The sequence below is a fragment of the Lasioglossum baleicum genome, chromosome 14, assembly GCF_051020765.1.
Source record: "Lasioglossum baleicum chromosome 14, iyLasBale1, whole genome shotgun sequence".
NCBI lineage: Eukaryota > Metazoa > Arthropoda > Insecta > Hymenoptera > Halictidae > Lasioglossum > Lasioglossum baleicum.
The window spans coordinates 5,512,373-5,572,787 of NC_134942.1; the positions used below are offsets into that span (position 1 = coordinate 5,512,373).

At 46.7% G+C, this 60,415-nt stretch overlaps 5 protein-coding genes and 1 long non-coding RNA gene across 9 annotated transcripts; 2 read left to right on the plus strand and 4 right to left on the minus strand.

Moving 5' to 3' along the window:
* Positions 1–208: 208 nt before the first annotated feature.
* LOC143215981 (uncharacterized) lies at positions 209–2,448 on the minus strand. The gene is made up of 7 exons (XM_076438651.1): positions 2,328–2,448; positions 2,014–2,200; positions 1,778–1,943; positions 1,484–1,701; positions 1,242–1,409; positions 996–1,174; positions 209–931 (listed from the first exon to the last, which is right to left on the minus strand). Exons 2-7 carry the CDS (start codon positions 2,121–2,123, stop codon positions 792–794), a joined length of 981 nt encoding a protein of 326 aa, XP_076294766.1. The 5' UTR covers positions 2,124–2,200; positions 2,328–2,448; the 3' UTR covers positions 209–791.
* On the plus strand, positions 1,913–5,305 carry LOC143215979 (WD repeat-containing protein 18). Its single transcript, XM_076438646.1, has one exon. The coding sequence runs from the start codon at positions 2,873–2,875 to the stop codon at positions 4,184–4,186; it is 1,314 nt and encodes a 437-aa protein (XP_076294761.1). The 5' UTR covers positions 1,913–2,872; the 3' UTR covers positions 4,187–5,305.
* A 6,878-nt stretch (positions 5,306–12,183) lies between these two features.
* LOC143215523 (CAPA peptides) lies at positions 12,184–15,969 on the plus strand. 2 transcript variants are annotated; one of them, XM_076437689.1, is made up of 4 exons: positions 12,184–12,380; positions 13,260–13,520; positions 14,119–14,242; positions 15,088–15,969. In XM_076437689.1, the coding sequence occupies exons 1-4, from the start codon at positions 12,317–12,319 to the stop codon at positions 15,098–15,100; spliced, it is 462 nt and encodes a 153-aa protein (XP_076293804.1). In that variant the 5' UTR covers positions 12,184–12,316; the 3' UTR covers positions 15,101–15,969. The 2 variants fall into 2 exon arrangements, with proteins under 2 accessions (XP_076293804.1, XP_076293803.1); XM_076437688.1 differs by having other exon boundaries at positions 14,119–14,238; positions 15,088–15,962.
* Positions 15,970–17,207: 1,238 nt separating this feature from the next.
* On the minus strand, positions 17,208–25,127 carry LOC143215521 (uncharacterized). Its single transcript, XM_076437684.1, has 2 exons — positions 24,986–25,127; positions 17,208–21,366 (listed from the first exon to the last, which is right to left on the minus strand). The coding sequence occupies exon 2, from the start codon at positions 21,326–21,328 to the stop codon at positions 19,340–19,342; it is 1,989 nt and encodes a 662-aa protein (XP_076293799.1). The 5' UTR covers positions 21,329–21,366; positions 24,986–25,127; the 3' UTR covers positions 17,208–19,339.
* Positions 25,088–28,954, minus strand: LOC143215524 (uncharacterized). The gene is made up of 2 exons (XR_013010394.1): positions 26,111–28,954; positions 25,088–25,229 (listed from the first exon to the last, which is right to left on the minus strand). It is a non-coding gene; the product is annotated as an uncharacterized LOC143215524 (long non-coding RNA).
* An 881-nt stretch (positions 28,955–29,835) lies between these two features.
* Carpb (Carbonic anhydrase-related protein B) lies at positions 29,836–52,269 on the minus strand. Of its 3 annotated transcripts, none has more exons than XM_076437685.1 (10): positions 51,797–52,269; positions 47,701–47,812; positions 47,293–47,343; positions 46,037–46,365; positions 42,629–42,724; positions 42,444–42,510; positions 40,188–40,342; positions 32,014–32,142; positions 31,222–31,267; positions 29,836–29,956 (listed from the first exon to the last, which is right to left on the minus strand). In XM_076437685.1, the coding sequence occupies exons 2-10, from the start codon at positions 47,762–47,764 to the stop codon at positions 29,940–29,942; spliced, it is 954 nt and encodes a 317-aa protein (XP_076293800.1). In that variant the 5' UTR covers positions 47,765–47,812; positions 51,797–52,269; the 3' UTR covers positions 29,836–29,939. The 3 variants fall into 3 exon arrangements, with proteins under 3 accessions (XP_076293800.1, XP_076293802.1, XP_076293801.1); XM_076437687.1 differs by lacking the exon at positions 51,797–52,269 and adding an exon at positions 51,097–51,790; XM_076437686.1 differs by lacking the exon at positions 51,797–52,269 and adding an exon at positions 50,497–51,790.
* Between the last annotated feature and the right edge of the window lie 8,146 nt (positions 52,270–60,415).

The window sequence follows — 60,415 nt, forward strand, 5'->3', positions numbered from 1 at the left end:
CGCGCTTCTTGAACGGAGGAGGCGGTCGCTCCCGAAGAAATTGCTGATTTTTGTGGAGAAAAATGCGAATTGACTGCAGAACAGGACTGGACAGCTTCAGGAAATAGTCCTCTACACGGTGCACGGAAAGAGTTAAGTTAACTTACTCTTCAACGAAGAATATAAACGTGATAACTGTTCGAAGATGGCTCAACGTACACTCGATACATACGAATTAATTGTCAATTTAATTTGCCTCGAACTGTGCGATCCAACACTGATTTTCAACCCACATCTTATTTTACACATACAATATAAAAGAAATCGTACAAGTTTCCCGGAGGTACAAATTCAGATACAAAACTTACCATGTACGTTTATGTTTCTCTCGTGGAATTCTCGGATTGTACAACGCTATAAAAACTTAATTACCGTATACATAGTTGTTAAATCAATATAATTGTTACAATGTAAAATAATGCAATATATCGTAATTAATTGTGTTAGTACGAAAACTCGATTTTGGACAGGTGAAAGAAACGACGGATATCAACTGTTTTATATTAGCACCACATATCAAGCAATCTGTTCGTAATCCATTGAAACATGGTGTAAATCGAGGTAATATACTTTATGGTATTAAAAATACCTTCTCTCCGACTGGCCTATGAACATTCGCTCTCGAATGTTCCAACATGCTGAATTACAGATAATTTCTTTTTACGTTATTAATTATATTTACTCGCTGCCTGACCTTTCAAGGCAAACGCGTTTGCGGCAGAAGTTGTGCCATTTTGATCGAAACTTTCGTTTCAATTGAAGAAGTCGGCTACTTCTGCTAGTTCCCTCGCTCTGGCTTGCTGATGAGCCCAACGATCCTCTGCAAGCTTGTCGCTTATTGCCCATTTGTCATGGTAAATGCGTTTTCCGCAAGTTGGGCATTTCTTACCCCCTGCGAGGAGAACAAAATTGTTTCTTTACAAGACAGAACAGATATTTAACACGTATTTTATTACCATGGAATGGAGGAGTCTTCATGTATTTCACAAGACAATGCAAGTGGAACAAATGACCACAGTACAGTCTCTCGACATGCATATTTGTATTCTCGTTGGTCTCCGCTTCCTCTGGATTTGTCGGCAAACATTTCTGTTTGCAAGATTGACAATGTTCTTGCGGCAACTTCTTCACAGACCTAAACAAGCAAAAGAGATCAGTATAAAGACTCGATAAGACCCAATAAGAAATAATTATGTAATCACCTTATAAGAAAGGAAGCAACGATATTCAACGATGGTGACGGTGCAAAGGGCTCTTTCTGTGATTGCTTGTTTAATGGTGGCTCCACACACTGTCTGCCTAGCTCTCTACCTTGACCCAAGAAGTAGCGGGTAAACAATGGAGGGAAATTTGTGTCAGCATCTTCCAATCTACAACAAACATAACAAAGCTTTAGCTTTTGCTTACGTACATTCATGTAACACTATGTATCGGTTACACATACTTCACACAATCAATCGGATAGTCATCTGGTACGTCAATCTTGGCCTTGAAAGAGTATAGCCCCTGTTGAATTTTTAGGAAAATACAAGACTGCGTCTGCCTCAGCTTCAGCTCGTCGTCGTTCTCCAAGATCTTCTTTAAGGTAGAAATTTCATCGTAGCAGCAAATCAAAGGATTCTTATCGATGAAGTTACGGATCAGCTTCAACGTGGGAAGCACCTGAAGGAAGAGGAACCACGCAATTAACTCGAAACACCCAAACATTGTACGAACAAAAATGTGAAAATGATTTCACCTGTGCTTTGCCCAAGAGTTTCTTGCATTCCTTCTCGCAAACTTCGGTTAATCCATCGAGCAGCTTCGACGACAGAGTTTTACTCTTCAGTTCGACCAACAGCGGATTGTGAGGATAGTCCTTCGAGAACTGGATGCACGCAACGATCGTCTTAAACTTTGTTTTCCTGCGGGAGATCGAAGGCACGCGTAAACAAACGGATACACAAAGCAATTGTAAAACATCCGCGAACTTACGCTATTTCCACTCGCACCATTGTGCGCACACAGGAGACAAGGCGGCTACCGTCGACAACATTCTGACAGAGTTTTGACACTTCTTGCAATTCATCGTCGATAAAGCCCATGAGAAAATAGAAACCACTGTTGTGCCTTGCGATCGAACACCTTCCCGCCGGTTTTGTCAGCAAATCGTGTCAAACACCTCAGCAATCAAACATAACATAACCAAATTAGCGAAGACTATGAGTCACTAAATAGAATCTACGTTTCTCTAAAAATGCAGAATTATGTCATGCGATCACGATCAAGGTCAGGCGAGTAATACAAACTTCAGCCATTCGCGTGTTGATGCGCCGATCCAAAATATTTACCAAACAATATAAATAGAGCAACGCGCATCGAGCAACAAGAAACCGACATCAATAAATAAAGGAAGATAAAGGGTGCATAATTAATTCTTTATTTCCTACAATATAGTACATAAAAACAACCACAAGGATGCTTCTCAGCGGAGAGTGGTCGCCATTTCGAGTCACGAGGTTACACCCACAATTCAACTTCAACAAAAACCGGTTGCCCTGGTGAAAACACCTGAAATCATAAGAATTAATCCACAATTATCTCAGTATTAATTATTATTAACAACAAGGGGTCCACGTGTTAAACAAAAACTGAATATTTTCTTGTCAGCTGATTGGCGGGTTACGTTGGACGCAGAACCGAGCGCTCACGGTGGCTCTAGTATCGCGCCAGTCCATGGCGGAGACCTAACCTAGGGATCTAACCTAGCGGCACGTGGACACGGGAAATTTGAAAGTGTCATGTGAAGGCGGAGTTGACAACATCATCGATTTCCTGGTAAAAGGACAAGAAAATGTCGCGGATCGCCGACACAAGGGAGGTGATCCTGACGAGCGACAGCACTGGTGAACACTGGAGCGCAGCAGTATGGGATTCTCGCACGGGATCAGCTTTATCCGCGTACAAACACGCTGGCGCGTTGGCGCAGGGCACTCTTCAGCTTCTGGGTGACAGCTACATCATCGGGGCAGACTTAACAAAACCCAGGATCCACGTGTGGCCTTTGAACAGCCCTAACCCGGTCGCTAACCTCCGTCTGACCACACCAGGCAAGGTCACCGCCTTATCATGCACGCCGAACGGCGCGTACATGGTGGCAGCGATCTCGGAGAAGCTGTTCTTGTGGCAAGTGTGCAACGGTAGACTGCTGGCACATCTATCACAGCACTACCAGTCAGTGAACTGCCTGTCCTTCAGCAGTGACGGTTCTCTATTCGCCAGCGGAGCCGAAGACGGCTTGGTGTTCGTGTGGTCTCTGTTCCGTGTTCTGAACGACCAACGCGCTGCACCTCTTCATGGTTTCTCGCACCATTCCTTACCCGTGAAGGATCTACATTTTGGCCACCCAGGTTCTAGAGGCAGACTGTGCACAGTGTCCCTCGACCGTACCTGCAACGTCTACGAGCCAGGCAGCGGCAGTTTGTTGTTGACGCTCGTCTTCGACGTGCCTCTGACCGCAGTTCGCCTAAGCACGCGCGAGAGCGATCTCTTCGTCGGCTGTACCGACGGCAGTGTTTACAAGTTCGACCTCCACGAGCCACCTAGGGGCATCGAGCGGCACGTGACGGTGCGGGAGAACGGTGACTCCGGGGCCACGGTTGTTTTCCGAGGTCATAAATCGACGATCGTCGCTCTGTCGATCTCCGTCGATGCGAGATACCTCCTCTCCGGATCGACGTCCGGAGATGTCCTTCTCTGGGACGTCCCCAGTCGACAGGTCCTCAGGACTTTCGACCACAAAGGACCGATTACCGCAGCGTTCTTCGCGAAGAACTACGAGAACTTCCGGGTCGCGAATCTTCAACCGAAATTGACGGTGGCTAATCTCCAGAGGATCGCGGACGATGTCGACGGCAAGCAGAGTATCGTACAGGTGGTCTCCAGGGATAAAATCGCGCCGGATATGCTGCGATTCGAGTCCTACGTGGGGAACGAGGGGAATGATAATGGGTCGGACGGCCATGCTTCCCGGAAGCTGCTCGAGATGAGGGAGGAGATCGAGAAGCTGAAGAGAATCAACGCCGACATTTATCGGTACAGCGTGAAACAGATCCTGGGCAAGGACGAGGAACGATCGAACGGGATCTGCGTCGAGGAACAGCCTTGAGCTGGCCAGCTTTCACGACGAGAGCCTGAGTGGAATAGAAAGTACCTGTTGTCGCGAGAATCCTTTCGTCTTTTCACCACATCGTCCTGTAATATTCCGCGGAAGATTTTTGCAATGAAAGTTGGAAACATGTAGGGTAGCGTATAAGACTGTAAGACGGTTAAGTATCGAGAGAGAGAAGAAAATTCCCTTTCCCAAGCAACACAGTGTCCCCGAACTTGTGATACAGTTGCGATAAGAACTCCGATTACAAGGGAGATCGATAATTCTACCCGAAACGTGGTACTTGGTTAAGAACTCTTAATAAACTTGGTACGACGACATTGTCTGCGAAACTTGCGAAGAAACTGTATGTAAATGCATATTTTTGGAAGTTGATAATAAAGCGTCACCTTGAGAGAAATCCCGTTGGTCCTCCGTTTAATAAGGCACAGGGTGTTTAGGTTTAGGTAAGCAAGGGTTTAACTATGAATCTGCGCGCTCGAAAATTGAGGAGCTGTCCTGCGAGGACTATCGGGGCTCCGGAACGGTCTCTAAGGACGATCAATGAATCATGTTCTTTGCCGGGGTTGGGAAGGAGGTCCAAGGGAGTTTACAGCGACGTGGACCGAGTAATGTCAACCCCGCAACCTCTGTTGATGTTATTCCAGGGGAAACAAAGGGCTACCTCTACCCCTTCTTCCCGATGCATAAGGCATACGCTCGATTTTACCGTGCGTCGAATCTGCTGAACAATCGATCGCAAACAGTTGGTCACGGGGACTATTTGCACCGCGGATGCAGCTGACAATTGTTCACCCTTCCGCTCGGCACGGATTAGAAACTATTATTTCGAGACTCAAGGTGCCAGTCGATGCTTCTTCAAACAGGCGGGATTTTTAATTTGCATCGGGAAACAACGGTCAATCTTTGTGTAGTAATAACCGAGGGATGAAATAGTTAATAATATACACTCGTATACATATGTACGTGTATTTACATACACGTACTTTAGTGCGTGTCATTTTAAGTACACGGATACACGTGGATTAAAGCGTCCTTATTTCAATTTGTATAATTTTTAGAACACCAATATTAATTTCTGTATCGAGACTGTGGTTTCACAAATTCCGCGGTTATTGGTTTATTCAATAAATTGTCTGTTTTGATACAAATACGCTAACATTTACATTTTCTGGAAACAGTCCCAGCAGTTGAGAAACATCTTTCGGATGCAACTGACGTTGCTGGTATGTTTAAATATTTCATTGCGGGTTCTGCAATTCTCGGATATTAATAAAATTAAAATGCGGATATGTTAATACACGTATATTCAAATATACGCGAACTAGTGCACGCGTACTTAAAATGACACGTACTGGAGTGCGTGTACGTGAAATATACAGTCGGTAACGAAAGTATTCGAACGCCCTTTAAAACAGAATAACTTTTTTATGATTGTACCAAACGATCTGATTTTTTATAATCACTTAGAAGTATTGGTTTATGAAATGATGCGCAGAAAAGATTTCCCAAAAATTGTAATTTACAAGGTTACATGCAAAAAAAGGCATTTTCTAAAACTTTTTTATTTGAGTCCTTAATGAAAATTGAAAAGATCTATGTTAAAAGATATATTTTAAACTTTCATTAAGATCCCAAAAAAAGTTTTAAAAAATGCCTTTTATTTGCATGTAACCTTGTAAATTACAATTTTTGGAAAATCATTGCATATCATGTCGTAAACCAATGCTTCTAATTGATTATAAAAAGTCAGGTCGTTTGGTACAATTATAAAAAAGTTATTCTGTTTTAAAGGGCGTTCAAATACTTTTGTTACTCACTGTACGTGTACTCGTGTCTTTAATACATGTGAAATAGGGATCTCCAGGATGAAACTGCGAAATCTTCGTACTAAGAAGAATGTAACCGAGCGTAGGAAGCAACGATTATATTTTAATGAAGCAGCGGTTCTCGAGATTTACAATTTCATTCCGCCGGTTGTCGAGCTCCATTAAGAAACGCGCGGTTTCTTTTTCGGTCGGTGCGTCGGAGGAATCGGATTAATTATTCGACTGGTATCAGTCACGGTCGCGATATTCACATCGCGCAATTTTCCATCTGGGAATCGCGGGGAACCCGCCGTCGCGCTGGTAGCTTTACAAACAGCCGGCCGTATTTTACCGGGGCGCGTAATCACGTTACAAAAATGAAATCCGCGCACGGTAATTGGGAAAACGACCGATTCACTTCACTGGATCGAATGTTTCGCCGCGAACCGTCGCTCGCCAGAATGAAATAATGTTCGCAGCACGATAATAACGCCGCGAACGATGTATAAAACGCGTGGAATTGAAATCCAACGGCGGAGGGGGCGGTGTGCCGCACCATCGGATCCCTGTGGAGCGTCACTTGAAACTTCTGGTTAAAAATAGTTGAAATTTTCGTGTCTTGTCTGGGAAAATAATTTCGAAATGATATACTCGCACGGAGGAAGGTTTCTTGGAACGTAAATAGTTCTGGATGTACCAAATATCGCCGTAATAGAGTTCCGACAGGTCGTGGGTCGTGGGTAGCTCGTAGTGTGGTTAGCCACATGGTATTCCAAGTTAAACAACAGACGTCGTTGGTACCGGGCAGGATGGGCGACCGCCAGATTTTTCTCAGTCAATTGCGAATAATTAGAGCACTTAATAAGGTAAAGTGCCCATATATGTGAACCACTTTTTGTTGATGTCATTTTTTGATTATTTTAGAATGCTCTCTTTCGACCAAAACATTACCAGTTGTAGATGCATTTCCTTTCTATAAGATTCTGGGGTCAAGTTTGTTCAAAAATTAATACAGCTTGGGGAAAATATTTTTGTTTGTGGTGTGTCATTTGCAGGTTCCAGCGAAAGGGGTTCTTAATATGGTACACCTTGAGTCCCTAATATGACACCTGGTGGCATATTCGGCACCCACACCAAGAATGTCAATAGCTATACCCATATTAGGAAACCGCTGGTAGTGCCATATTGGGAACTCCACTTGGACTGACAATACTAGCTACTGACAAAGAGGGTATGGTTTCCCCTTCATATAAATAAGTTGAAACTACAGATATGTTCAAACATTTCAAAATTACTTACCTTCTTCGAAAAAGATACTATCGAAAATCTAACCACAAAATTATTCAAGACGTGGAGACAACTGGCGGAGGATCGATACTAAAATCTATAGAATGGTGCGAATACACTGCACAATGTTGAGTAAACATGGTAAATTATTGTTTGAGGATTTTCTCCTTAGAGTGCGACTTTTCCTTTACAAGATATAAAGTAGCGCCATAATAGGCGACTCCACCATATTTTGGCACTTAACCCTATAGTCAGGATAGATATTATAATTAAAAAATCTCTTACCCTCCAAGTTGTTCAAATGCAACATTCTTAGGGCCATTAGAAGAAAGTGGTAAGGGTACAATTACAAGAATTCAAACAATCCTAAAGGCTCACAGAGAATGCAAGAGAACAATTCCACTGGTCTTCGGGAACGCAACGGATCAATGACTATTTCAATGGTCTTGTAAATGCAAAGTACAGCGATATAATATTCCTTGAGGTCTCAGGAATGCTGAGAGGAACACTGAGAAGATAATCAAAGAGCTTGCAAGTAAAACCAGTTTCGACGAGTTTAAATTAACCTTCTGTTTTTTCTTCGTGTACTCCTGTCGGAGCGACAGGAAACGGCGTTTCGCCGGAAGAATAGAATTCCGTGGAGTAGGAGAGGGGGAGGGGGGACAAGTTTAGCATCTCATAAATTTGTTTCATTATGTGCTTGCAAGCTCCAGTTATAGGATACTTTGCCAACGTCAGGCGAAACTTTTCATTGTGCCTAACGGAATGATTTGTGAGCTGGTCGTACTTTCGCGGAGAAGAAAAAACGAGAAGATGGCCGTTTAAATGGCGCGCGGACTGTTCCACGAGGGAGAGAGAGAAGTAGTGAAGGCAGAGGTTGCAGGGGTTGAACAACGAGAGGGAAGGTAAGCGAGCAAGGAAGTTGGCCGTGTCTAGTCCAAGCTCCCCCGAGATGGACGGTCCCCCTCTATTGAATATAATATTTGCGAAATTCTCGGCGAGCAAGAAGTGGGAAATTTTCTCTCGTCTAAACAATGTTAATGAAGCGCGTGCGCCCAGGGCAATATTATTCGAGGCGGACACACCGGATAACTCCTTCAAACACCATCCCTCCGGAGAGGAAGAGAGAGTCGGGCACTCGTTTCTCGCTTCTTCTCTTGCGCGCTACCACGTCTCACTTAATTAAAACGTAACGGGGGGATGATCGATCTTAAACGTTAAATATGGCGGTGTATCACGGTGTGTCCTCGGCTCCTTTGTATTTAAATGAGACACGCCACGCCTCGCGAATGAATGCAAATGAGCCGTTTACGAAACCGTCCCGTACGTTGGAAATTAAATTAGGCTCGGGACTGGTCCGCCTCGGATAGAAAAGTTTGCATGGGAATTGCGCCCGGGCTGAAAGGAATTGATGACCCCGGCGTTGAATCTTTCGTCTGTTTCTCTATCCCCTCGGGGATGGAAGAGACAGAGAAAGAGGAGGCCCTCGTTACATATTGATCGTCCGTTTTTATATTTTTATTATACGAGTGCTCGAAGAATCTGCGGATATCGATGGGTCTGATACCGAATAGGAGAAGTATTATTACACGAAAGAGGATACAGCGAAGAGGATGTCCACGGTCGGATCGATAGCGTTCGGTACTCCGGGCTCCTCTTTGTATCATGCAAAATAACCTTGGCGTCTGCTCCCATGCAAAACACCGACGCAAACCCTGGATACGATACGGCGCCCGGATAACGCAAACCAATCGGGACCGTCCGGTCGCGTTATACCGGGGAGTTACACAACATTGTAAACCGCGCCACCGGATTAAGGGGATTTCCCGTTTTCGAAGCTGTTCCCCAGCGTCTTGGAGTTTTCTCCGGCCGGAATAAGAACAGATTTTACAGCGTTGTTTCTCACGCTGCGCCGTAACAACGTCCAAACTACATGTAGCGGAACGGTGTACTGGGAATTTTTCGGTCGGCTAAAATTGAAAACCGGAACGCCGTTAACTCATGTCCGCGCGTAACCAGAACCGGAATCGTTCGTTCACCTGTTAATGACAACGGGGTGGGAACCGTGTTCGATCGGAAACGTTCAGTTTTCCCGGAACGTTAAAAATTCCGACGCTCGCGGGAAACAAAAAATGTAGAAAGTTGATGCAGCATCTGGAATTTGCAAATGGATGGAAAAATGAACTTTTTTAATGGAAAATCACCGGTCGCTTCCGCGGAGATGGCCGATGCACACGAGATGCATCTCGTTCTGCTGCGGAATCGCGCCGCTTTCATTTCGGAATGGCCCTTCGTAAAAGTTCACAGCGAAATTTACTCAGATAGGGATATCGGGGATCCGTGTTTGCCCGGAAAAATGTGCAACACGGTGTCGTGTTTCGCGGATTAAAGTATCTCCGTGTGTCGCGCGCATAGTATCACACGAGCGGCTGGGTAATGCCGCATAATCTGTGCCGTTATGATCGCATCACGTATTTATAAATCTGCGTACGCCGTCGGCTCTCATAACACGCGCCTCCGCGGGCTTAGATTATGATAAATAATCGTTACAATTGTCCTAAATGGCGCGTGCCTACGTTCTTCGAGGGATCGAAGAACACGTGTCCACTATAATTATTGTGTAAAAAGACCTTCATTGGTAGATTACCAGGGAGGTTGCTCTTTGGAGCTTCTAACACGGGTTGAACACACAGCAAGGAGCGCCGTTAGCTCTGAAAGTAGGCGTGGCCTTGGTGGGCGTGGCTTAGTGGCCCTCGATCTAGGCAGAGTGGTGCGTGTACCTGTCGAAGCAATTTTAAAAATATGAAAAATTGATTCTCGAGACTAGACGACTGATGTACTGAGTCACGCAACAGTATAGTGCTCGCAAGACTCGGAAATAGATTTGCCAAGCCGATTTCGGGAGCTCTGTCAGCGATAGCGTTTGACGTTCCGCCTTCGCTAATGAAAGGGCCAAGCTGTCCCGGCGCAAACAACTGGGACAGCAATTAATGTTTACCAAAATTGTTCGACCCTCCCTATAAATCGTATTTTGCAATTAACAGAAACCGCCCCGGCTCCTCTGTATTTAATGCAATGACACGGAACTGTGGGAATGAGTTTCGTACCCGATATAAATTGCGAGTTAGGGCCGAATTGATTTCTCGATCGATATTCTGTTTCGCGGCACGCCAATTCCATCCCTACGCTCTCCATCTACATGTATACATATGTATTATATAATTCATTTTTTTTCCTCTCCGACGAAAATGAAACGCGTTCGGTGTTCCCGGGGCGCGACAGGGGCGAAGTTATAATTATTGCTCGACGTTAAAAAGTTTCGCATCCGGGACAGAACGCTAGAGCTGTTGCTATCATCAACTTTGTCGAGCGTTGCTCGCTCGCCGGGAACACAGTCATTCTCGTTCGCCAACGTAACGCAATAATTCTTTAACGTTCGTAATGAATAATTAAATCGGAACGCGCGACCCGCGGATTCGATATTTTTTCCGCGCTAGAGCGCACGTTCGACGGTTTATTTTTCCGGGGTGTTCCGACAATTTCGAAAATATTCTACGTGCGACGGTCGACGGTTTTCAAATATCAACCGCAAAACTGGAGATTCTTAATTCCGGGCCGGCAGGGAGGACTGTAACAGTCGGAAAACTATTTCGCGAACGACAGAAAGCCGCTCGGAACTATCAGAAATACTTAATTCCCGGAAAGTTACGCGGCCGAGAGCCCGTTAAAGTCGGAACGATACATTACCGCCGTCCCGAAACTGTGAAACTTCCACCGATACAATTATTTCACAGGGTAGCGCGACCGTAAACAAAAAGTTTATCCTTCGTTAGCGGCTCGCGCAATGAAAACGGGCTTTACGATCCCGCGCCGGTAAACTATAATTACCGGCGAAAGGATCACGACTCTCGCGTCGGAGAAATTGATAGTCCATTCCGTTGACACTTAATAAAAGAAAGTCCGTTCGCCTTATACCATTTCGACGCTGCTGAGCCGCGGCAGCCTGTACTAGACACCTAACAAACTAAAACGAAGGGCGTGCTAAGCCTCGGCCATTTAATAACGAGACTAGCTTCACTCGAATTGATTTAGGCCAGATTTTGCGGTGTCGTTACAGCAGAGTAGACTCCAATCTTTAAGACAATGATGACTTCACGTTTCGTTCGACGATCAACCACAACTTGGAAAAGAATCGTACAGCTCATTTCACAGACGAGACTCCGCTCTTCGAATCTATATTGGTTTCACTAATCAGAAAAATTTATTAACGTCTACACGAGCGTACGAAATTGCAAAACTTTCGAAACAAAAAGGTATGTAATTTTTCTCTCCCGTTACGTAGTACGGAAAATTTTGTTGAGAAAAACGAACAATGGGTCTCGAAAGTGGGAGTCTCAACCGTTAAAATGAAACCAGAGCGAATGTTCGACGTCGTTTTCTGATGAAGTTACAACACTTTGAACGTGGGCCATTTTGGACGAAACGTTGATGATCATTTAACACTGAACCAATCACTGAAATTATATTATACATTTTACAATAAGATTCAATCTTGTATGAAAAAGACCAGCAACGGAGAAAGTGCCTAGATTTGCACGTGGTCTTGCTCGTGTAACGCGAGAAATCTTAGAATCGATTCGGCTGTAGGTATTGGAAATCACGCTCCTTATCACGGGCGATTGAAACGTGTCGGTGTCGAACAGAGTCATCGGTTCCCGCGTCGAATAACCATAGCCGATCGCGTGAATGAGAATGACGCCGCGGCGGGTGGTGCCGGGGCTGAATGCGAGATGGGGAATACGAATCGAGAGGGTTGAAGCCTCCCCCATGCGAGGCTAACGGAGCTAACGGGTGCAGAGGGGTGGCCAGCCCCCATAGCCGGTCGTGGCGCAAGGTATAAAATCAGACGGCGGCTACCTGGAGGTATTCAGTGCAGGTTCGATCTCCGTGGCACATCGGTTCATCGAATTTTGATCCTCGACACCGGAAAGAGCTGGCCGGACCGACGGGACCCGTACGAAACGCCGCCGCAATGAGAAACACAAATCACCTGTTTGTAGTCCTGGCCGTTCTAATATTTTCAACTTCTCTGAGCCGTAAGTGAAGCCACCGACCGATCCTTTACGCCCGATCCACACGCTGTCATATTTTTCACCGGTTTCGCGGTTCGTTGCACGAGAAAAAACTCGCTCCCTCTCACTCTCTCTCTCCGCTATCCATACACGCTGTTTTTCCTTTAGCCGCCACCGCCACCGAGCCACGCTTTTCTTTCTGTAACCGAAACTTTCCACTATTTGGCTGCTCGCGTGTGGCGTCTTTTTCCTTCCGAGCGCTCGGCTCTCTTCTTTACCACGCTTCTTTTGTCAACCTTGTTCACTGCCGCGGTGCTACGGCCCCTTTTTCTTCGCGAACAATGTTCCCTCGTTATACCGGGATCGCGACTACCGCCCGAGAGCCTGCAACCATCGGCCACAGGCTGCCGATAGATTGCAACCAGTGAACCTTCTATTTGCTTCCCGTTCGAGCCCCTGTTTCGCGCGGTTTTCCCACCGTGTAATCAAGATCGCCGAACTTTATTTATCCCTGAAGCTGCAAACAATTCTCATCGAAATCAAGAACTCGGTGCTTCTCAAATTCCGACAAGATATTCAGCTTGTCGTACAAGTCGAGAATTTAATCAATTGCATAATTCAGCTAATTCAATCGCGAAAGCCATTAAGATTTAGCCTAACGCGTTCGCGTCGCGATCTAATCGAGTGCATCGAATTTCGTTTGATCCCGAGGGAGTCTCATTAAAATCAAGCATGTACCCTTGATTCTGTCTAATTTCACCGGCTGTGTACAATCAGGCTGATTTAACTCGAAAACCATCAGGAAGCAGTGCATCTAAGCTTCCATTCGCTCGGATCCCCGTTCATTGATCCCTCGTAACATTGATCGATCGTGTATCTTCGATCAAGCTTTTAATCTTCCAGAGGCAGAAAAGTTGAAGGCAAACGTTAGACGGACATCGGGCTTGATATCGATCCCCAGAGTCGGTCGGAACGCGGAGATGCTGGGACCAAGATCCGAGCGGGCCGCCGGATTGGTGCAGTACCCGAGAGTCGGTCGATCCGATCTACCAACTTCGAATGTTAATTTCAACCGCTACCGTGATCCGGAGAACGACGGGGATCTTCAATTTTACAACGTGCGCGACCTGGAGCTGGATGCCGCGCTCGATCAGGATTACGAAGGTGAACCGACCGACCGTGTTCCGATCCTTATGATCATTTCCCTGAATCCGGGAATAAAAGTTCGGGATTACGAGGGTTCGATTCGGCGTCGGTGAAAGTTCGTTATTTTTCTTTTTTTACAAGATCTCTGAATCTAAAGTCGGCGACTAGAATTGCGGTTAGGGGAGCCGAGATCTCGAGTTACGGGGGACGACAAATTATGAAGATTGATTCCGCGGTCGATTCTGAATATATGAAAATATATTCCGGTTCTAGAGACAAATACTGGACATGAAGATAAAAATGAATAACAATTTGCAAACCGAACGTAGATCATAGTGTGTGTTAAAATAAGATAAATCCCGGGCGTGAAACTGAACCGCATGATTTCGAGCGTGATAAATCGCGGTTTGCCGAACGGAGTCGGATATTTCGATAACGAAGTAACGATTGCCGGCGAAGATCGTAGAACAAATTCCGGGTAGAAAGACAAATGGCGATTTTCGCGGACGAGATCGCTGGCTCGAAGATAGATTACCGTTTGCCGGAGAGAACCGCGGGGATATGTGGATGAACGATCGTTGGGAATGAAGTGGTTCAGTCAATAATATTGTGCCAGGTTACCAAGGAAGAACGAGGAACAAGAACGTGCGGGACCAATGGATCCTGGATCGTCCTCGGGAGTATCGTCCGTTGCAGAAGATCGATGAGCCGAGGCCGATGTTCGCCGGTGCTCAAGGCAGGTATAGTATGATCCGCGTGCTGCGAATCCGGGGCATTTGCGATGGAATTGCAAATGCGCTCGTCGAATTTGAAGGATCGACTAGACCGTGGGCCGCGTTTGATAAATTCTCACGCATCGCGCGAGAGCACGGGCCGCCGCGCCGTTCCGCTAATGTATCCTCTGTCGGGATATCGCGGCGATCATTTATCTGCTATCTCTCCGCTCTCTCTCTCTCTCTATATATATTTTTTCTCTCTCTCGTATCAGCGCTGTAAAAGCCATGCAGCTCGTCACGAAGTGTCTTTTTTTCGGCGCGGGCGGGGGCCACGGGGGTGGCCGCGTGAAAATCTATCCCGTTGATACGTGATCCGGGAGCGAAAGTGCGGACGTGTATCGAGAATGTTCTGTTGATGCGACCCGACTCGATCCAAATGCCAATTTCATTTTTACTCTCGCGCCGCTCGTATTTCTCGCGAGCCGATCAACCAAAACCGCCGCGAACCGTCCGAAATTCTTTCTTCTCGGCGACGCGTGATTTGCTCCAAGCTCCAATTTACGATATTTTTTTACCGCGCAGCCCCGACAACCCTTCGTCGCCAAGCTTACATGTACACTTTTATTTGCCGTTCGGGAAGGTGCGCACATTTTTTCAGAAGGAACGAATCACGGGCAAGCTTGCTGCAGTCGAATCTGCGCGAAAATGAGACCAATCTTTTGGATTGGAGCACTTTCTGTTTGTTGCAGCTTGAAATATCCTGCACGTAGGACCCGGTGTAATTTTTGTCTCTGAAAGAATATACAGCCCCGCCAAACAGGGAATTATGTGGCAGGGCCCCTTGACAGGTTTTCGATGACTGCTTGCAGGTCCTCGGAATAGTCAGCTGGCCCTGAACGACTACACGCCTAGACTGGGACGCGAGACCGAATTCTAACAAGCTTGCTGACGAACAATCTTCGACACAGGCCAATCCGACACTGAGAGAGTTCACCGGCGCATACAGCTCGTCTCCGCACAGCCTTCGTTGATCCGCGCCAGTGACGCACAATATTAACATTGTACAGAAAGCTGCAAATAGATTCTCTGTGCACGAATATCCACGATCGATCTCTCTCTCTCTCTCGCTTCCTTTCTCTGTATCGGCCCGCGGGGAAACGTGATTTCACGAGCTTTTATTGCCCCCTTTGTCAGCGAAAATCGTCCGAACGTCCCGGACGTACGAACGGATAAAGGCTCGTGGAATTACGTTTTCTTTCCTCCGAGCATGGCAACTACCCACGCTCGATCCACGGCACTCCTATTCCTCCTCGAATACTTCCTCCACTTGAGTTCCCTCCGCGATGCGAATATATGTACATTTAGCAATTGCTATCAGCCCAGCCGAAATTCTCGAGCGTTCCCCACGAATTGGAAAACGGACGGTGATCGAGCACCGTAGAATTCCGTTTCACTTATAGAACGTCCCCACTCTGCGAGATTATGCGCCATCCCGATATCCATACGGTTTTCGGAAATAAAGAACCCGTTCAATTCTCTAACCCCGACAAAAATGAATAAACTGATAATCTAATAAATTGTACCTTGGATCACTTTTTGAACCTTGCATCAAGTTTTTATTTGCATCCCAATGGGATAGGGAAAATTTATTAAATTGCAGGGTCACTTGAGCTTCTAAAATTTTGTATAAAAAAAATTTTGTAAAAACCACGCTTATATTAAAATGCACTATAAAGGAGAAAATAATTTTTTTCCTGGTTCTCCATGAAATACCGGGTCCAGTTAAACGATTCATAATATTTTTCCCCAAAATTTCAAGCAATCAGTTAAAAATGTCTTCTGTTATAAAATTAGTGTTGAAATATGTCAAAATGAATCTATTGTTTCACTCACGGAACGATCGATTCAATGCTTTCTAGCCTGAATGATTCTCAATTGACGTGTGATATTTAAATCAAATATACGTGTTTTCTGTGTGCTCGTAGTTGTGTTAATAAAACTTCAATAAGTTAATTTGTTTGATTAAATAAATAATCTAATAATTAGTGTCGGAATAGATAGAAAATTTCATATAAATTTAAATAAAATCATGACATTAGTACTATAAATAAAAGCGTGGAGCGCTAAACTATATTGACGTAATCTTCGTGGGCGCGCGTTCCACGCTTTTATTTTTATAGTGATTAATGTCACGATTTTATTTAAATTTATATGAAATTTTTCTATCTATTCCGACGCTAATTTTGCAACAGAAGAAATTTTGAACTAATTGCTTGAAATTTTGGTAAAAATTGCAATCTTTCAAGATTCTCGTACTTTTTACCACTTTTGATCGTTTATAATTCGTAAACCAATTAACCAATTTCAATGAAATTTCCAGAGCGTATATAATTTATACGAGTTGACAAAGCACATTTTTTAAATTTTCGTTATCGGGCCAGCGAAAAAAGTTGTAAAAATCAATTTTTAGTATTGTTTTTCACAATTCCGAGCAAATGCATTTTTTCAACTTAGACGTCATTTAATAAACTAATTCTTCTAGCCTTACAGAGAAATTGAAGTCGTTCGGTCCATTCATAAAAAAGTTATTCTGATTTAAAGTGTGTGGAATCAGTTATGCTCCCTACTGTATAAGCGTGGTAAAAAATAGTAAAAACCTGAAGACGGTTTGAGCGCATGGTGCAACATCAAACTTTTATTTCGGATCCCAGGGGGATAGACAAGATTGAATAAATTGAACCTCGGGTCATTTGTTCTTGTAAAAAATAAAAATTTGAAGACGGTGTGAGAGCACGTGTAACATAAATTTTTTACTTCGGTTCCCCGAGGCCAGGAAAATTATATAAATTGAAGCTTCCAAAAATTTCAAGTAGAGAGCTGCTGGCATTTGTGTCGGTTTATACGAGGATGAAAGAGTCTGCGAACGAGAGTATGAAGCCTGGGATGGTCGGGTCGGTGCGCCGGAATAAATCGGAGGTAAAACGCGATGTGTGTAAAATTCAATCGTTTTATTAATTGACAAAGTGTTCATAATGAATACCGGCGCGACGTGACGCGCCACGGCCGGCCACGCTATAATACGTGTACTGCGATAACAAATATGTACACACGTAGAGTACGGTAACAAACTAGTGATACAGTTCGAGAATGAGTTAGGGAGATAACCGGTAACATTACTTCGTCGTTTACCCCTCGTTCCTTTCTCCCGGTCGGTCGTTGGTTTCCCGACGCGACGGGACGCGACACGGATCGAGGGATCCCTCGGGATTCTGTTTATGTACAAACCACCTTTTGGCTCCATGGATATTGGCAGCTAGAAGAGACTTAGAATCTAGGGTGACACACGCTCTCATCGTACACACATTTTCTGCAGGCAGCCATTGTACGCCGACCAAGCATGCAAGCCAGAGACAAGCGAACGGACAAAACGGGCTCTTGTCTCGCGAAACTGCGCGTTCCTTGGCCCCGTGCACCGCTATCTCCGATTCGACGGTGCACGTGGGATTCTAAGCGAGGGCCAGGCACGATCGAAGAGCCCTCTTCGTTGCCCCGAAGGGCACACGCCACATCACAGCGGCGAGAGACTCTCGATTTTCCAGCAGAAGTTCAGTAAATTCACTGTGGAGGGAAAGTAACTTTTCCCCCGGTGGGCGTGGCTTCGGTGCTCGCGACTCTGGCGGAGCCGCGCGGTGCCCCACGGGGCAATCTGCGCCCGTGCCCGACGCAGACTGTCGAATCAGTGTCCAGAGAAGTCCCACTGAAATCGAAGCAGTTTATTCGGCGAGGCAGAAACTGAAATGCTTATCGCAATTGAACAGTGATTTTCATGTTGCTGGACGAAGAACGATTTAAAATGTGAAACGAACGGAGCAGTACCCTTGGACCTCTTTGTCGCACACTTCGATTGGGAAGACACGTTGCGCTAAACAGAATATTTCATATCGATTCGCTGCGGTCGGATTTTCAATGGGCGGAACGCGCAGTCCCGATATTCGATGTCTTACATAATCGAGTAGGATGGACAGACATAACTGGAGTGGATTCGATCAAATATTCTGTATACTACTTTCGTAAACCTGCCGGACGTCTTTAATATACGCACGAGATACAAACGTTCTAGGTCCCTGTATGCAGACAACCATACTCAATGTACGCTTGCGGATTGGTTTTTTTGGTGGTTAAAAACGTGAGCCGCTCGCTTACCAAGTGGTTCGTACGAACCGACACCGTTCACGGATGGAAATCAGAACAATCGGGATAATCTCGCGGCGAGAGGAAACGATAAATAAAGTGTACAGAGAAGCTGCCTTACCTGGTAGGCCAACGGCTCACCGTATAAAATACAGCGCGGAGAACTGTCGACAACGAACACAACGAACGACACACCGTTTTACCCTTGCCCACCGTCCGAGAACCACTCGCACTTCGTAAAACAAATATTAGACTCGCGAGAGAAGAATGATAAACGTGCTACGGATTCATATGCAAAATGAGGAATATGCATTCGTTGCAACATACAGAAACTATACACACACATTTTTCTTTTTTCTTAATTATTTCATCAGGTCTGAAGAATTTCGAAAATAACGCTACAAGATCTACGCTGAATTTCCCGGCTCTTCGCACTCAAAGACTTTTCAGACCATCTCCCAGCAGGTCGAACGGATTGTATACTTATTATTCATGAAAATAATTGCTCCATTCGGACAGGACTTGGCACGAAATTTCATTGGCACAGATTTTACAGAATAAAAGTTTATAGTCGGGATCTTTCCGTGTCCTCTCGAGGGGGGCACCTTAGGCGATGGCTGGATCTACGACGTTCCCTTGGGGTGCGAAGGGCTCGTAATTTATACATTTACGAGAAAATCGAGTAGCTCGGATTTGAAATGTCAGCGTTAAAATCGTTCGAGAAAGAAAGAATATTCCACTTGGTTCTAATTATAAGATAGGCTCGACACGTGTGGAAGCTATTGTTTCCGAGGTAGCGAGCCGGAACGGTGAGCAAGGACGTGGAAGTAGGCGACTGAACGTGGGAGTAGAAGCGACGGATCAGCTCCGAACAAGTATACCGACTATTTGTTCGAAAGCCGGCGTTTATCGGGCTGTCGGTGCGGGTCCTTACAGAGAAACGAACTCGTGCGGGGGTTGTATGATTCGCGGGGGCGGTGGCGGCGATAACCGTAGATCCACGTCAGTCAAAGAGAACGCGGAGCTGCCATTGGCTGTGACACGGGGCCCCATATTGTCGTAAGGCGAGCAGAGGTCTGTGTTTCTCAGAGCCCGCCGTGGTAGTGTCGCGAAACTGGAGACACTGGAGGCTGCTGCGACGGCGGTGCTCGACTTGTTCACCACGCCGCCGTGAACAGGCAGGTCGAGCAAGTCGGGATAGCATCGTTCGGAGGAGTCCTGTGGTACGGACACGGAGATGAAGATGTTCCCGAAGATCCCAGCGGGGAGGACACCGTTGGTGAACTCCGGGGGCGGTGGAGGAAACATGGCGGCGCAGGGGACAGATCTGATCGCGTTCGCGGCGCCACCGGTCACCTCCGGTCGGAGTCTCTCTATGGTGACGGTGGCGGCGCTCATGGGATCGCAGATCGACCCCCTTTCCGCCAGCTCCAAGTCCCCGGAGCTGTAGGCCTCGACGATGCTCCCGTGACCGCTGCCTTGCTCGTTGCTGTTCCCGGGCGTGGTCGTGGTCACCGAGAGGTCCAGCAGCTTCTTCTCCTGGTCGCCGAAGCTGGTGCTACCCTGTAGCTTGACCTTCTCGCGAGCACTCTGCCGCCGGGAGCCACCACACACACAAAGGGCCAACAGAGCCGCGGAGATCGAGGCGCACAAAGCCGCGGCCCCGCCTCCAGCTAGACTGACCCACAACAGCCAATTGTCACTTTGGGAGAGCGTGGGGGCCGTGTGCACTCGCGGGATTGCCACACTGACGGTGTCCCTGGCCAGGCCGGCGATGTTCTTCGCGAAACAAGCGTACTCCCCCGCGTCACCGTCGCTCGCGTTGTACACCGTCAGGTTGCTCCACCTGTCGGTCACCTTGTTGTCCCTGCCGACCGTGGACCGCTCAATGTAGCCGATCTCGGACGTCGCGTAGGACACGTACGTCCCCGAATAAGACTGATCGGTTAGTTTAGTGGCGTTCACTGGGCCGCCGTTCAACTGCCACCAGACCTCAGGCTCGGGATCTCCGGTGGCTCGACAGGCCAGGCTCAGGTTACCGTTCACTTCCTCCTGGATACTGTTTGCCTGGACGTAGACCACAGGCTCGCAAGCGAACTCGACCGGTTTAACGTCCTCCCACTTGCGACCCTGGAGCCGCGGCGGCGACGAACACACTTGAGGCACGGAATAGAGTTTGTTGGGCACGTCGGAGATCAGCCAGCTCCGGAAGTCGCGGAGTCTGCAGTCGCAGCTCCACCGGTTCGCGTCCATGGTCAGCGTCTTCAGGCGAGGCAGGTTCGAGATCACTGGCGCGTCCACGTACTCGAGCTCGTTCTGATCGAGTCTCAGCGACTCGAGGCCCACCAAGTGCACGAACGCTTCGCCATGGATCTCCGAGAGCTTACACCTTTGCAGCTCGAGGGTACGCAGATGCTGCAGCACGGGGAACTGGTGCTTACGCAACCGGCTCAACGGGTTGCCGCTCAGGATCAGGATCCTCAGCCTTTCGTTGCCCAGGAACGTGCCTGACTCGAGGGTCTCCACGTGGTTATCGGACAGGTCGATCTCCACCAGGATCGTCATGTTGCGGAACGAGTCCGCGTGGATGTCGCGGATCCCCGCGTTCCTCAGGAACACCTTCTGCAAGTTCAGCAGGCCCGACCGCTTGAAGATCTCCGACTGCAGCGCCGGGATCTTGTTCCCGGACAGGTCCAGCACCTGCATGTCCGGGTCCAGGGACGCGGGCAACGATGTCAGACCGGCGTCGTGGCACAGCGCCGATTTCTTACCCGACGTCCATTTGCAACGACACACGGCTGGACAGTCGGTCCAGTCCGGGAACGCGGCTGCTCGCGAAAGCAACGCGTACGTGCCCAGCAAGAAGAACAGGGACAGCAGGAGGTTCCCTCGGAGAGGGTGCCGCTTTGGACCTAACATGCCACTGTCTGTTTCGCTTCCCCTCGCCGATTAGAAGTCTGCAACAACGGAAATCGCATCAGCAGGTCGCAGCGGAAGCCTGGGACGGATGGGAAGAGGATTGGCGGTCTCCAATTTGTGTATGAACGTTCTACGGAAGTCCGTAACACGGGCTATTCCATCAGTAAGTCGCATAGGGAGGCTCGGGAATAAGCAATTTCGATTCTTTCAACTGCAAAACAGCTCTTAGCTCTTTTTTTATTTGGAAAGAAGTATTGCAGCGATGAAACTACTCGCTACAGAGAACGAAGCCGAAGATAAACTGTAACCCCCTCTGATTTTCGACGTAACGAACCCGTTTGCTCATCAATTCCGAGGACTAGTCGAAAAAGAAAGCATCGGCCCGAGCCGGTGGTATTACAATAATCATCCGTTGCGTTGGAGGGTCAGGTGCTCGTGCGATGATTAAGCACAACAATCCACGAGGAACGTTTTGAAACCTTCTGCATTGTTGGGCCGACCACTCTGTCATTTAGCCCATTTGCGTTAGCATGTAAAATTACGCGTGATAATTTCCGGATTAAACACGGCCCTCCCGCGACATAAGCGGCGCTACTTAACGCGTTATTGTGCGCTGTTGATTAAACGGCACACACGTGCTCTTCTCATCCCTCTCTCTCTCTCTCTCTCTTACACACACCGCTCTCGTTTTCTCTCTCGTCGATTTTAATTTCTCTGTCGACAATGATCATTTCAAAAACAAATGTAAGCTCGGCTTCGACCCTCTCGGCGAGCAACAGAGAGCTCGCGGCCGCGTTCCACCTGACAACGCCTGTTTACGTCCCTTTGGCCGCACGCACTCGTCAATTTGATATCCCGTCGCTGTGCTTCGATCCTCGGTTTAATAGCGAATCCGAATATATTTCCCGATTACAACAGCCACCGGTACTCTTTGTTATTATTGTTCCTCTGCTGGGCGAATCTGAATTATACTGGTTGCGCCGAAAAGCACATTTCGAGTGCGACGCGAGCTCAGGTGTCCGATCTCGCTCGCAAAATTCAGCTCTATCTCATCGATCGAGTGCTGCTCCAACCGGAACAACTTTTCCGGAACTGGTACAAGCGATTCAATTTTTTATTAGGACAAAATGATCAAAAATCGTGAAGAGCGATGAAATTTCCAGCCTACATCATTCGCGTCGATTTACAAGGCAAAATTTTGTAATTTTCAATAATCACTGGGGTGAAGCTCGGTCGAGATAGGATCGCGGCGATAAACGACGGCGTTAACAGCCGTGAACTCCCGGAGCAGCTGTTCGCGCGACAAAAAACGTGTTCGAGGGAGCGAGGTTACAATTTTTCTAATTAGTAATTATGCCGGACGTGCGTGAAACGATTCGCGAGCGGAGGGGCGTTCTGTCGCTGGCAGGTGAATAAAACAGAATGTAAGAGACCGTTTCCATTACGAGATGTGAAAGCTCCGCGCGGAGTTTTTCCTGTGGAAAGGGGCGTAGAATAAAGGGGACTTTATTTCGTGCGTTTTATTACCGGTTAAACAGAACTAAGGGCATTTTGTTGGCTACCCGAGGGCACCAACTTTTTTCCGCGAGCGCGCACGTACACACAGAGGAACGACGAAAGAGAATTCACCGCATTCGATCCCGAAGATTTTTGCGACCGGTCTTCTCGCGAAAGCAATCTCGTCTGGTTGCTATCTCGAAATGTCCTGCGATCCCGGCGGGTAACGTCGGCGTAACGACGATAATTGTAACGAGTGCTCGGAGATTTTAATCGTACGGCCGCGTGGGAACACCGGTTGATAACGATGTACACCCGCGGGCAGATTAACAATTTGTTTACGCGATCCGGAATATTAACACGGCAATGGAAATCCGCGGGAGCGACCGCGGAGAGCGAAGCGACTCGATTCGATTCGATACGCGCCGCGTGCTCGCGAAGTCGATGGGCGAGTTAAAATCGGAAACAAAGGGATGAATGCATTATGGACGGTATACTTTTCAATGCTGCGGAAATACAATCGGAGAAACGCGGAATCAATTACCTCCCCCGTCGCGTGCCTCGATCCGCGAAAATCGTTCGACCGCCGCTGAATCCCTCGACAAAGGACGAGACCGTTAAAGAAAATTGTAAATCAAAGATGGAAAATTGAGAATCGCTCGCCGATTTTGTTCGATGAATTTTCCTCAAAGCTAATGGATGTGGAAATTGAGGATGGCTCATTAATACGGAGCAACGAGCACTTGGTGGAACCGATTTGTTGACATGCAGCGCATCATCTCGGCGTAGATACGATTATATTAATATATTCGTGGAGATATCGAGGAGACTGAAGATTAATCGACTTTCGATCATGAATATCGTGCTTCTGATTGTGAATCCGCTCGCGAATAATAGCGGCGAAAAATTTCAGCAAAGTTAAACACAGATTTAATATCCTATTTAATTCGTAGACTGCCTGCTCCCGGTTCCTGGTTCCCGAAGGCAAACTTCCGTCAGGCGGTATCGATTAAAAAGTGATATTCCGTGCGAGCGATGTGTGCTCGAAGTGATAGAGGATTCGACGCGGTTTGTAATTGAGGGTGCTTGTGCTTGTTTCCGCCAGTTGTGTCTCGATCCACGATAATTAGTGGACTGCGGATTTTTATGGAAAATGGAAATGGTCTGGTCCTTTTCGTATAAATGACCAGGCCGATGGAAAGTTAATTCAAAATGTGTGTGTACCTTCCCCAAACGACTTTGTTACATTAAAAACAACGTTACAACATTCTTGAATGTTTTTAATCTATTACTGTTGTATATCTCACTGAACAAATTTCTTCATGATCCGTATAATTGACCAGGTCGATGGAAAATTAATCTAAAATGTGTGTATACGTTCGAAGCAGGAATAACATGAAAATTGATTTCATCCCTCAACGACTTTGTTACATTAAAAACAACGTTACAACATTCTTGAATGTTTTTAATCTATTACTGTTCTATATTTCACTGAACTAATTTCTTCATGAACCGTATAAATGACCAGGTCGATGGAAAGTTAATCTAAAATGTGTGTACACGCTCGAAGCAGGAATAACATGAAAATTGATTTCATCCCTCAACGACTTTGTTACGTTAAAAACAACGTTACAACAATCTTGAATGTTTTTAATCTATTACTGTTGTATATTTCACTGAACCACTTTCTTCATGAAAGTATAAAGATCCGCAGTCTAATGAGGATCAATGAGAAATTAATAGACCATGAATTTCTGCATTCCTCAGAAACATGAATACATGTAACTCCTGGTCCCCATGATCGACATAGAAAGCTTCGCATAAAGATCCGCAGTCTGGGAATTAATTAGTGATAGAACTACTCGAGAGACTAGCTTGTCGAACAGAAAATTTTTTTTTCTGGTTGTTTCAATATGAAGTTGTATCAATGACGGAACAATTTGTTCTCGCAGCTCGGAGAATCGTGGCCGCGCCAGGCGAGCCAATATTGGCGAGATCGCGGCGTGCGGAATGGAAATGCAAGGTTATTACGGAACAAAATGGAGGTGGCGAGAGTGGCAGGCAGCGGTGCAACAGTCTCGTATCGGGCGACGTGCATCGCGATCCGAGCCGGTGGAACGCGATTCCTCGGAAGAAGGGCCGCTACGTCGGTGTTCTTACTTGATCGTCTCGTTTGGCCGCCACTAAGCATGCCGTCTGCGTGTCTGAATGGGGCCGTCATGCTTGCGTGGACGCTTCCATTGTTTCTCGGGGGCTTTCATTTCGCCGACCGGTCTCCTTCAGGCATCACGGACCTATTGTCCAAGGGTTCTTAGATTTCATTCTGATTAAGCGCGGCGTACGGTGTCCGCGGTGCGCGCGGGCCTGGCCTACTTCTCCGATTCCGTCTCGCCGGCCCTCTAATCTGCAACAAACAAAGAACAACAATCCCTCGATTATGTAACCTCTTTTTCCTTGTTATCTCTTTCTCTCTCTCTCTCTCGCTCTCCCTCCTTCCCCTCCCACTCTTTAATTCTTTCTCTTTTTTCTCTCGGTCTGGGTTAGGTCGCGTTGCTCAGGCGGAGAGCTCTTTCTCTCGCTGGTTCGGCGTCCACGAATCAAATCGTAGCATCAACGCGCCGGTGTGACCAAACAAAACGATGCTCAAACGCGTTTTCGAGTCGATTACGGGTACGCGCAGCACGGCGAGAGCATCGACGTTGTTCCCCGACGAAACTCGACTCGCCTCGACCCGACCCGTCGCGTCGTCGACACGGCGAGAGAGAGCCCGCTTTGATATCGGGCAACGAACGCGAATTATCAAACCCCTCCAGGACACCAACCCCTGTCCCGGGCCGCACGAGCGCTTCCGGCCGCCTACTAAGGCATATTAATTGCTGACTCGGCTAATGGTATGCCCGCGTAATGCGCCACGAAATTTATATCGATCATAAATTACTCGTAAAACTCGGCTCCGCTCGAGGAGGGCCGCGCGAGCCTCCCAATAATTTCCCCGCTCGACGTACACGATCGCGACGAACACCTCCGACCAAGGAACATCCTCTTCCCTCCTCGTAAAAAAAGGACACTGTTTAAATGTGTGCTGGTACATGTAGTCTAATCGGTAAATAGTCCAATGGTTCTATGCCCGGGAAGCATCGAAAAAGGACACCAGCTAATTGAATGACCAGCAGCACACCACTGTGTCTCACACACACTCACGCACACAGGACAACGGCGTGTGTCGCACTGTATCGAATCGAGGGGGGTTAGTCGACGCCACTTGGGACCAGAAACGAGGCTCACCGGTGATCCTGAACGACGAGTACGCCGTCGAATCAGCGGCCAGCACAGATCCCAACGGTAGCTGTGGCACGAAATCCTGTCGCACCGTTTCACTCGCGAACCATAGTCTCGTTGCTCTCCGCTCGTCGCCCCGTGGGCTTTGTTCACCTTGGCTCGCGGCCGGAGCGGAGCGGCGAGTCAGCAGGAAGCCCTTCGAGGCCCAGAAACGGAAACAGACACGACAACTAGAAACGCACTTGTCAGCTTCTGCCCGATCCACGCGTAGCATGTGTGTTCGCCCGTTCTCACGAGAGGACACCCCCCACCTGTTCCGACGCGGGGTCGTCGACTGGCATCGAGCGTACTTTTCTATTATCCTCTTCGGCGATCAATCAATCCGGCTGACCGCCGGCGATGCCGCCGACACAAAACGATATCCCTCCACTGTCGTCGTCGTCGTCGCCGCTGATTCCAGGCTCGTCTTCTCGACGATCCGTTTCAGTCTCCGAGCGTCGTCGTCGTTGTCGGCGGTGCTCGTCGATGGGAGACGCGCGAGCGGATGCTGCGACCGCGCCGCTCCATCGAACATTTTCATCCCCCGAGCGCCGTGCGACCGCCGGCGCCGACACTGCAACCCTGCTCTTTCCCCGATTTCACACCTGAGCGAATCACACCTGAGAACACTGGCTCTGTAACTTCGCCGATCCACCGATTCCCGGCGACGAGAGCCAGATCGCAGCCTGACCCAGCACACGGCACACGCGAAACCTGCAGTTTACCCGCAGAGGCCACCGACACGATGCCTCCGTGTCCCCGTGTCTGTTCCTCTCGCTTCCCCCACCCTCGCAGCTTCAACCTCCCCTTCTTTCACCTCTCTCCTCTCTCTCCTCTCTCTCTCTTTTACAGATCTCTCCTTCTCCGTTCCCTCTCGGGCTCGCTGTCCCTTTTCGACTCCCTTGCCGCATAGAGGACCGTCCGCGGGCAGCACCGTCGAATTCTCTGGTTCAATGAAATCCGTTCCAACCCCTCGACCCCTCCGACACCCACGTCCACCTCCGCCCCATAACCTTTCGACCCCGCTCTGCCCTTTTACTCGTCGTGATTCCGCTCACATGCGAACCCTCCTCTCCTGCCTCCGCTTCTGTCTCCGACGACCACGGTTTTAGAATTCTCCGCATGGTACACCCTTTACGGGAAACTAGAAGGGGCTGCAAGGGCCGCCAAGGGTCGCCTCTAACCGAAGACGCGAGGGGAATTAATTGCCGTGAGCATGCCGATGACTCGATCGATCCGGACACCTCCGAGAACGTTCACCCAGGTAGAGACCTGGCTTATCGATGCGGAGAACGCCGGAGATGGTTTTAGCCGGAACCGGAAGGTGGAGGATCGTGGGAAACCGGGACCTTTACTTTTACATCGTTTCTTCGTCGAGGATCTTTTATTCGTTAGACTCGTTTCGATTTGTCGAATAGTTTCACGAAACTGGAAGAAGGAATTATTCGAACTGAGAAATAGATGTTGTATTAATAGATTCGGTGGATTAATTACGATCTGCAAAATGCAACAGGGTTCAGAGCACCGTGTGCGCGCAGCTTAACCTTCCGCACTCGGATATCTATTTTAACTCGGAAAGCAAATATTGTCAACTAATTTTTATTTCGTGAAATGAATAAAAGTTTTCATTAGGAACTTCGTTTTGGGAGATCGGAGACTATACTCTGGGGAGGTGGTACAAAAATACATAGTACGGTTTTTGGTTTACTGCCGGGACTGCGGGGTATAGCGATTGTAAAGTTGCTCGGATCGTTTGATTTTGACGACTAACTTTTATGGGAAGTATGTCTGATGGTAATCGCGCTCTTGCTGAAATTGTTCGATCTCGATGATTGGAACTTTTATGAGAAATTGGAAAAAGTTAAAGTTGCTGTAATTGTCGCTTAAACGGCTTGGTCTCGACGATTCTGATTTTTACGAGACATTGAGAACGAGTCAGCAGATCGACGAGATCCTAAAGTTGATTTAATTATTGTCCTAAATTGTTTGGTCTCGACGATTCTGATTTTTACGAGACATTGAGAACGAGTCAGCAGATCGACGAGGCCCTAAAGTTGTTTTAATCGTTGCCCTGAATTGTTTGGTCTCGACGATTGTGATTTTTACGAGACATTGAGAACGAGTCAGCGGATCGAAGAGAGACCCTGACGTTGCTTGAATTGTTGCCGAATTTGTCTGGTCTCGGTGAACGTAACTTTCGTACGAAATTGAAAACGGTTTTAATAGCTTCACGATTGCCCCGCTCAAATTTCCATTTAATGTCCTAGTAACGATAACGAAGTACATGTGTCGTTGCAACGTCCCTGCTGTACATTGTATTGGAAAATTGCGTACAGAATGCATTGTCAAGCACGTTCCGAATCACACGCAGTGTCAATTTGTTACTAGAATGTCCAACGCGTTCGCAGCCGATGCATAATCGCTACAGAATATAATATATCTTTCAACAAATAGTCTATGTAATCAGACATTGGATCTTTATACACATACAAGCTTTTACGGACTAATTTACAGAACTCTTCCACGCTGCGAGAAGAACGCATCAACCCTCTGTAACGCTATGCAGTTTCTGAAGCTACTCGTTTACAGTTCAATTTTTTATTCCCCTACCTGTCGCGACCAAAGAACTTTTTCATTTCACAGTCTTCTCGACTCCACCTCATACATTTTTCAAACCCTCTCCAAGTTACATTCCTTCCGAGTTACATCCTTTTACCACGGATTTGTGATAAAATAGTTATAGAGGGTTGAAAAACGGACGCTGTGAACGCTATGATTTTTCCAACAGCTCCATAAGGAGACGAAGCTTCAAGAAAAAGGCTGCGAAGGCGTTAAGGAATTTCCCTTGCCTAATCGAAGGAAACAACAGAATCTTATAAACGAAAAGGATGTATGGATATGATCGATGGGATTGTAGTATCGCCGGTTCTCGATGTCGCACTTCCGTCTACGTTTTCAGCATTTTATTACAAGAATATAGTATAAACTTTCGTTTCGATAGGGTCTGTGTGAGTGTGTGTCCTCTGTGTACGTGTCTGCACCGTTGTCGCGCATGAATGTTTTTCATTTTTATACATAAGAGTCATCACTCTCTCTCTCTCTCTCGCTCTCAACTTTCTCTCTCTCTCTCTCTCTCATCTCCTTTCGCCCGTGTTCCCCCTGCCCCCTCGCACGCCAGGCCACGATAGTCAATAGCTTTCGATAGTTGATCGATATACGTATGATAATATATCTTGTGTAATCTTACGTTTTACCTTATCTCCGCTAAATTGTAATCTATATATATAACATATATATAGGTATATCTTCTGTGTGTGTGTGTGTGTGTGTGTCGTGTGTGTACGTGTTGTATATATATTTTTTTGTGTTTTAAATCGTGTGTGTTCTGTTTTCTTTTCTCGTTACTGAAAACATACTTGGCAGTTCACGTCTAATAGTACAACGAAGCATTTTTTCATTTCCCTTTCTCCAACTCCTCTTTTCCTCTGCCTCTTCTTCTTCTTCTTCTTCTTCTCTTTCTCTCTCGCTCGCACGTTCTTTCGTCTTTCGTTCTCACTCACATTCTCTCGTTCTCTCGTTCTCTCTCTCTCTCACACGCGCGACCTCAACGACACGCGCCAAACACCGCGACCAGAATATCGATCGGATCGAGGACCGCCGCGATCGAGCGCGTCTTATAATTGATATGTCAGTGGGTTTTTTTTTCTTAATTCTCTTATCAGCGAACTCCTCCAGATCCTCCCGGGAAAGCGTAGTTAACTGCGAAACGCCGGCCGTCTCCCTCGGCTCCTCAAGGTTATTTCCAGCTGTTCGCTGCAACAATAAACGCCAGAGATCATGCTATCACCGCCGGCTACAGCAGGGTCTGGCGAAATGGCCGTGAGATACCGAACACTTCGCTAATCGATAGTTTACGAGCCCTAATTCCCAGCGTGCTCTTCATGGCGCTACCATTTTCTCCATTATACATCAGCACAGTTCACTTGAAATAAGGGTGGACTCTAACCATTTTTATTTTAGAGCTGACGCAAGATGACTCCATTTTATGGGAGCTTCAAATTTAACAAACTCGTCGACCATTTTCCCTTTTACACGTCGGCACGTTCTACTTAAAATATGGGTGGACTCCAACAATTTTTATATTTGTTCAACAAAGTTCAACGACCACAATCTTATTGAAAAAATTTTATGTATTGAAAACTAAGGGATGAACAACCGTAATAATTTTTTAGACGACGGTCTTATCTCCCGGATGAAATATTTGTAATTAAATGTAGCTGTGAGTGAATGGATGTAATCGATGAACCAATGGATCAATGATCTCTCGCCTCTTCCAACAAATTTGGCAAGCTAGATTCTTTTATACATCAGCACAGTTTACTTGGAATAAGGGTGGACTCTAAACATTTTTATTTTAGAGCTTGTCGACCATTTTCTCTTTTACACGTCAGCACGTTGTACTGAAAATAGGGGTGGACTACAACAATTTTTATATTTGTTCAACGAAGTTCAACGACCACAAACTTATTGAAAAAAATTTTGAGTATTGAAAACTAAGGGATGAACAACCGTAATAATTTTGTAGATAATTTTAGAATGGTCCTATCTGCTGGATGAAATATTTATAATTAAATGTAGCCGTGAGTGAATGGATGTGATCGATGAACCAATGGATCAATGGATCAATAATCTTCCGTCTCTTCGAAAAAATGTTACAAGCTAGATTCTTGTATAAAAACGAAGGTTGATTGATGTTACCGATTGAGAGATCGCGAATGTTCGCATTTTCCATTTTCGAGAACGGAAAAATGCAGAGAAATTCTAATCGGTAGAAACGCAGGTAAGCAGCTCGTCCAATAATTGATTATTTTTGCGTAAAGGTGCGCTATAAATAATTGCATCGAAATGGGGCGCAGGTGTGGCCGGCATGTCGGATCCGTTCACCCTCGTTTCGTCGCCGGGAAAACAGAAATATACCGGCGCGAAATTAGGCGGGACGAGCCGCAACCCAGTTCCAGCGAATATTCAATGAACTTTTCCCATTTTATCTCGCGGCCATTGTGTACAGCTTCTCATACCTTTGTAATATATGTCCCTGTTCATCGTCGGGCAGTTTTTCGGTCCCTGGAGGACAGCATATAACAGGGGAAGAAACGTTTAAACAATCAAACTCGGTTACAACTACGCTGCGGGCCTCTGTGCAAACCTCCGTGAAACAATTTATAAAAATTAAAACACACTCGCCTTCATCAAGGCTCCCCCTTCAAAGGAATTAAAAATCCCATTAAACTTTCACCGCAGCTTGTTTTAGAACATCAAACATACTGTAACTGCGTTCAACACACAATCTCGCTACAAATGAACCGCGATAGTTTATGAAAAACGGCACTGAAAATTAACTAGAATCGGAAGTTTCTTTCTGTACAATTATTAAACGAACAGAGATATGCTTCTATAGGAAATTATTAAATGCAATCAGCAGTCCGTCAGCAAGGGTATTTTTATCGTCGCCGTTTGCATACTGGGTCGATTATATTCACGACTAAATTTTTCACTGTTCTAAATTGCAGCGTCAAATGTTTAAAACCACTAATTGGAAAGAAACGGTCTTAAATTATTAAAGTCAGACTTGTGATATTTCCTGTTTCAGCGGAAACATAAGAATGTACATTTCCAGAAGATTAAAAACGTGAAAGGAACTCTAATGATCCTGTGAGAAAAATCACAGCCAGAAGGGTTCAACCGAAACTGAGATCAAAGAGAATACCGTGTTTATCGTGGCCGCGTTTTGCAGATTTCCGGGGGATTTTTGTTTCCGGTAATTGCGTAAAGCTCCGCAGCAGGGGATGGGGACTCGGTTCGAGGATTACCTGCACGTTGAAATCGATGTTTGTTCGCACGGGACGATGATGAAGCGGCTGGGGCGGTCTAAAATTATTCCCGAGAGGCGCGATCGGGTCCTTCTGTTCGCCTCTCATCAGCATCCGCAGCGCCAGCAGCTGAAAAGACACACGAATCAGCTCTCAGACGTACTGGGAGTCGAACCTCACCTATACGATCCTTTGCCAACGTCGTGAACCAAATCGACGTCGATTTGCTTGAACGCAGAGGTCGATATCTGAACGGTCGATAGCCAGCATGTCGCGGGAGAGAGAACTAGCCAGAGAATCCCGAAGAATCCACGGGATTTATTTATTATGGTGATGGGTCGTGATAGGCTACGGTGTGTCCCAGCACGACACACTGTGTTCGGTTATTTTGCATCCCTTTGCCGTGCCCGGTGCAACTTGTCGCGGCGAATTAGCAAGTATAATCCTTCCCACACCGACACAGGTTCTCGGCGGAGTTTTATCAAATTCGCCGAGCGTTTGCCGTGCCGTTCGCGAAAGCGCCGATCCACCGTTTAATCGCTAATTATAACCGCAAAGGGGTTTGAAACGGCTAATCCGTTGGCTCGCGTGCGTTACGCTTCTTCCGCGACGTTCTCAACATGCGATGGTCACGTACATTACCGTAACAGGTTACCGGAATAACTGTACAACCGTCGATCAACGCGACAAGAAAAGGAGATCGGGAAACACTCCGTGGAACTGATGTCCCAGATTTAAACAGTCACACATTGTCCGCATATTCTATGGATCTAAATACGGAACAGCTGTACGCAAGCAGGCTTTTTTTTTTTAAAGCTGTCAGTATTATTTGTTGTACAAATGAATTTTCAACGTACAGAAATTACTTTGTGGAATTTTGAGGCTGCTCTGGCACTGAATTTGTTGACAAAGTTGTTATCAACCACATTAGTTGGTTTATGAAAGCCTTAACAGATCTGGAACATGTCCTCCTTCCAAGTTTTAATTGAAACAGTGTACAGGGCGTGCGAAAAGTAATGCTCGTACTAGGGGTGAATCTACAACTCTGGATCGGTGAACATTTGTAAAAGAAAAAATTGTTTTTTACCTACTACCATATGTCTCAAATAGTTATTGAGATATAAGCTGTTGAAGATTCACCCCTAGGATGGATGAACATTACTTTTTGTACACCCTGTACAAGACCGACCCGAAAATGTCCGTGTCTCGTTGAGACCACAGTATTTTGACATTGCCGGATTTGTCGAGGGTGCAGATGCTAAAAGAATGTTTATCGGTTGCCCCGATCTCTGAAACGGCCTATACAATTTCACACTCGAGAGAGACCGATTCGAAGCGGTTAATCGGTCGGCGGGCACGGATCATTTGCCGCAACAAAATACACACTGTCGAAAAAAAAAAAATCGAGAGAGAGACAGAGAGAGAAGATGGAAGCGCGTTAATCCTCTCCAGTCAAAAACAACCGGCGCCACTCGACATGAATCACCCTCTATACCAAACAAAGCTGCGAGCGGAGATTTCCGCCTCTCCATTAATTACACCGGGATTTCGCTCTCAACGACACGGCGTCGACATAATTTTCCAGTCAACAATTTTTTTCTCTCTCTCTACTCCGTCACCCCTGTGTCCCGTCCTACCCCTACACCCCTGCGAAAAAAGCAGGGGTGTCGCACGGAACACGTGTAGTTCTCGTTCGCGGGATAAATCGCGTGCGCTCATCGCCGAGATTAATTCGATGGCGTGGCGTGCCAAAAAAAATTCCTATTCCGACGCCTCTGGCATGCATGAAAACCCCCTCATCGTTCCCCTGGTAAGCAACATTGCCAATAGACAATTTGTCAAGTCTAATATATTGTATATACTTTATGTTCCAGAATTGGATACTAATTTAATGCTTTGAGTGAACAGGTTCAGTAGTACGGGTTAGCCTTTGGTCAGCCACATGTGGAAAATTGAGCAGGATTTAATAGAGAAATTATTCTGAACCCTCCTTGTTACTGAGAACTGAAATACAACATGGTATACGGTATCTGTAGTTTGCATGTAGAAGTTTCAGTAGTATAGATTGATCTCTGATCAGAAACTCGTGAAAAATTGTGATCTTGGTTGGACTAAATCCGGAATTTAATAGAAAATTACTCCTGCATGTCAGCACCAACATGCATACAACACACCGTGTATATACGAATATTGACTCAACAGTTTCAGTAGTATAGATCCATCTCTGATCAGACACTCGTGAAAATTGTGATCTTGATTGAACTAAATCCAGAATGTAATAGAAAATTACTCCTGCATGTCAGCACCAACATGTATTCAACACATCTTGTATATACGAACATTGACTCAACAGTTTCAGTAGTATAGATCATCTCTGATCAGACACTTGTGAAAAATTGTGATCTTGATCAAATTAAATTCAGAATTTAATAGATAATTACTCCTGCATGTCAGCACCAACATGTATTCAACACATCTTGTATATACGAATATTGACTCAACAGTTTCAGTAGTATAGATTCATCTCTGATCAGACACTCGTGAAAAATTGTGATCTTGGTTGGATTAAATCCAGAATTTAATAGAAAATTACTCCTGCATGTCAGCACCAACATGCATACAACACATCGTGTATATACGAATATTGACTAAACAGTTTCAGTAGTATAGATTCATCTCTGATCAGACACTCGTGAAAAATTGTGATCTTGGTTGGACTAAATCCGGAATTTAATAGATAATTACTCCTGCATGTCAGCACCAACATGTATTCAACACATCGTGTATATACGAATATTGACTCAACAGTTTCAGTAGTATAGATTCATCTCTGATCAGACACTCGTGAAAAATTGCGATCTTGATCGAATTAAATTCAGAATTTAATAGATAATTACTCCTGCATGTCAGCACCAACATGTATTCAACACATCGTGTATATACGAATATTGACTCAACAGTTTCAGTAGTATAGATTTATCTCTAATCAGACACTCGTGAAAAATTGTGATCTTGATCGAATTAAATTCAGAATTTAATAGATAATTACTCCTGCATGTCAGCACCAACATGTATTCAACACATCGTGTATATACGAATATTGACTCAACAGTTTCAGTAGTATAGATTCATCTCTGATCAGACACTCGTGAAAATTGTGATCTTGATTGAACTAAATCCAGAATGTAATAGAAAATTACTCCTGCATGTCAGCACCAACATGTATTCAACACATCTTGTATATACGAATATTGACTCAACAGTTTCAGTAGTATAGATTCATCTCTGATCAGACACTCGTGAAAAATTGTGATCTTGATCGAATTAAATTCAGAATTTAATAGATAATTACTCCTGCATGTCAGCACCAACATGTATTCAACACATCGTGTATATACGAATATTGACTCAACAGTTTCACTAGTATAGATTCATCTCTGATCAGACACTCGTGAAAATTGTGATCTTGATTGAACTAAATCCAGAATGTAATAGAAAATTACTCCTGCATGTCAGCACCAACATGCATACAACACATCGTGTATATTCCAACATTGACTCAACAGTTTCAGTAGTATACATCCGTCTTTACGCCGACGTACAGTGTGTGACCCGTAAAGCGACTTTTCGTGTTCGAAATTCAATCTCCCTTCTTTTCCCTGCAAATTGCCCACACTTTGAAACCTTCTAAATATCGTTCCTTTCGGATAATTTTTTCGCCAGAAAAACTTGCTTTACGACGCTTTGCTCGGTCGAAACGCAGTGCGGAACTTTTCGAGTACTTCTGCCCGGTCCCTTAATGAACCGAAACTTTTTCTCAGACGTCCCGACCGAGTTTTTTCCTGCCTTTCCGTAAACAGATATAGTCGGCTAGAAAACCGCTGGAAAACGGAAAGTGTTATCGGCCGTGTTTCCCGTCGCGCGTTTATCGGCCGTTTAATTTTATTTTCACGGCCGTTTGATTCAATTTTATTCGTTCCCGATTCGGCAACATCGCTTTCTTTTATGATCGCGTGTGCAACGAGTGAGAGAGAGAGAGAGAGTGAGAACGAGTGACTGAGTAATCGTTTTATTTTCAGGTTTCTGCTACATTGTTGCTCCAAGGCGCACGACACCGGGCCGATAAAATGCAGTGGTGGCGAACGGATATGCAGATCGGAAGCAGGAAACGAGCTGTCGCCGCTGGTTCGACTCTGACAAATTGACAGGAGAACGGAGGACAAGGTTGCGGACTCAGCTGGTAATTATTCAGACAATTAAATGATATTAATGATAGCGTTTGCTGCTCGCAGGATTATTACGGATTATTCGATAAAAGTCGGAAGGAAGAGAATTTCTTTCAACGATTAAAAACCCATTTATTTTCTGACGAGTTACGGAATTTGATTCTGATTCATTTAATTTTAAAAGCATGCCACGATTTTCATATTTACCACAGGAATTATTTTATTAATTCGGTATAATCCCGTTGAAGTTTATTGTTTGCATTTTCGTACGTCTCGTTTTATCGGCTGCTGTTTAATTTCGTCATCGACTGTAGGCGTCGCGCTTCTTTTTTTTAATCCCTTGCCAACCAGCACTTGTACCATTTTCATAGGAAAAATTCCACAATGTCCGCGCGATCCACTCGCAACCATATTTAGCAGCGGGAATCAGGGCCGTGGAATTTAACAGTATCGTAATTTTATTCCGCGGAGGCCGTTTTTCAATTATCGAATCGCGAGAACCCTCGAGGGAGGCTCTTTGTACCGTCGTTTCCGGCCCGCGTACAGAGAGAGAGCGCGCCCTTTTATCTCTCCGACCGATGTTTTGTTTCGACCGAACAATAGTAATTAATTCCGACGAATGAAAAAAAAAAACGAGCGAGAGAGAAAAAAAGAAGATCGACCGGTGTGTGGATCGGTTCGTATTTTTCGGATCGATGATTAATTTCTGAAACGAAGCAGCAGCAGCAGCAGCAGCCGCAGGAGAAAGAGAGAAAGAAGAAGAGAAAGCAAGAGAGGGGGCTCCGCGAATCGTTTAAATGTTTGACAATAGGCACCGCCATACTTCCGTCGGAAGTCAATGGACTCCGTTATTGAATTCTCCGGCATTGTTTGCACCGGTTTTTTCGCGAACGCGTGCCGGCTACGGCTCCCGGTGCCCCCGTATTATTAAAATGCGAGCCGAGACGAAACCGTGCCGCGTTTCCTCTCCCCCTTTCTCTAACTGTGTGTGGGTGTTTTCGAAAATGGCCGCCGGCCCCCGTTCATCCGATCGATCCGACCGCGTCGGATTTCGCGGCGGGCCCGCGTGTCGCGCGCGAACAATAATCGTTCGCGAACCGGTCGGGCGGTCCCGTGAATAATAAATCGCCGACGATCGATCCGAATTAATCCGCGGATAATTGGCCCGCTAATTCTTTCCGCAAAGCCGATTCGTTATTTTGTTACGCGTCCGAATCGTTGTTTACTCCGGCGCGCTCGATCCGCACGCAATTTTTCATATCCCGTCGAATCTCGCGCTTAAAAGTCTTCCACTATTTATCGCCGGTTCATCCGGAGACTTCCCGGCGTTTTTCCATTTTCATTCATCCCCTCTCTCGTCGCGTGATGTAATGGTTGCGTTGAAATAACAAGGGGACCGTGGCTGGGTAAATCGCGATCAATGGACAAGTATTTTTATGCGGAATCAACTGTCTTTTAGAAAGTTTGTTCTTTCTTTAATAATTCAGATAAATTGAAAATTGCATTTGTCTTACATTTGTTCGAGTATTCCTAATGTTTGAAAGTGTTCATCGGCACAATTTCGTTATGAATGCGCGAAAGGATAACTCGGTCAATCGTTGACCTTCGGGTGATTGCAAGCAAAGTGTTAATTAATCCGAAGCGGCGTTGTTTAGCGCGAAGCTTTTCCGAGGCGACAAAGACGAGCCGCGCGTTGTTTCGCCGAACGAACCGCGGCCGGGATGATTTCACGCGACGCTCGTTTCGAATAATTAAATTATCATAGAATCATTACGTCGCCGAGTGAGAGTGTATCAAGCGGTGGCTCGGTTTAATTAACAAAACCCTTTCAGCGTCCGACAATAATACGGTTTACCGTTTGGTCGGGGGTGATCGTTTGTTCCGAGTGAAAAAAATCGCATTAAGTCGTCAAAGGGTAATCCGGGACAGATAAAAGGAGCCCACGTAAACCAATTTCCTTTTGTTCGAGGTCGCGCCAACGCTGCACGAGATTACGCCGCGTCCCTGGCCACGCGAAATCGTTAAAAGAACATCAGAAACTACTTTCGTGCGTGAGCTACCGCGATCCCTCAAGTCGTCGCGGCCAGATACGATCCGATGCCAAAGGAATCAAGTTCTAGACCCTGAACACGATCGGGGAAACTGCTCCTTCGATCCCCCGGCCAGAATAAGGTCAACCCTGGAGGCGCGATATCACCCGCGAAAATCTCGCTCCGCGTCCTTTCCGACCGGGAAACCACGGAAAACACTCCCGCCCACTTTCGAAAATTGATCCGGAAATCCCCGGACTACGGATCTCCTGCGTTCCGACCGGATTCGGCTGAAAATTTCATAGAAATCGTAATTTTACGTTCCCCCGGATGAAGCGATTGTTTTCTCAGCTGCCTCGAAAGATTCAATGGTATCGGCTCGACTTTCATCGGACAGGTGTGAAAAACTGTGCAGAATTTAATAGAAACTGATCCTCTGGTATCTGGCAGCTACTAACAACTCGAACACAACCGTGTACAGCTTTGATTTCGAACATTTAAGTAGTACAAATCCGTATTTGGTAAGAAATATGCGGAATATTGTGTAGAATCTAATAGAAAATGATTATCACATATGTCCAGTGTACTTTGTACGTTCTGTGTGAACAGTTTCGATTTAGAACATTTAAGTAGTACAGATTCGTATTTAGTCAGACATGTGCGGAAAATTGTGTAGGATCTAATAGAAAATGATTATGACACATGTCCAGTGTACTCTGAAAGTTCTGTGTGAACAGCTTCGATTTCGAACATTTAAGTAGTACAGATCCGTATTTAGTCAGACATGTGCGGAAAATTGTGTAGAATCTAATAGAGAATGATTCTCTGACATCTGACAGCTACTAACAACTCGAACACAACCGTGTACAGCTTTGATTTCGAACATTTAAGTAGTACAAATCCGTATTTGGTGAGACATGTGCGGAATATTGTGTAGAATCTAATAGAAAGTGATTATGACATATGTCCAGTGTGCTCTGTACGTTCTGTGTGAACAGTTTCGATTTAGAACATTTAAGTAGTACAGATCTGTATTTAGTCAGACATGTGCGGAAAATTGTGTAGAATCTAATAGAAAATGATTATCACATATTATATGTCCAGTGTACTCTTAACGTTCTGTGTGAACAGCATCGATTTCGAACATTTAAGTAGCGCAGATCCGTATTTAGTCAGACATGTGCCGAAAATAGTGTAGGATCTACTGTAATAGAAAATGATTATAACATATGTCGAGTGTACTCTGAAAGTTCTGTGTGAACAGCTTCGATTTCGAACATTTAAGTGGTACAGATCCGTATTTAGCCAGACATGTGCGGAAAATTGTGTAGAATCTAATAGAAAATGATTATCACATATTATATGTCCAGTGTACTCTGATCGTTCTGCGTGAACAGCTTCGATATCGAACATTTAAGTAGTACAGATCCGTATTTAGTCAGACATGTGCGGAAAATATTGTGTAGAATCTAATAGAAAATGATTCTCTGACAGCTACTAACAACTCGAACACAACCGTGTGAACAGCTTTGATCTCGAACATTTAAGTAGTACAAATCCGTATTTGGTGAGACACGTGCGGAAAATTGTGTAGAACCTAATAGAAAATGATTATGACATATGTCCAGTATACCCTGAAGGTTCTGTAACTATGAATTCTCCTACATTCAGGTTATTTTGGAAACAGATGGAAAGCAAATGAAACATGTCTGCGTTCCCAAGGATTGCTGCACCCTTCCCGACAGCTGACGCGCTTCTAGCATTCTCCGCGTGCCGAGCCCCACCCTCGGATCGTTGAAAGGTCAGCCCGGCCCGAAAAAGAAGATCGGGGCTACGATTGATATTCACTGCTGGGGCTCGGGGAGAGCATGCTGGGTTCCCGGGGTATCGGTGTAGGTTAGCGTGATTCGATTCTCACCTGCTGCTTGGTGATGTATATCGGTTTGTTCAGGATGATCCACGTGGTGGTCTCCTGGCAGGCCGGCATGGTGAAGGAGCCGTCGTACGTCATGTAATATTTCGTGTCCGGCAGGAGGGACCTCACCGCGAAACGCTTAATCTCCATCGTCTGGCCTGTGTGCAATCGGTACATCGATCGATGAACAAGCGGTGCTCGGGTGCAGGGGAGGTGCATCTGACAAGGCATCGACCGTGACGCGCATACGTACCCCAATTAGCATCGACGTGCCTCTACACGGCCCCTCTAACACCTTGCCCCCGCCCAGGCAAAGTGTAATACCGGGGCCGCTTACAACACCCGGAGCCCGTTTTCCCAGTCACTTAAGAGCTAATGGCCGCGAGCATGGTGAAAAGTTCGCGTGCGTCCCGACACACGGCCAACCCCGTGCCACGCTAATTTTCGAGCTCGATCGAACCCTCGCCGGCTTCAACTTCGCGAAATTTCTCGGCTTAACGGGCCGCCGTTCCGCAACGGGAGCACGGGGCGGACGAGCTGAAATTTTCAAACCAGCGGATGCTACCTCGCGCCTACGAGGACAGCTTTATACACCCTCCGCCGGATTGGGGTTTGGGGTACACGCGCACGAGCCCGACACGGTTATCGAACAACCCTTATCCACACCGAGGAACCCGAACCCTTCTTAGGGGGATGGTGATCAACCGCCCACTCCGTTCTACAGTCCCCCGATTTACTAATATTGAAGTTGCAAGCTGCTCTCCTCGATATCCATCGAGCTTTCGAAAATACTGCCTCGCAGTGCATGAATATTTTCGCTTGAGAAAACTACCACGTGTTCCCGAACTACCAGGCAACGAGCACATACAGTTTTAAATTGATCTGCCCAGTAGCTTTTTCACCAATAAATTGCCGAACGTTCCACCCCCTTGACACGAGAAGTACCGATCATTGCAAGACTTAATTGACATTTCGCACGATCTGTTCTACTTCGAAAAAATACTCAAGTTTGAAATGAATCTGTCCAGAAGTTTTCCCCCGAAAAATATGCGAACGTCGCAGCCCGTTGACGCCGCGAGCACCGATCATTGAAAAACCAATTGAGATTTCACGCGGTCTTGATTATAATGCGACGTCGATGACCGTAAAATGAAAATCCTGAAGTGGGTCATTTTGATCGATTCGAACAGTTCCGAACGAGTTTTCCGTCGATTAATTACTGGCAGAACGCGAGGCAGTGTTTAAGGGCGCCCTTTCCGATGCTCGCGATATGCTCGCGGCCTCGGAACACGTATTTTCGAATATTCTTTGTATTCCAGCCGCCCCGAGGAAGATCGAGTAAAATGCAACGAGAAATATTATACGCCAGCTACATTGGAAAAAATGAGGGAGCTGACGGAACAGCCCTCTGGGGCTGACCTCGTACCACATATGTCACTTAAAGGACCGGGGTGGGCCATAAGATATCAAGGATGAATTTTCCTGCTATCAGCCTATAACTTTATGTGCCAAGCCCCGGGATAATACGAAAAAATCCAATCGGTTTTTCGATACCGGCCGCCTCTTCGCGCCCGACCTTCGTATTTTCGTCAGTTTCTGCCACCGTTCCCGGCTTAATATCACGGATAGCCTCTATAGATTCTACAGTTTTATAAAACACACACAGGGTCGATCGATCCTACGAAACCCAATTTCTCTCTGTCTATATATAGATCGATCCCGTAGACACCGTGCGCGCGTTCGCGAAACATAGAGACAACTTTCGACATTCAATTTTATAAATAAGCTCCATTGGAATGCACGGTTTCATCAAATATCGGGAGCCGATCGATCCCTCTAAATACAATTTTTCAACGTTTGAACTCCGTTTTACAATGCGCTCGATGGATTTCATACCCCTGCAAAACACAAAAGGGGAAATCGAATTTTCTAAATTCGATTTTTCTAGGTTCCAATTGAATTTTTATAGGGCGTACTCGACGGAATCTACGCTTTCCGAAAACCCGGAGGCAATCGATTTTTCCCCCGAATTCAATTGTTTCGCGTTCGAGCCCAATTTCCCGCAGACCGTTCCGCAGAGATTTCGGACTTTTATAAAATTCTAGATGAACGTTTCCGCGCTGCCCGGCCAGCGAGTTAGGTGTCGTAATAAATTTACGGCGGATTTAGCAGCGTGCATCAACGAGCTATCTGCCCGGGAAATTCGAATCTGTCTGGCGAAGGCCGCGAGAGAACGTATTAAATTACTGATGCTCTCACCTCCGTATTTGATCTTATCCAGCTCTTCGGTTAATATCCGTAGCTCCGGGTTCGAGAGGTCCCCGACCTGAAAGCCAACCGAGAGGATATCTGTGACGTATCGCTCGGTGCGATCTTCGCTGATCGCCGGCCCGATCTTCGCCGGCAGGAATATTCGCGGGGCAAGAGAGAGATTAAGCATGTACCTGGAGCAGAAGCGACATCGCGACGATCCCCTGCGCCTTGTGCAACGCGTCCGAGAAGTTGTTGTACAGCTGCGAGTTGAAGCCAAATATTTGCAGCTGTGAATGAAAACGGACCACAGTTTAGCCGGGGGAGAACCAACCCCTGCTCCCTCCCAAACAACTTACTGTTTCTGATACATCAACACCGCGCCGCGCCTTGTGTACGCGCTTCGATTTACTAACTTCTACGGTTTACGTCTCTGCCTTTGCTCGAATAAGAACAAAGGGAACGGAGTTTCCCGGGAAACTGTCCCAACACCTTGCTTTTTCGGGTAAATCAATTGTTTTCTGTGGGATTCCGAACACGCAGGAGTGTGGGCTTGTCTTTGGACAGACGAGAAACCGTGTCGAACTTAATAGAAAATTATTCTGACATTTCACTGTTGTCGATAACTCGAACATAACACAGTGTACTTCGCATAAAGCTTAGAAGTTTTCAGTAGCACGAGTTAGCCTGTGATCAGACATAAATATTGTGCACAATTCAGTAGAATGTTATTCTTCACTAACATTCGACTACAACTCAATAAATTGTATAGACAGCTTCAATTTAAATCTAGTAGTATTACTTTATCTTTGATCAGACAGAAGTGTAAATGGACCTGAAATCAAACAGCAATCTAATCACTGCAACATGACCATTAAATATTTTCTGTATGGCTTCTCAATTTACACGTTCCAGTAGTAACAGTTCGTCTATGCTCAGACAGAGGCACACGAAACCGTGTCGAATTTAATAGAAAATTATTCTGACATTTCACTGTTGTCGATAACTCGAACATAACACAGTGTACTTCGCATAAAGCTTAGAAGTTTCAGTAGCACGAGTTAGCCTATGGTCAGACATAAATATTGTGCACAATTCAATAGAATGTTATTCTTCACTAACATTTAACTACAACACAATAAATTGTGTATAGACAGCTTCATTTTAAATCTAGTAGTGTTACTTTATCTTTCATCAGACAGAAGTGTAAATGGACCTGAGATCAAACAGCAATCTAATCACTGCAACATGACCATTAAATATTTTCTGTATGGCTTCTCAATTTACACGTTCCAGTAGTAACAGTTCGTCTATGCTCAGACAAAGGCACACGAAAGCGTGTCGAATTTAATAGAAAATTATTCTGACATTTCACTGTTGTCGATGACTCGAACATAACACAGTGCACTTCGCATAAAGCTTAGAAGCTTTCAGTAGCACGAGTTAGCCTATGGTCAGACATAAATATTGTGCACAATTCAGTAGAATGTTATTCTTCACTAACATTCGACTACAACACAATAAATTGTATAGACAGCTTCAATTTAGATCTAGTAGTATTACATTATCTTTGATCAGACAGAAGTGTAAATGGACCTGAAATCAAACAGCAATCGAATCACTGCAACATGACCATTAAATATTTTCTGTATGGCTTCTCAATTTACACGTTCCAGTAGTAACAGTTCGTCTATGATCAGACAGAGGCACACGAAACCGTGTCAAATTTAATAGAAAATTATTCTGACATTTCACTGTTGTCGATGACTCGAACATAACACAGTGTACTTCGCATAAAGCTTAGAAGTTTCAGTAGCACGAGTTAGTCTATGGCCAGACATAACTATTGTGCACAATTCAGTAGAATGTTATTCTACACTAACATTTGACTACAACACAATAAATTGTGTATAGACAGCTTCATTTTAAATCTAGTAGTATTACATTATCTTTGATCAGACAGAAGTGTAAATGGACCTGAAATCAAACAGCAATCTAATCACTGCAACATGACCATTAAATATTTTCTGTACAGCTTCAATCTACACGCTCCAGTAGTAACAGTTCGTCTATGCTCAGACAAAGGCACACGAAACGTGTGAAATGGATTAAGCTCTATCCTGACAGACTACAGATGTTCAAATTTTAAAAATACGTACGACAACGTAAGCTACGGTACAGGCAAGTTAGAGTTCCCAGTGGAATAGGATTGCCATTAGTCAGACAGTAACGACACACAATGGATATTCATTCTAAAAAGACCGCGCAAGAGATAAAAGAGGGGCACCGTGAATGTATTCACGGATTCAACTAGAATAGGAGTGCTAGTGGTCAGACCACCGACACATGCTTCCCACAAGAGGCAAGAACGACGACGTTTCCTCTGAATGAATACAGGAAGAATGCATGCGAGGGGACTAGGTTGAATACTTTAACCAGGATCGAGGAATGAAGGTACACACAGAGGCATCTGTTTAGCAATTTAAGTAGAGTAGTACCGCGAATGGTCAGATGCCCGTAACAGAGTTCGCAGATGCGAGAGAGTGGCATTACCCTTGAATGAATACAAGTATCTGCGGAATAATCAAACGCGACCCTTTGCGCGTATAAATGGAAATATGGATGAAATTCAGTGGTGTAGGTAGACCGTTGGTCAGGCATCGTGCATATTTTATGTTTTCGCCTAAGGAATCGAACTTTCTCGACTTGGACATCCATCTGCTGGATCGTTTCTTACAAAATTAGTGCGATAATCAACGACAAATTCAATGTTTGAAAGCATGTGAACATTGGAGCAGCCGAAGACGAGAGAAAAGTTTTAGAAAATTGATTTCGAGTCAGGTATATTTCTTCTCTATCAATTCAGTCATGGTGGCATCGCACTAGAGTTCTGCACAGGTGATGCTCAACGGGCAGTTTGAGAAACCAACAGAGGAAAAATAGAAAATCTTTTGAAAGAATTCTGCGAAGTAGAATCTTTCACAGGGGCCGAGAGAAGTACAGTAAGTCCTCTATAATCGCGAAAGCCTCGGGGAGGTTCGTTTGCAGAGTTCGTAGACGGACACTAGTTTTTTGAGCTTCAAAGGCCGAGCCGAACGTAGAGAAGGACAGCGCGTGTAAAGAGAGTCCGCGCGCTTTCTTTCCCATACGCTGTCCTTCCTTGCGCCCGAAACGTTTGTCGTCAATTAAACTACTAAATACAGTTGAAATTATATCGTGTTTGGTCTTATTTTAATCAGGAAAATACCACAAACATATTGATGAAAGTTTCATAAAAAAATAAGTACTAATAAAAACGATTAAATATTGGTGTTACATCGTGAGGACGCACGAGCCTTTGAACTCTCCGTGTCGCGTTAGCAGTGGTTCCCACCGATATACCCGAGCCAAGATCAGATTAGTACAGTGGACGGGATATCTCTTTTTGCGTTTATCGTGTGCGGCCTTTTTGCGACTATAGAGGACTTACTGTACCGGTAAAATGGAAGTCGGAAAGTAAAGGTCTTATTCCGCAGATACGTGTGCTAAAAATGCTACCGGGGTCCAATAGTTCGCGCGATTGTACTCTCTGAAGCAGCCTGGTAGTAGAAAAATCGTCTCACCTCGGCTGGGAAGGCGTGTCCATCGACGATGTGCTCGCTGCCCGTCCGATCGTCGAGGCCGAAGTGCAGATGGAGCTCGTGCAGCTGGTACCGATAGCTGAGCGGTCCTCCGGAGATGTTGACGGGGTGTCGTGTGTCGTTGTCGACGGCGAATTGGACGGTGTGGCCTGTGTTCGCGAGAACGCCGGAGACCCGGTGCTTGTCCATGTGTAGAGGTTGCAGATTGGGATCGAAGAGGAGCCTGGACGGCTCGAGGTTCACCGGCGATTGCCGCCTGCCCTTGTGGCACAGCCACCACTCGGGATTGATCAGACCCCAGAACCCGGGACCTTCAAATCGCGTCGATTAAACCGGTGGGGAACGGGGGGCTCCCGCCCATGGGGAGGGTTAACAACTTCGAAACGAAGTTTCCGCGACGCTAAGCCAGGGGATTAGCGCGCGAGGCCTGCCCGCTCGTCTGCCAAATTATTCAGGGGTCGGGGGAGAGTCAAGTGGCGACCGGTTCATGATTTCACAGAAGCGGCCCCCCGATATCATTTTTTCATACGATGGGAAAACCATCGCGCCTGCTCTAAGTGGCTCGAACTGCGCCAGAAACCGATCTTTTTGGACAAAAATCCGCCGACAACTCAGTTTTTCATCGATTCAATTGGAATTTTTATTGGCATGTTCGTGAAGGACTTATACTTATCTACAAAGCCGAATAACTCCGATACTTCATCCGCCCATACCATAAATTTTCATGTCCCAGCCGAGTTGCCGACACTTCTTAACCCTAAACCCTAAACCGCAAAATTTTAAACTGCAAATCTGCCCCTGAGAATTACCAATTGAATAGAATTACATTCGACACTTATGAGCAGCGCATAGAACGCAAGCTTTTTACGGTCGTCGAAATTGTTTGCCGAATTTCCAGCTTTCCAGGTAGGGCTAACCGTTTCCCCTTCGCGTGCGCGATGACGTTCGGAGCCCGATTTTCACGCAAAACGAAGCATCAGGTGAGAACAGATTTCGACTTGAAATTACTTCGGAATTACATCTGCAAGATACAGAGCCACGAGAGGCTGGAAAAAAAAGATATGTCTGAGCCGTCGCGATAGGGAGACTCCTCGGAGAGCCGAGATTTCACTCGACGGATGCTTTGCTTGGGGGAAAATCACGTGCCTCGAAGTGGCGAGACAAGGAGACACGTTCGGGCTCGCGAGCTAGGGTGGAAGTTAACGATCGGCCGGGAAGTTAACGGAAGAATCCCTTACCGGAAATGCCGTCGTAGGTCCACCAGGCGTCCCAGCTGACGGGCCTAGATTCTGGAAATAGTTAGGTTATCAAGAATTTCCGCGATGTCGTTTACGCGGCCGCGCAGAGCAGTCCTTAACCTAGAACCAGTTATGTCTTGGGTCAAGTGGCAGTGGATATTTGGCCACGGTTCGCCGAATAACGAGCCACTCGTCTCAATTACACGGTCTTCTGTCCCCGGGGGGAACAATGATATCAAAAGATCTAGCCTTCGCGAGCAGCTAGCCGTTTCCGCGGGAGGGAAACGACGAGACGCGCGACGAAAGAACGAGAAAGAGGAAAGAGGGCTCTTGGCGGATCGATTCATCTTCAGGTTAAGAACCGCTGATTACGAGGCCCGGGGATCGCCGGTTCGCGACGCACAGTACCTTGTATCATAACGAGAACGAACACTCCCCAGACGCCCAGGAAAACGGAACTGAATGGGGCCATTCCTAGCGTTGCGCGGTCTTCGTCAATTGAACATCATTCGTCTCGATTCTACGAAGAAAAAGAGAAAGAAGAAGATATATATATATATACCCGGATTGCTCGACGAGCACGTGTACACGGTGCGATGATCCAGTCTCCCACGTGGGCCGATCCCCTAACGAACACTCTCCGAGTCGTCTTTGATCTCCGCGCGGCAGCGCAACGTCGCGAATCAATTTCCCTTTATTAATCCCAGACAGGGTCTCTTCGTCTTCTTTTTCGAAGCACACGACACACGAGTCTCCTTTGACTCGTCCGACGAAAGCGGCGAGGATACAACACACGTTCGCCTAATCTCATCCGAGGATCTCGCGCGCGTAGATGACACACGCGATAACGATATCGATCGAGCGGGAATGTCAACGACGGGGGCGTGTTTTAATCGAGCGTGGTCACGCGACCACCTCCTGTCCTCCTCTCATACTCTAGATCGCGTAGATCCCGTGGCCGGCTAGTGAACCCATCGGTGGATCGCAAACGTGTGCCGCTACACCGTGGCTCGGACACGCGAAAGAAAAGACAAATCTGCAGTGATCGTTGTCGAGACGGTCCTCCGCTCCGAGGGGGCGGGGTTCCCCACTCGATCCCCCGCCCACCACCTGCAACCCGCCACCCACCAGCAACCGTGCAAACCCCACCTACCCGGTCCACTCCACCCCGTTCCACGACACTCCACGCCGATGTATTCTTAGGTCAGGAAAACTCGAGTAGACTCTGTTCGGAAAGTCGATCGATCGATCCGATCTCCTCGTATCGGGCCTGAGGATCGCGCTGGGACACCGGAGTGTCTCTAACCTACACCGGCAGCATCGAGATAAGAGCCCTCCGACCGTGTCCCGAGTACGATGACTCGGCTCTCACCCATCCCGCCCTCCCTTTGGCCCCTGAACCGCCCCCTTTCACCGCCCCTCAGTCCTCTCCACCCACCGCCTCGTTTTTCTTTCGGCCGCCGACGAAGCCGTCTGCCAGACGGTTCTTCATTGAATTTCGAACGATTGTTTCGCACCGTCGCGAGCCCCCTTTGTCCGAAGCCCGGCGGCTGCATTCTAACCGGGCGTAAAGTTGGTTCATTCGACGCTAATAAGCCGATCGCCCGCGAAACCCACGCGTTTCCCGATCCTGTTTCTTGCCTCGAGCCACCGCGATTATTCCACCGATTCTTTGCCCCAACCGAATTAAACCCTTGAGCTTATGCTCTTCTCCCGAGTTACAATCGCTAGGACTTCTTCGTCCCTAATCACTCCCTAGAAGGGGAAGGCAATTTAGAGGTCGTTGCTTAAATATTCGTAGCAACGGAATAAGAATTTTCGTTTCTGTTGGACGAATTTTTTGGAAATTTCTATTGGGAGAATTGAAATAGCGACCATGGGCTTCTAAAAATCGTACGAGATTTAGTAGAACAATACCACCAGAAATTGCGCATAAATGGCCGGGGTGTATGAGAACTGAATAAATGAAAATACCAGGGTAGAATAAAACGCAGATAGCAGTTTCGGGTTGACAATAAATACCTGTGAAGGGATTAGAGAAATATTGACAGGAATTCGTGGAAAAATCAAATTGTGAAACGAAGCTGGAAAAAGGGGTGGAGGTTAACTCTAAATTCCCGGGGAGGGATCAACGAAATATTGTGTAGGAACATTCGAAACGGAAAGAGTGGAACAAAGGCAAAAATCCTGGGGATTGACTCTAACCGCTAGCCGAGGGATTAACGTAAAATCGTAGAGGAAATTCGGAAGGAAAATAAAATAGTGAAACGCTGGTGAATGGAGTTAAACGTTGATTCTAAATTCTCATGAAAGGATTTAGAAAAAATCGTGCCGGATAAAAGGAACAAATAGTAGAACGAAAATGAAAAAGGCTAAAGGTCGACACTAGATAGTCGCGGAAGGATTAGTGAGAAGCGGTACAAGAATTGTCGAGGAGCGTTTGTGGAGCGAAGATAAAAATGTTAGGATTACCAACAATTACGGAAAATGAACTGTGCAACGAAGACCGAGGGTCGAGTGTGCGTGCGAGCAGGATTGGCGAAATCCAGCGGACGGCCCTGGTCCGTCGGATAGTAGATAATCGACGTGCCGGAGCGATTCCCCGGTTTCCTGTGTAAAATTTAACCGACCCGCTCGCAAATCGAGTCGATATTTCAGTGACACGTCGATTATCGCGATCTCTGATGAGGCTTTCAGCTATTTTCGGAAGCTTATCGGATTCCGGGCAGCAATCCGCTCACATCGACGCGACTTTTCCTGTCTCGCGGGATTCACGGATAACGAGACAATTATCGTCGATTCGACAAAGGCTCCGGGGAGAGAGAGTCCCCGTTTGTTTATAATCGTCGACAGTGATTTTATCGTTCGATCGCGTCCGAGCGATTCTAGCCGTTCCCCTTTCTAGGCAGGGGAGAGTCCTGAAATAAAAATATCGAGCCGATTAATCCACCGTCCAATCTGTCGATAAAGATTTCACGTAGAATGCTGCTCGGATCAACATCAACGAAACCTGGGATCGCTGAATCGACGATTCGAACGCGATTCTGCAGTTCCCATGAGAAACAGAGAGTCTTCCTCGAGTGTGTAAAAATGGCGCAGGAGTAGGAGAACACTGTTGGCAGTCTCCGAAGGAATCTTTTCGCTCGAACGGAAATGAACGACGATTTTTCACTGGAAGGAATCGTGCGAACTATGGAAACACACCTGAATCACAAGGAAAAGGAAGCCTGGTCGAAGCGACGGTCACGTTGACAGGATCTTGCTGGTTGTGCGAACGAATGGTCAGCTCGGCGCCGTCGGCGAATTGAATCGAACTTTTTTCTCGGAGCTCGACTCGCGGAGCTTCTAGTTCGAATAGCGTCTAATCAGGCGTAGAAAGAGGTCTCTTCCCTTCCACTCGAGCGCAATTATCGGAGTGGAGGGCTCTAGTGCGCTCGGCGTTCCTGTATGCATACATACATACATGCAGGCAGGCAGGCACGCGTAGATGTACACAGTCGAGGCGTCTCTACATAGATAGATATCGCTTCGAATCGCTTCTATATATCGATGTATGCGCGTCTGTTTCCCGGTTTCGCTGGCCGGCCGTCGAAACAACGGCCGGGCTAACAACGGGCTCGGCTCTCGACGATAATTGACCGTTCTGCCCGTCGAACCAGAAGTGCAACGACTTGACTTGACTCGACTCACGGTTTCCTCGAACCTCCAGTAGCGTCGACTCGTCCCGTACACTTGTGGGGCAGAGGGAGCGAGAGAAAGAGAGAGAGAGAGAGAGAGAGAGAGAGAGAGAGGCGATAGACAAACCCGCTGTTCGGATTGGCTCAACAGCTTCCTACCGCGAGAGGATCGCCATGGTTCGGCCCGAAGGATCGAACGAACACTGTGTCCACGGTGGTGGCGCGGCGTCTCCACATCCACCCGCACACACTCGCGAGAATTGGCCCTATGGATCCCCAGGATCTCTCTCGGCCCGGAGATCCTTCTCCAGCCGGAAGATCGATCCCCTCGACTTCGAGGACCAGAGGATTCCTCGGGAGCCGCGAGAACGATAATATCGCGACGCTCGGGGAAAAAGCGTGAGCGCGATCAAACACAGACAGAAAGAACGAGAAATAGAGTTTAAGAGAAAGAGAGAGGGAGAGGGGGCAGAGGGGTAGATAGACGAGAAGGAAGAAGAAAGGAAGGAGAGAGAGAGAGAGTTCGGCGTAGGGTCGGCCGCGCTTGCGAGACTGGTGGGAGGACGAGCGTGCGAATCGATCGCGGCGAAACGCGCGATGGTGCGGCCAAAATTTTCGCGTGACGAGCGGAGAAACGGGCGCCGCGTCCTGCGGAAATCAATAATAGGCGATCGGGGCCGGAAAAACCGTCTCGAGAAAATCCCACCGACAAGGGATCCACGCCCGAGCTCGATTTTCCTCCTGCTTCCTCGGGAAGAAAGTCGTCGAGAGTTAGTAGACTCGCGAGAGAGCAAAGGTCCTTGTGGCGGCAGGCTCGCGATACTGACCGTGGACGAAGGAAAAAACCGTGCGACGTTGTCTCCGGTCCTCGCGGCTCCGGTTGTGGACCCGCGGCTCCGGCTCGCGGCTTCGGCGCGCCTCCTGCTGCTCCGTGGGGCGGCCGCGCGGCTTTGTCACCAGCACTTTGCGACGGACAACACTGTGCGCTTTCTACTGGCCGGCAGGCTGGCTGGCAGGCAGGCACGCACGCAACAACCAGACTGCTCTCTCTACGACTGCCTCTGCGCTCCGTCGGGCAAAACGAAGCGAGGCGAGCTGGTAGCGCCGCTCCCGAGCGGAGGCGAGAGTAGTGGAGAGGCTTGTCGACGGCTGGCTGGCTCGCGGCAAGCCCAGGCCAGGGCCGAGCTTTTTTCCCACGGAATAATTTCGTTAAAAGCGCGGCTCTGCGCCTCCGCGAAGGAACGACGAAGGAGGAACGACTGCCCTACGAGCCGCGCTCTCTGTATACGTTCCTCCTTCCTCCTCTCCCTCCCTCTCCTCGCACCGACCCTCCCTCTCCTCAGACCTCTCTGTTCGACCCCTCTCGCGCGGTCTTCTACCCTTCTCTGTCGGACTCTAGCCTCGGCCGATCCGTACCCCATCTAGATCTCTGTCGGGCTTTCCGGTAGCCGAGAGAACGCACGCATGCGCCCACCGATATACACCTATATCCATCCCCCGTGCGTTTCCTCCTCGTTCTAGCGTTCCTCGACACACCGTGTTCCACCCTCTATTCCGCTTCTCGTTCGTTCGCTAGCTCGCTCACTCGCTTGTGCTTGCTCGCTCGTTCTCCTACTTCTCCGGCCGTGGCCCTCCGTTCACCCACATCGATGCTTCCGGACACGGTGGAACGAGCGTTTCGCGCCTCCGTGACTCTTTCGGGCATCCTCGGAGGACGTCTGCGCATTGCACGTCGCCAGGACTACGCCGGCCGAACGACGCGATCGCTTCTTCCTTCCGACGTCTTCTCGTCGTCCTTCTCCTTTTCTTCTTCTTCTTCTCCTCGGTTCTACTCTATCTCGTAGACGTCTTCGACACGTCTTCCCTCCTCGTATTCTTCTTCTCTCTTCTCCGAGTCCTCCGGCCTTCGGACGCCAGAGATACATCTGTACCGGTTACCAGCGCTTCCCTTCCACCGCGATCCCTAATGAATCGACCTTTTCGAGATGTTTGACCCTCCATCCCCATGCCCCGCTCTACCCACGGCTCGCCCCGACGAACCCCCTCTCCCCGCCGCGTCCTTATCCATGGGAATAATCAATGGGCCGAGATGTTATCGAGTCACCAGGCCAGCCTGAACTCGTTACTCGATCCTATTTAAATTGGCCGCGTTCCATTTATCGCTGGTTTTTTACTTTTTACCGTGTCTTCGTCAGCTTTTCTCTCTCTCTCTCTCTCTTCCTCCCTCTTCCACTCTCTCACTCGGACAGGATTAATTCGATCAATCATCCGTCGTCGATCAACGACGATGGGGAGAAGAGCAACGAGACAGAGGGTTGCCCCGATGCTCGTTCGATCGAATTTCAGGGGACGTGATCTTTTCATAGATGCTCCCCGCGAAAGAGAGAGGGAGTGAAAGAGAGACAGCAAGAGAGAGAGAGAGAGAGAGGTTGATCGAAGAGCAGAAATTACGTCGAGGTCGTCGGTGTGTTCGGTTTTACGCGGACGCTATGGACGGCCACGTGACCAGCCAGGATCTCGCGCGGATACACCGAAAAGCTCCTGACTGGTCGACTACGCGGTGCCGCTTATCGATTTTCAAAGCGGCATTGCCCGAAACGCGGCTCTCTCGCCAGCCAGCCAGCTAGGCAGCTAGGCAGAGACCTTTCTCTAACTCTCTGTCTCTCTGTTTCTCGTGCTTTGTCGTTCCAACGATTCCGACACGCGTGCGGAAAAGTGGAACTCGGGATCTGCACCGATCGGCGGCCGGTCCACTTCACCGATCCCCTTATATTGCGTCCGAATGAATAGAAATGCACTTGAGTTGTACCGGCGCGGCGCTCGAGAACCATGCTACGCGCCGGCCCGCGCTGAAGAATGGGGGTCGGGATATTTTCTCATTGATATCTCCTTCGAGCACTGCTTGAAAGCCGGGCCGAGCACGGCCCAGGGAGGGGGACAAATATTTGCGGCCGACAGTCGAAAGCGAACGGAATTTACCGGCACGCTACCCACGACACCTCGCTCCCTCCGACGAAATAATCGGCAACAATATGCTTTTTGTCTGACCAGACTCGATTCCGAAATTTCCGACGTCCCTGCAAAACGCCCCGCGTGTCGATTTAGGATGTTCAGTAGTACGGGTATACCATTGATCAGACTCGTTAATGTACTCACATTTCATACAGAGTAAATGTCAGAATGAACTGTGTCTAGTAAATGGATTTTCAAGTGATACGTCCTATACAGAACGTTGATTTAAAAGGTTCAGTAGCACAAATACAGCATTGATCAGACTCGTTAATGTACGCAGATTTCATGTAGAATAAATATCAGAATGAACTGTGTCGTAAATGGATTTTCAAGCGATATGTCTTATGCAGAACATTGATTTAGAATGTTCAGTAGTACGGGTATACCATTGATCAGACTCGTTAATGTACTCAGATTTCATGTAGAATAAATGTCAGAATGAACTGTGTCTAGTAAATGGATTTTCAAGTGATACGTCCTATACAGAACGTTGATTTAAAAGGTTCAGTAGCACAAATACAGCATTGATCAGACTCGTTAATGTACGCAGATTTCATGTAGAATAAATGTCAGAATGAACTGTGTCTAGTAAATGGATTTTCAAGTGATATGTCCTCTACAGAACGTTGATTTAGAATGTTCAGTAGTACAGATATATCATTGATCAGACTCGTTAATGTACGCAGATTTCATGTAGAATAAATGTCAGAATGAACTGTGTCGTAATTAGATTGTCGAGCGATATGTCTTATACAGAACGTTGATTTAGAATGTTCACTAGTACAGATATACCATTGATCAGACTCGTTAATGTACCCACATTTCATACAGAATAAATGTCAGAATGAACTGTGTCGTAAATGGATTTTCAAGTGATATGTCTTATGCGGAACGTTGATTTAAAATGTTCAGTAGTGCAGGTGCATCATTGATCAGACGTAGACGAAGTACTGATTCCATACAGAATTAGTGCCGAAAGTTGATCATTTCTAATGCATGTTATTGAATGTAATAGGTTTTGTGTAGAAGCTCAATATAGACTTTTCAGTAATATAAGAGTACTATTGATCAGGCGGAACACTGCGCACAGATAAAAATGGGGAAAGCAATGGAAAACTGCTTTTATCGTTCGCTGCCGTCTATTCAATACAATTTAGCTATACCCTGTGCCGAGAGACCTGTATTTTAAAGTTTCGGTAGTATATGCCTGTCATTACTCAGACGTAAATCGTATACAATTAACATGTCTCTTCTAACAGTTAATTTCTTCGGATAAGCGTGATGCGCCTTCGTAAACGCTATACAGAAACATCGATTTAGAAGTTTGACGGGTATAAGTCACTGATTTGAAATTAGAATAGATTACAGGTCGTATAAAATCGTTTCAGTAGTATAACCCCTGAATTGATCAGACAGAGAGAGACACGAGAAATAATTCCTATAGATTCCAATAAAATTTCTAATCTGGTATATACACCGTGACATCGTAATAAAAGATTCATATTTTAATCTAAAAGTTTCTGCAAGCCATTATCCACAAACGAACTTTTGCGAATCACTATTTTAATACCCCTCTTAAAAAATCAATCTGTTAACTCGAGAATGCGCGTGTTCTTCGATCCCCGTTATCCAAACGCGCGGTGAAACTTTCTGAAATTTCTATTGAACCGGTCGGACAATAAAAATGTTTAAAGCGCGTTTTTCCGCAGGCGGATGTGTCGGCCCCATAAAAAGCGACCAATTTCGGAGTCGGTCGAACCGGAAGCCGGAGTTTTGCTTTCGATGCTCAGCGACAGAGGAGCCAAGCGCGCGCGCGTTCATCGTACGTGCCGATTCCAGCTCGTTCCTCGTACTTTGAGGAGCCGCGGCGCGGGTATATTGAATCCGGTGCGAAACTTATGTTTGTTTTATTCATGCCGATTGCCAGCCGCGCGGGACCACCAATCATTATGGGTTATCGATGCTGTTCGACGCCGCGGCTCATGGATATGCAAAAATCACCCTCACCGCGACCAGATATTGGCCAGGATAAAAAATTCGGTGTTTGACGAGCCGTCCGGAGCGAACGGGAGGGGAGGGTGACAGAGGGGGCTCCAGCCTCGAAATTCGTTCTCGTGTCGCGCCGTCTACCCTCGCCCCCCTCGTGCCCCATCCCCTCAATCCCCGTTGCTCTTGTATTTAGTCGTTCGATGAATCGAATGGAGAAATTTTTCCGGTTTTTTCTCTCTCTCTCTCTCTTCTCCCCGAACCAACCACCGTCGTTCCAGTCGGGGGGACGAACGGGGGGGGGGGGACGTTTAAATCAACTTTCAGAATCGACGAATTCTTTTTTTCTTCGTTGTTTTTCAGTTCGATCTTTCTTGTGTATACGTGTGCGCGCACGGCACCGCGGTTTTTTTTCGCGTTTTCCGGTCAGATACCGGTCGAACTGGGAGATATAGAGAGTCGACGGGGTAAAGGGGCCGAGGACGGGAAGGGGGTGAGAGATCGGTGAAGGGGAACACGAGGGTGAATCCATTCGAGCAGGCCAGAAGTATTCGGGAAAATTGATTGACCGAGTCGCGGATATTTAGATCCGTGATATTTTCGCTAATGGATGGACCGACGCGAATTCGCCGAAAGAATTTTCACCGTGAATCCGGCTCCGAACCTTCATCGTTCCGTTTTTTAATTTGTTTATGCACTCCCGGTCCTTAAATAACCGGAACCGCTTATATGAACGCGGGCAACGGCTTTCTCTAATGAAAGACCCGACGGATTTTGTCGATGGCGGAATCAATATTATAGTTTGACCCGTTTCGCTGTTACTATTTTGTCGTTTTTACCTTGTATGCTCTGCACAGACCCTTCAAACATTCAGAGGAGATCCAGGAGCAAATATTTCATCGGTTGGTAAGTGTAATAATTTTTCAGTTTATTTGCCGGTTTTTTCCTTTCGATTTATCCTATCGCTGTGCTTCCCCTCCCTGTGACGAATGATTACCCCCATCAAATTTATCGTTCTATCGTTTTAACGATTAGTGTGCTTCGAGGACGAATTACTTTAATTACTATAATCGCCTATTTAGCCCCGGGACGGATCCGCGCCGACCGGATAAGAGTGAAATGTGCCGTCGGATCGAGAAACGGGCACAGTACCCCGAAGCCGGGCGAAGGGTTAAGGGTCGGGGCTCTCGAAATAAATGTGCCGGATCAACGGATGTCCAATGAAATGTAAAAGCGAGAGGATTCTTGTCCCGGCCGGGCAATAACGCGGCCCCGGGCCCTCAGTAACGAAGTAACGACAATGGATTATTGCCGTAAAGGCAATATCCTGTCATCTGTTTCTGGCTGCCGCAAACGAGACGGACCTACAATTTCTCCGGGCGGCTATCTCGCTGGCAATATATCACGAAATATCGACAATCGTGACGTCTCGCGCAATTAGAACGACGTCCGCGTCCTTCGAAATGCGTTACACTTTTCTAATAACTCTGTCTTTGCCTGTCTTTCCCTGAAATGGGATTTGGAACGCCTTTCACCCTCACTTTTCTTTTCGGTCTTTCTCATTTTTCTACAATATATTTTTCAGTCGGACAGGATTTTAAAAACCTCCCCTGTTGTTCGGCCAACTCTCTAATCTCTCAGGACTCTACTTACTCAGCTCTCTACGCACTCAGCTTTCTACTCATTCGGTTATGCACTCACTCAGTTCTTTACTCTTTCAATTTTCTACACTCTTAGCTTTCTACTCTCTCAGGTTTCTACTCTTTCCGGGCACTACTCAATCAGTTCTCTATTCCTTCAATTTTCTACACTCTTAGCTTTCTACTCTCTCAACTCACTACTCGTTCAGCTAGCTTTCTATTCTCCCAGGCCTCTACTCACTCAACGTTGTACTGTCTAAGGTCACTCACTCAGCCACCTTTCTAGCCTCGCAGGTCTCTACTCTTTCAGGACACTACTCACTCAGTTCTCTACTCTTTCAATTTTCTACACTCTTAGCTTTCTACTCGCTGAGCTAGCTTTCTATTCTCCTAGGACTCTACTCACTCTACGTCTAAGTTCACTCACTCAGCTAGCTTTCTACTTTCTCGGCTCACTACGCTCTCAGCTCTCTATTCACTCAGCTTTCTACTCTCTCAGAGTAGAATTCCCAGGCCTCTACTCACTCAACCTTCTACTGTCTAAGGTCACTCACTCAGCCAGCTTTCTACCCTCTCAGGTCTCTACTCACTCAACATTCTACTGTCTAAAGTCACTCACTCAGCCAGCTTTCTACCCTTTCAGGTCTCTACTCTTTCAGAACACTACTCACTCAGTTCTCTACTCCTTCCATGTTCTACACTCTTAGCTTTCTACTCGCTCAACTCATTACTCACTCAGCTAGCTTTCTATTCTCTCGGCTCACTACACTCTCAGCTCTCTACTCTCTCACCTTTTTACTTTCTCAGGTGTGTACTTTCTCGAGTCTCCACTCACTCAACCCGATACTCTTTTAATTCTCTACTCTCTCAGGTTTCCATTCACTCACCTTTCCACAGTTTCAACTCCAAAATTCCTTAAGTCGCTACTCGCTTGGGGTTCAACATACAGCTGCGATATCAGCGGAGAAAGAAAAGCATCGAAATACAATGTATACTTTTACGGTAGAAACGTTCACGTCGGCGAGTAGAGCTATGGTTATCAGTCAACAAGCAAGTACTGTCGCTTCAGTGTGGACCCAGCTTAATATCCACTGTAAAATCATTTGGAAATCCTTTTCATTCCCGGCCCACCGTTGTCTGGCAACCAGGACAACACTTTAACGAATCTAATTCCCGCGCCGCAAGAAGATCCTTCCGCCTCTCTCGAAAATGGAGTTTGAAACTCTTCGAAATTTGTGTACGACGAAGCAACAACGAGGGCGTCGCGACGGCGCGCCGCGGCGCGACGCTTGTTCCCGTCGGGCGGATTTGTTTTGACAGCGAGGATACATTAGTAATGCAGATGAAGTTACGCCGGCGGAATTTTTATGTGTTTTTCGCGGCTGTCGCCGACCAATTTTTGGCTCGTTTTCAAGCCGCGGAGCACCGTGCTCGAATCATCGGCCTTTGTCCGGTGATTTCAATAACACGAATCGTATCGTCGCGGAGCGTTTAATTGCCCGGGAATGGATCCAACGATTTTTCGGGCCGGACACGCATCGCAATGGAAAACGCGAAGACGCATCGCTTTTCGAGTTTATCGATACTCGCCTATCCAAAACGAGACATTTGAATCTCGCGGATTCCCGGGGTCCCTGTGAAACTTCCTTAAACTGCCGTCGCTCCCGACTGTATTTACGAGAAAATAAAAGTTTTGCGGCTTGCTTTTATAGACAAATTTTAAATTCCAATTTAAATGCCGGATGTCAAAATTTACCGCTCGAAGAAGAAAGATTCCGTGAATATAACTTGGTCATTCGAAGCCGCCCTTTTCGGTGGCATTTGCAAAATTAAATTTTTTATTTGTTTAGTCTGTGCCAGGAATATAGACGGGTGAATCCCGAACGCAAATATTTCGCGTATATTACAATCAAGTACGCGGAAAGCTTTTTGCCGAGCGTCGAGCACGCCGCGTTTGATGCAATTTCATTCACGAAATTCGAACGCGGCGTTTCCCGGAGGGTTAAACGTTTCGAAGACCCTAGAAAAATATCGGCCGCCCACGCACAAAACGATTCACTCAAACGACGAAAACGAACATTTCAAAACGCGCGCACAACCTAATTGAGAAAGCTACTCAGCCAATTGCCCCTCGATTAATCGATTAGAGGGTGATTCGCGAAAGTAAATGGCACGTGGCTCGCGTAAATAATTCGCCGGCATCGATCCCGTCCGACGTTAGATAAAATCCACAGAATAAAAAGAACAGTTCCGTTCACATCAACACTACGGTGCATAAGATGTAATCATTCCGATGATCTAACCGCGCGGAATAAACAATTGAAGATATAATGCAAAAATCGAGGAGTACGCGTTGATGTACAAAATAAAATACAATGTTTTGATGCCAATCTCAATTTGAAAAACTTCGCGCTGAATTAAAAGTTGACAAATTTAATGGACACATTACTATGCGAAACAGTATGCTGCGAATCGAGGAGCTCGCGTCGATGCACGGAAATAAAATGAAATATTTTTGTTTCGACATCATTTCAATATATTTGCACAACTTCACACCGGGTGAAAGACTCGGAATAAAATGGACTATTTACCGTTCGTGGCAGTGTGTTAGCCGATCCTGCGAATCGCAGAGCTCCGCCCCTCGTTCTATTAATGGCGGCCGAGCACGAGAGAGGAAGAGGGAGAGGAAAAAAAATATTTTCACCGGAACGCTGTGGTCCGATCGCGTTTATTCGATAAGCGAGTTCAAGTTTGTCCGGGACACCGCGGCTCCCTGTTAATTTTATCGTTGCCCGATAACGTCTGATA

Excerpts from the sequence above, each read along its gene's own strand:
- LOC143215981 (XM_076438651.1), bottom strand. The coding sequence starts at position 2,123 with ATGGGCTTTATCGACGATGAATTGCAAGAAGTGTCAAAACTCTGTCAG. Across the intron at positions 1,944-2,013 it reads ATGGTGCGAGTGGAAATAGC|GAAAACAAAGTTTAAGACGA; the intron begins GTAAGTTCGCGG and ends GATCTCCCGCAG. Across the intron at positions 932-995 it reads GAAGACTCCTCCATTCCATG|GGGGTAAGAAATGCCCAACT; the intron begins GTAATAAAATAC and ends TTCTCCTCGCAG.
- LOC143215979 (XM_076438646.1), top strand. The coding sequence starts at position 2,873 with ATGTCGCGGATCGCCGACACAAGGGAGGTGATCCTGACGAGCGACAGC.
- LOC143215523 (XM_076437688.1), top strand. The coding sequence starts at position 12,317 with ATGAGAAACACAAATCACCTGTTTGTAGTCCTGGCCGTTCTAATATTT. Across the intron at positions 13,521-14,118 it reads GCTCGATCAGGATTACGAAG|GTTACCAAGGAAGAACGAGG; the intron begins GTGAACCGACCG and ends ATATTGTGCCAG. Across the intron at positions 14,239-15,087 it reads GATGTTCGCCGGTGCTCAAG|GTCCTCGGAATAGTCAGCTG; the intron begins GCAGGTATAGTA and ends GACTGCTTGCAG.
- LOC143215521 (XM_076437684.1), bottom strand. The coding sequence starts at position 21,328 with ATGTTAGGTCCAAAGCGGCACCCTCTCCGAGGGAACCTCCTGCTGTCC.
- Carpb (XM_076437685.1), bottom strand. The coding sequence starts at position 47,764 with ATGGCCCCATTCAGTTCCGTTTTCCTGGGCGTCTGGGGAGTGTTCGTT. Across the intron at positions 42,511-42,628 it reads CGATGTCGCTTCTGCTCCAG|GTCGGGGACCTCTCGAACCC; the intron begins GTACATGCTTAA and ends GTTGGCTTTCAG. Across the intron at positions 32,143-40,187 it reads TATACATCACCAAGCAGCAG|CTGCTGGCGCTGCGGATGCT; the intron begins GTGAGAATCGAA and ends GTGTCTTTTCAG.